The sequence below is a fragment of the Vombatus ursinus genome, unplaced genomic scaffold (genome assembly GCF_900497805.2).
Source record: "Vombatus ursinus unplaced genomic scaffold, bare-nosed wombat genome assembly UNPS02011700.1, whole genome shotgun sequence".
In the NCBI taxonomy this organism is placed as follows: Eukaryota; Metazoa; Chordata; class Mammalia; order Diprotodontia; family Vombatidae; genus Vombatus; species Vombatus ursinus.
This window is the reverse complement of record NW_020951478.1, coordinates 5,225,583-5,297,671: the sequence shown is the minus strand read 5'-3', so window position 1 is coordinate 5,297,671 and position 72,089 is coordinate 5,225,583. Positions and strand designations below refer to the sequence as shown.

The 72,089-nt window shown below is 38.6% G+C and overlaps 2 protein-coding genes across 2 annotated transcripts in view; one reads left to right on the top strand and one right to left on the bottom strand.

The window, feature by feature from the left end:
• SLC25A15 (solute carrier family 25 member 15) overlaps positions 1 to 7,686 on the bottom strand; it is a 36,321-nt gene extending 28,635 nt beyond the window's left edge. Inside the window, 3 exon segments of the mRNA XM_027856937.1 lie at positions 4,705 to 4,836; positions 6,635 to 6,826; positions 6,829 to 7,686. Of these exon segments, the coding sequence (XP_027712738.1) occupies positions 4,705 to 4,836; positions 6,635 to 6,826; positions 6,829 to 7,027 (523 nt within the window). The 5' untranslated portion in view covers positions 7,028 to 7,686.
• Positions 7,687 to 37,993: 30,307 nt separating this feature from the next.
• MRPS31 (mitochondrial ribosomal protein S31) lies at positions 37,994 to 66,644 on the top strand. The gene is made up of 7 exons (XM_027856932.1): positions 37,994 to 38,211; positions 42,076 to 42,378; positions 43,792 to 43,950; positions 55,117 to 55,254; positions 58,440 to 58,516; positions 61,920 to 62,063; positions 66,029 to 66,644. The coding sequence occupies exons 1-7, from the start codon at positions 38,087 to 38,089 to the stop codon at positions 66,256 to 66,258; spliced, it is 1,176 nt and encodes a 391-aa protein (XP_027712733.1). The 5' UTR covers positions 37,994 to 38,086; the 3' UTR covers positions 66,259 to 66,644.
• The last annotated feature ends 5,445 nt before the right edge of the window (positions 66,645 to 72,089 follow it).

Below are 72,089 nucleotides of genomic sequence, written 5' to 3'. Positions count from 1 at the left end.
AAGGCTATGCCATTGCAATTTAAGCTCTGACAGATCTTACTTAAGCTGAAAAGGCTTCAGGTACCATCTTAGTAAAAGACTAGCCAGGCTAAGTCCAGAGGGCATAACTACCAAACGGTTAGCTATCAGGCACTGAAATTTTGGGCCATGAAGGGCTACCCTCTACATTAAGGGAAAGAGAACCCTGAGGAAAACCGTAAGTCTTTGTTAATTTTTCCATTTCATGATTAAATATCCAATAAAGGTATTAAAAGTCATTGTGCATGTATATATAGCACTTTGAATTTCCAAGAAGAAAAGACCTGTGTGAATAAAAGTAAATAATCAACATGCTTTGGTAAAACTACTCTGACAGTTTATAGACCAATGAGGTTAGGTTCACTAATGTTGGGGGGGTGGGGGTGGGGAGGAAAAGATGAATTCATGGAGAAGCAACATTTTAATTAGGGAAGAAAAGGGGGAGGGAAGGAGGAAGAAAAGGGTAAATAAAGCAAAAGAACGGGAAGGGGAAGAAGAGAGAGGGAGGAGAGGGAGAGGAAAGAGGTGGAGGAGGAGGGGAGCTAGCATTTATATAGGTCTTTAAGGTTTGCAAAGTGCTTTACAACTATTATCTCATTTGATCTGCATAACAACCCTGGGATGTGGGTGTTTTCTTTTTCCTCGATTTACAAATGAAGAAACTAAGGCAAACAGAGGTTAAGTGACTTGCCCAGGATCACATAGCAGGCAAGTATCTGAAGCAGGATTTCAACTCAGGTCTTCCTGATTCTAAGTTCTGCCATTCTATTCTAACTCTGCCATTCAATGAAATTGAAAAGAATTCATCTCTCTTTCAAATTTTCTTTCCTCAGTATGGAAGCAAATTAAAGACAAGTGATATCCAAAAATGAGTATCAGGGATCAGAGTGGTATAGCAGAAAGAGTGCTGGCTCACTAGAGTTAGAAGACCTGGGTTCAAATCCCATCTCTCACCCTTATTACCAGTGTGACTTTGGACAAGTCATTTATTTCAGTTTCTTCATCTTAGCTGTACCTTCAGACCCCAAGTGACACTTGGGGCTTAAGGAGATACTAAGTTTATTTCTATGTAATTCCAAATAAACCACACAAAAATTTCTAATACCTAATTCTGGGTCCCCTATTTCCAACTACCTCTAAGATATGTCCATTTCAATGTCATCCCCTCAAACACTGGGTCTACACTGAAAGTAAATTCTTTTCTCAAACACCCCGCCCCCCAAAAGAACATGTCCCTTTCCCAATTACCCTATGTCTGCCAAGGTCATCAACATTCTTCTACTCTCTCAGCCCACAAAACTTGGCAGATTTCTTTGATCATTTCTGCTCCTTCATCCCCTAGCCAACCTCCTACCAAATCCTGTGGTTTCTTCTTTTGAATTTTCTCTCCATCACTTCAGTACAAAGTCTCAATCCCTACAAATGCCTTCTAGCTGGTCTCCCTTCCTCTGACAACTCTGGCCTCTAATATTCTGTCCAAGACCGCCAGATTGACCTTCCTAACACACCATCTGCTTCCTTACTCAGACCCTTCACAATGGTTTCTCCTCGATACCTGCTATTCAAGGTCCTGCATTATCTGACTCTGAATCTATGCAGGTTCATTTCACCCTGTTCCCTGGGAAGCATCTTCTCTTATAGCCTCTACCCTGCAACTGACAGGGAATAGCATGAGTATTCTAAGGGCCAAGATCCTCCAGGAATTTTTCAGGCCAGGGATAGTGGGGGTTACAGGTTCTCTTAAATAGGTTATAAGCAATTTGGATGTCTAAACAAACCAAAAACAAACAAACAAAAAAACACAAACATTTACTGAGTGCGTACAACATGCAAAACATTGTGCTTTTTTTAAAAATTATTTTTAGTTCCAAAGTTTCTCCCCCCTACCCAATGAGAAGGCAAGAAATATAATACCTATTATACATATGAAGTCATGTAAAGCATATTTCTACATTAGCCAGGTTGTAAAAAAGGGGAAGGGAGGAAGAAGGCAAGAAAAATTAAGGGAAAAAATATGTAAAGCATTGTGCTAAGTGCTGAGGATCCCAACAGAAAAATAACAAGACAGTCCTTGCTCACAAGCAGATTACGTTCTAACAGTGGAGACAACACAGAGCGATTTCATGGGCAAGTCAGCTGGAGAGGCCCCATTTTTCTTAGAGTTCGGGGACAAAATGAAGGACAATATATCTTCTTTAATGTCATTTCCATCCATAAAAACCATTATCCATTGCTAATGCTAATCCATTTGATAACGCCAAGACCTCTGGCAGTGAGAAATTTCTTTTCTAGGGTTTTGGTAGCTCAGGCTGCTGAAAGGCAAGTCGCCAAACCCTACCTCCACAAAAGTTGTTTCTTTGGACTTTGGCTATGGGGGCTTGGCTGAAAGTACAATGGGGTTGGGAATGGGGGAGGATGCTATTCCCTGGCCTCTTGGGCTTACTTGCCCATTGGCAGTATGTGACTGTGGGGAGTAGTAGTGGGAGGGCAGCTAGGGAGCACAATGGATAGAGTGCCAGGCCTGAAGTCAGAAAGACTTGAGTTCAAAGCCACCCTCAGTCACTTAGTAGCTACGTGACCCTGGGCAAGTCACTTAACCTTCTTTGCCTCAAGTTTCCTCACCTGTAAAATGAGCCGGAGAAGCAAACCACTAGTATATTTGCCAAGAAAACCCCAAACGGGGTCATGAAGAGTCAGAAACAACTGAAATAATTGAACAACAACAACAACAACAAAATAGTAGTGGGGATGATGGGCCCTTTCTCCACAGAAGTTGCTCCTTTCAATAATGGCTGCAAAGTCAATCTGGAAGCAGGGCTGATGGTCTGGGTGGCATTGATATTCCCAAGGCTCTTGGGCTCAGAGTCCTGGACTGCCTTAAAGGTATGAGGAGAAGAGGAGGTCCAGGGGATTTAACCTGCTCAACACTTCCTACTTCTCCCTCAGGGTCAGTTGCTTTTTAACAAGGCTTGCTGGTCTGCCCATTGGTGGCAAGTCATATCTTACACATTTGTGTATCTTCCACAAAAGCACTCAGCAAAGTGCCATACAACAGGCACTCAGTACATGTTTGACTGATAATATATAACATATAATGCTGCATTATGGTGAAGGAGGCTGATAGGAAACAATTGGTGTACTTTGTGACTACATATTTTTGTTCTCAAATACTACATATTGGCCAAAACAAAAAGTGTATAATCTATGATAAGACGCATCCCAGTACCTAAATCCAGAATGAAATATTGTCCTCTAAATACATATAATGCTGCATCCAAAGGGAACATCTATTCATTCACCTGATCTCACAAGGAACCTTATCACTGGAATGGACCTTAAGGTTACTATAGTACAAACCCTTCTTTTCATAGATGGAGAAACTAAATTCAGATAGGGCAAGTGACTTGCCTGTGGTCATAGAAAGAAATGACAATTACAGTAACTTTAAAAGAGATTCTTTGTCAGAGCAAATATACTCATGGGATAAAACCTGTAATGAGAATCTTGAAGCTTCCTGACGTGAATAAATAAAAAAGCATTCCCTAAAACAACTGAACAATGAAAAACATATTTTCACACCCAGAATCACTAGACTTCATTAATTTTTGTTTGAGAGATATAAGTACAGCAGCAACAATGTCTGAATGAAAGACATTAGCCTCCCTTCTCAGTCTTCATTAGGAGAGATCTAAGAAAAAAAAAACTTCAAAGTTTGTAAAGACATTTCAGAGATTTATACAGCCTACATTTTATGGGACTAAGACAAATCTGTAGAATTAGGAAACCATAAGGCCGCATTCAGGTAAAATTCAACTGTTTGCCATTTACTTAGGACAAGTATTTCCAACCTGAGGCATGAATCTCTACAAAGTAGTGGAGAAGCTTGTCAAGGAGGCATGAGGAATATTTAGTACATAACTATATTATTTAATTGAAATTAATCTCTGTTTTATTTCTCATATGGATATACATGATAAACTCTACACAGAGATCCTTAGGCTGGGGTCAAACTTGTCTTTTAAATATTGATAATTATGTTTCAACATAATTAGTTTTCTTTGTAATTCTATGCATTGTATTTATGCACTTAAAAACATTATTCAGGAGTCTAAAGACTTCATAAGAATGTCAAAGAAGGCTCTATCAAAAGTCAACAAGTATTTATTAAGCACCTACTAGGCTCTAAGCACCATGCTTTAGATAGACAGAAAGGGGCTGGGGGGTGGTGGAACAGAATAGTCCTTAGTCTTAAGGTGAGAGCAACCTAATATTTGCTTTTCCTGCTTCTCTGAATAGTCCAGTAGATCTCAAAAGGAATCTTATTATAAAACACTAGTGAGAAAGTGAAGGAAAGGATATGTTCCTTCCGTAATTTTCTACGAACATATGTCAAATTCTCTATAATGGATATGTTACAAAAGAAAAGGGAGGCTGAAAGTATCTAACTTTTTTTTTTTTTGGTGAGGCAATGGGATTAAGTGACTTGCCCAAGGTCACACAGCTTGTATGTATCAAGTGTTTGGTCTGAGGCTGGATTTGAACTCAGGTCCTCCTGACTTCAGGGCCAGTGCTGTATCCACTGTGCCACTTAGCTGCCCCAAGGCTAGAAGTATCTTAGGCTTTCACCAATCTCACTCTGAAAAGGCATAGAGAGAACTAGAAGAATTGAATGTTCTCTGGGATTACCTGCAGCCCCTGCAGTGAGGTCAATGGCAGCTTGGATGGCAGGATTGGACTTCATATTGTCCCACCTGTTTGTCTCCCTCTTAGAACAGAAATATCCAGAGCTTATGGTTGAAAATGCATCCCCCTGGGAAGAAAGAAAATTCAATGTTAACCAAGCCTTTGACAGTATCCAGTTTGATTATTATAGACTTAACAACTAGTTACTGTCTCTCAAATAATTTAATGAGGACTTACTACGTATCCCTGCAAATCTAGGAAACTTTAAAAAAGGATTGGTGTGGTATCATTAAACCTCTTAAAACACACATACACACACACACACACACACACACAATTTTTTTAATTGTAAAGTTACATTACAGCTTTAAGTCAATGAAGAACTGAAAGTCCTTGCAAACAATACACAACCTACATGAAGTCTAATGGTGTTGCTTGACAAGAATTCTGATGACTTACTAGAAACTAGGAGGGAAGAGTTAACTAAGGGAAAAATTATCGACTGTAAATGTGGCAGATCAGTTGTCCCATGGTTCAAGCTAAAGTTCTAAAACCACATAATTGATCAGTTCCAAACCTCATGCAATGGCCAGGGCTCCTAAGAAGCAGCAATAAAATCAAGAGATCTGAAAAACAAAAAAACTAAACTGCTTCTAATAAATCTAATTTTGCTTTTGGGGAGGAGAGGAGGAGGAGGAAGAAAGGAGGGGACCAAAGGAGAATTAAGAATCCAAAAATGTCAATGAGAACTGATCTCAACAGTCATCTAATCCAAGGCACAGAAGACTCCACCTTACATCTCTGAGGAATGATGGTAATGCAGATTTTCTGCTCAAGACCTCCAGTCCAGGTAACAGGGTTTAATGAAACCCATATTCATTAATATAGAAAATTATCACTACACTGATAGAATACTGTCTTGGGAAAACTGTAATTAATAGCAGATAATAAGAATAACCTTGTGACACTTTTACAAAGTAACTTAAATTGGGGGGGGGCAGAGGAGTGATGGTAGAAAAATGTGAAACTGGTTTAGAGCAGAACCGTCTGTTAAATGCACCTTTTGAGTATGACTAGATCCCAAGAATGAGTACTACTTCAAAATGAATACAGTTGAGCATAACTCTGCTGAAGCAAAGGAGTTAACGCTTTTGTTAGTCAGACTAAGGAACTTGGTAAAAATGTCTACCAGCACCTAATGGTAATGATTTTCAGGTTCAAAGCAAGGAGAAATGGTGGTAACAACTCTGACTTGGTGAAGGCTGGAAAAGGAGAGGACATACGAAAGCTGATCTGGTAACACAAAAGCCAAGGCTTGAAGTTAACTTCTCCCACCTCCCCACTTTGTTTTTAATCAATTTCTACTATGGAGGTGACCTCAGAAAGAAACAAAGAAGCTACTTTTCAGGTGGCAACAGTTTCAACAGTCACCTTTCTCTTTCCTGAAGGAAATAGCTATCTTAGACTAAGGGTATGGGGTCGGGGTGGGTACATTTTTCTCCAGAGAACTGAACCGGTTAAAAAATAAAAAAGAGTTCCAAATGCCCAAGCTGCCTCCCACCCATGGTACAATGACCCAGCTTGGAAGGGCATCATCCCATTCATAAAACCTCCCGGTTTGTCTGCACTGAGGCAGCCGCACAACTAAGGTCAACAACCAAATGACACCACTCAGGACGAAAGGATACCGCCACTGACAGTTGCAGGAACTAGGCAAGGGGGCCCGGGGAGGGGGAACAACTGGCTTCCAGCTGTTATGGGCACTCTCAAATCTCTGAGGCACAAAACCGTCCAACGAAGTTCGTGCACCTCCCGCTCTTCCTTGCCCGGAGTTGGGGTGGGAGGGACAAAGCATGGAGAGGGGTCCTTCTCACCCTCTAGTCCCCGCGAGCGCTGCAGGTACCGGTTGCACGTGTCAGGGGCAAGGAGATGTCAGAGCCAGTTCCCGGAAAAGCGCAGGAAACCGAGCGAGAGGAAGAAACCAGAAGATTCACCTTCCCTACTCTTTCCAGGGTACGGCTTTCCCTTCCTTTCCCCGAGGCGCCCCGCGCACATTGCAAAGACCCGGGCCTGCGCCGCGCACTGCTCACCAATGCGCCTGGCGCCAAGAAACGGCTGCCTCTGTCTCCTCCTCCTCTGCCGCCTCTACGCGGTGTGAGAGTGCTAGAGGCGGCAGCTGCATTCGTTCCAAGGCCCTGACCGGGCCGTTTAACCCGGGGTACGTGTCAAACCCTCGCCGCCCCACCCCCGCAGACTTATATAGTCGCACGACTGTGGCGCGCCAGCACCGTGCAGCCCTGCTCGCCTGCCCGCTCGTCCCGGCCATCCTGCCCCTTCTAAACCTTCTTTCCCAGGTCAGCCAGTCAGCCAGCCAGGAAAGCGGAAGTCAGCGAAGCTACGGCTGGGCTGTATTGCACTCCTCCCCGGAGCCTGCGGCCTCTAGAGCTCCTACCACGCAACTTGTATCTCCAAGGAGCGTTGCGCGTCCCCTTCGTGGGGATCCCAGCGCATCCGCGGCTTTCTGCGCCGTCTCCGCCGCTGCTGCTGTCTCGGGCGTGCAGGCGGGAAGCTGTGGAATGGACCTTCTCTAATTGGTTTTCAGTGGAATCATTCGTTATCCTTATTCTAATCCGGTTCTCCTGCCCACCCCTCACCCCACCCCCACCCCGAGGCTTCTGGACTTCGGTTTTGGGATGTAATGAAAGCAAGAAGGGGATCAAGGACCATCTAATCTGGTGGACTGGGTTTGTGTTTGGCCTTAGAAGACTTTGGAATTATCAAGTGACTTTCAGTTCCTGGGCCTAGGTTTTAATGGGATCGTATTTAGAAATTAGTCACTTCGTCACTTCACATGGATAATAGGTATCCTATTGCTTTCTCAATGCAGGGAGAAGGGCTGGAGGGAGGGAGATAATTTGAAACTCAAAATAAGAATAAAAAAATTTTTTAAAATAAACTTTAAAAAAGTCAGTCGTTTTGACGGAAGACATTAATTGTAACATAAGGAGCATGGGAGTAAGTAAAGAAGAGCACTTTTGGATGTCACTTGCCTGACCCCCAAGGGAGCTTAAGAGAAAGTCTTGGGAACGGGAATTCATGACATTATTCCAATTAAAAAGCATATTTATTGAATGCTCACTATGACACAGTACAAATCCTTGATTGATCTATTTATTTCTTATGGACAGGTCTCTGTGCTAGGCACTCCAGGGATGTCACATCAGTAATACCAAAGCCCCTGCTTTTCCAGAGCTACAGTAGTGGTTCAAGTCTTTTAATGACTGCTGTGACTTTTTCCTTTAGGATTGCATTAAAAAAAATAATTTTTTTCCTACGAATTCTTGGTGTTGGAGAGCTCCTAAAAGAAAAAGAATCTACTTTATAAATACAGTACCCTACAGGGGAGTGGAGGGAGAAGAGTGGGGTTTTTTTGGTTTGTTTCTCGAGGCCAAAGGAACTCCAGCATAAGAGAGGAAAGTAAGCATCCCTTCTGATGAGGATGGGATCTAGACCTCAAAAAGGAAAAACCCTGGACTTGCCCACAAGGCCAAATCTCTGGTGTTTGCCTGAGGCTATAATCCCATCAACTGGCCTTTCATTGTGGCTACACCCAATCTCCCAATTCTGTTACCCTTAACCTAGCCTAGCCCTCTCCCTATAGCCCCAGGCTATTTTCCACCCTTAATTATAGCTAGGTTCCATTCTCCCTTGGCCAGGAGGTCCAGGTCCCAGGCGTTCTGTTCTATCTTGTCTCCATTAAGATGCTCAGATTTTTATAATCTAGCCACTGCTCAGATTCTTACAATCTAACCACAGCTCACTAAAGTTCAGACTCTTTAAGAGTCTGCCCAATATGACAGATGTGCTAATAAACTTTGTCTTTGGCTGAAAGAAGACCTGGGTGAAATTCTTTCAAGCAGGATCTGCGTGTTGTGATTTTGAGGTCCCAGCACCCCTAAACCTCAATACTTCCATACCACAATAAGACAGACAGAAGCCCACAGCCCCCTGTAGTAACATTCAGGAAGTAACATTCCTATTCAAAGTCCTTTGGCTCAGATACTATGTTTCTAATTTCATTTCCTCCAACATGGTTTCTTAAAGTTCTGTCTCCTACCAAGAGTATTTTTTCCATGTGGTATTGTAACATTGCATCATAGAAAATACATTTTAACATTTTGTCGCCCAAAAAGACAAAATAGCATTATGTTATTGCCTACCTAATCCTAATGTCTACTGAAACTCAGCGCTACTACTTAAATAATTTGACAGTAGCTATTTACTCTGAGTATTGTGTGGTACAGCGACTCTAACAATTAAATTCAGAGACTTCTCAAGTTGGAAGCAAAAAGTTAGTCTTTATTACAGTCTCGGGAGAAGGGGCGTCTACTTCTCCAGTACACTACCAGCAAGAGAGAGGGGAGGCACAAAGGACAAAGCAAGGTTATATGTCTTAACGCAAACAAGAAACTCCCACCCGCCACTATCCCTTACTGCCATTGGCTGGGAGGCGGGCTTACATTCTAGGTGTAAAATCTTTCCCATTCCCAAAGAACAAGGAAACAGGGTATAGACAATCCAAACATACATGTCCTTATTTAGTATACCTAACGCTAACGTGGCAGTGGCAATGAGGAGAGGGTTTAGGGCCGAATTAAACTTATGGCCTGTTCGTTCTCTCAGAGCTCATCTCTAGTTTCTAGACAGTCTTTTCATTACCACCCTGAGAAGTCTTCACAGAGGTTATATCTCATTCAGTATGAAGCTGAATCCCCCAGATTATAAAAATCTCACATGAATGTAGTTAATTTCAAAGTTCGGTGTGACTCCTTTAAGTTTTCTTTTAACAGAATTGTAAAACTTCAGGCCTTGTACCTCTAATAGCTCTTCTACATCATCCAATCTAACCCTCTTCTTTTAAAGGCTCAGGGAGGTTGCCGTTTGCACATGGCCAAGAAGCTGATAAGAGCTATGTTATAGCTATAGATACAGATGTTACCTCATTGGATTCTCACACCAACCCTTTGCTGAGGGTGCTATCATTGTTGCCATTTTACAGATGAAGAGACTGAGGGAGCTGCCCAAGACAACATAGCAAGTAAATGTCTGAGGTAGTCTTTGAAATCCAGTCTTCCTGACTCCTTAATAGCCATTGCTATTACCTCCTGTGCCACCTAGGGGACTAGTTAAGTAATGAATCTTGTAAATAGTAGTAATGAATCTTGCCAAGAACTTACTGCTCTTCCTCCAGTGAAATAAACATGTAAAGGCATTAAAAAATCTTAACATATTATCTAATGAAAAGCTATTATTATTCCTGGCATCTTCAGTCTCTCCCTATCTACTAGCTCCTTTTCTGCTATCTACAAACATCTCACTTGATCCTACCAACTCCACTAGTTATCATCCTCTATCTCTCCTCTCCTTCATGAACTCCTTGAGAAAGCAATCTACACAAGATGCTTCTATTTCCTCTCCTCTCATTTTCTTCTAAGCCCTCAGCACTCTGGCTCCTGACCCCATCATACAACTGAAAATGTCAGTGATCTCTTAATTGCCAAATCTAATGGCCTTTCTTCAGTCCTGATCCTTCTTGACCTCTCTGAAACATTGGACTCTGTTGATCACCCTCTCCTCCTGGATACTCTCTCCACACTAGGTTTTTGGGATAACTGCTCTCTTCTGGTTCTCCTATCTGTCAAACTCCTTAGCATCAGTCTCCTTTGTTCTTCAGTTTTTTGCTTTTCAGTTATTGATCCATGTTAACCATCCATGTTCCCCACAGTTCTGTCCTGGGCTTTCTCCTCCCTTTCTTATCTGGTGATTTCATCAGCTTCCATTGGTTCAGTTATCATCTCCATGCAGATGATTCTCAGGTCTAAATATCCATCCTTGGTCTTTCTCTGGAGGTGCAGTCCCTCATCACCAATGACCTTTTGGATATTTCTAATGGGATGTCCCATGGGCATTTCAAACTCAATATATCCAAAACTAAACTCAGTTTACCCCCAAACTGTCCTGTCTCCTCAACTTTCCTAGAACTGTCTAGACTCCAGGCGATTTGGTCTCAGATGAAGAGGTAGTTCCTCTCTTTGCCAAAGCCAAGCCATCTATGTGCACCCTTCTTGTCTTCTGCAGATTGCCCCCTCCCATGCTACAATGATATTACTGACACATCAGATAAACTGCCTCCTGTGGCTGTTATGAGAATAAAATAAGACAATATTTGTAAAGTGCTCTGCAAACCTTAAAGTGCTATGTCAATGTTAGCTATTATTACAGCTAACATTTATGGAGAGTTTTGTTTTTGACCATAGCCTCCCTCAGTCCCACCTCTCTTCTATTAGCCCACTCCTTTTTCTTCCCCTTTACCCCTACTACTTCTTTCCTTCCTTTTCTCTCCCCTCCCTTTTCTTTCCCCTTTTCCCTCCTACTGCCTATAGGGTGTGTTAGATTTCTATACCTAACTAATTATGTTATTCCCTCCTTGAGCCAAATCTGGTGAGAGTAAGGTTCAAACAATGCTCATCTCCCTCCTTTCTTTCCCTCTGCTGTAACAGGTTTTTGTGTCTTTTCCTGTAATGTAATTTACCCTTGTCTGCCTCCTCCTTTCCTTTTCTCTCAGTACATTTTCTTAGATCAGATTAATCCACTTACTTGGATTCATTTAACCCACTTTAGATTTTTTTTATCATTACATCAAAGTCAACTTATACCCACCTCCTTTATGTATACCCTTTTAATATGGTGTAATAACAATACTGTTCTCAAGGGTTACAAGTGTCATTTTCCTTTGTAGGGGTGTAAACAGTTTGCCCTTATTAATAACATGTTGTTTATTTCTGTCCCATTTATCTTTTTATGTCTCTCTTGAATTTTGAATTTGAAGATCAAATTTTCTATTGAGCTCTGGTCTTTTTATCAGGAAGGTTTGGAAGTCCCCTATTTTGTTGAATATCCATCTCCTCCCCTGAAAGATCATGCTCATTTTTGCCGAGTAGTTAATCCTTGGTTGTAATCCAAGCTCCTCTGCCTTACAGAACATCATATTCCATGCCCTATGGTCTTTTAATGTAGAAGCTACGAGGTCCTATGTAATCCTCCCTGTGGTTCCATGATATTTAAATTGTTTCTTTCTGGCTGCTTGCAGTATTTTCTCTTTGACATGGTAATTTTGGAATTTGGCTACTATATTCCTTGGCATTTTCAATTTGGGATCTCTTTCAGGAGGTGATCAGTGGATTCTTTCTATGGCTATTTTACCCTCTGGTTCTAGGATCTCAGGGCAGTTTTCCTTTATGATTTTCTGAAAGGGACTGTCCAGGCTCTTTTTTTCATTGTGATTTTCAGGTAGACTAATAGTTTTTAAATTGTCTCTCCTGGATTGATTTTTCAGGTCTGTTGTTTTACCAATGAGGTATTTTACATTTTCATCTATTTTTTCATTCTTTTGTTTCTGTTTGACTGATTCTTGCTCTCTCATAGAGTCATTAGCTTCCGTTTGCCCAATTCTAATTTTTAACAAATTGTTTTCTTCTATTAGATTTTGTATCTCCTTGTCCATTTGGCCAATTGTATTTTTTAGGACTTGTTTTCTTCAGTGTACTTTTTTCCCCCAGTTGGCCAAATGTATTTTTTAAGGACTTGTTTTCTACAGTTCATTTTTGTCCTTCCTTTTCCAAGTTATTGACTCTTTCTTGCATACCTCTCATTTCTTTTCCCTTTTTTCTTCTGCCTCTCTCATTTGACTTTTAAAATCCTTCTTGAGCTCTTCTAAGAAGGCTTTTTGGGCTTCGGACCAGTTCATATTCCCTTGTGAGGTTCCAGATGTGGGTTTGTTGACAATGTTGTCCTCTTCAGAATTTCTGCCTTGATCTCCACTTATCACACATTTCTTTTTGCTCATGGTGTTTGCTTATTTCCTGGCCTTTAAAAAGATTGAACTCTCCTGCTGGGGAGCAGAGGGCACTGACCCAAGCTTCTTGTGTTGGGAGCCTAGGGCCTGGCCTGGTCACTGGCTTTATGTGCTAGGGCCTCCAATATTGGCAGTTGGAGGCTGTAGGGTTCTGGCAGCTTACCCAGAGTTGGGCTGGAATCAGCAACACTGGAACTCTAGGGGTAGGATTGGCCCCCGAAGATTTCCTGCTCACCCAGGCCTTTCTTTCCTTTCACTTTCTTCAGCTCCTTTCAGATGGATATTGCAGAATGTTTATCTACCTGGGACCCCTTGGAGGCACCTGGTGGTTTTCCAAGCCGATTTCTACTGGTTCCCTGCCCTCAGGGGGGGGGGGGGGGGGGGGGGGAGGTGTGGATTCCATCTTTCTTCTGGCTTAGCTGTTTCAAGGTTTTTCCTGGGGTGGTATTTTCTGGGCATCAGAGATTAATAGGGGAGGGTAAGAGCGACTTACTCCTTACTCCACCATCTTGGCTCCAGAAGCAGAACCATTTATGGAGAGTTTTAAGAGGTACAAAATGCTTTGCATGCATTCTTGTTTAATACTCATAAATACTCATGGTATTATTTTCTTCATTTTACAAATGAGGAAACAAGGCTCAGAGAGGTTACATAATTTGTCTCGGGTCACATAGCTACCAAGTGTCTGAGTTGGGATTTAAACCTAAGTCTTCCGAATGCAGCATTCTACCCACTACTAATAAGTCATGGACTTCAAATTATAATTCAAGTAATAGTGAGACAGATTTATATCAAGCTATCCATATTCTCCCTATTCCCCTTGTGATGAGTAGTAGGTATTTACAATACAGGTCAAGGTTAGGGGTTTACACTTCAGCCATGGGACAGTTTGTCTTTATGTGAAGCAACCAGCCTCTGAAAGGATTGAGCACAGGACCTGATTTTGTAACACCATGCTCTCACCATTGTTTTCCATGTTTTCAACTTTAACATGTTATCTGGAATGTGTGATGTTTATTAAAAGAAATCAGCAGCTCCTTCCAATAGGGTAGTCCATTATAAGAGTATTTGGTAATAACAGCACCTTTATAGAGTCTTAGATACTTTTAAAAATATTTACTTCAAAATATCCTTTTGAACTACTGACTGCTTACACTATTTCTATTTTATAAAAGGGAAGATAAATAAAGGGGGTTCAAATGACTTAATCAAAATTGTATGGACTCTTAGAGAGTGAGGCACAGGCTTCAGTTGTCCTGATTGCCCATCCATTCTACTTAGCTTCGGTATTATCTTTAACCAAGATCTTGCAGAATTAATTATCCAATGCCTTTGTTCTAAGGATGACTCCACATCATCTCCAATTGCCTGGGGGTTCGACAGAAGTTGGAGACACAAGGTTTTGCTTTTAAAGGTGGATTTAAAGCAAGAAAACAAGTTTGCATGTTTTCCCTGATTTGTTCACAGCTTCTGCTGTTTGCCTATGTTGGGATTGCACAACCATCACTTCTAACTGGCTATCTTTGTCCTAAAGCAGTCGTGTGTGACATTGGTCAGGGTTAGGGGCAGAATGATCCATTTTGAAAAATGGAAAAAAATGAACAGGTTGTTGTTTCTAAGAGATTTCTCAACATGCTGGTTAAAAATACTTCTTTAAAAAGTGAATAATTCCACAAAAACAGGATACTTGCTTACCCCAGCCCTGGGGTAGTTTATACAAAGGATGTTGTTGTTTCTTTTGAAAGTGAACAAATTGTGACCTGAACACTGCACAGAAAATGAAAATGTATGTCATCTCTATGTTCAATTTTCTAAATGAGCAAAAAGGGTATTTTCCTATTTCAAGTCAACATCCTTCTTTCCTCCCCATTTAAAAATTTTTCTTCTCAGATTGGGTGGTGGATAGGGTTTCTGTCCCCTTCTTTGTAAAATGGGAAAAAATTGTACCCTTCAAAAGAGTCCTTAAAAACCTGGGATAGTGTTATAAAAGGGGACAATTTATTTTCTAGAACTTTGCATTGGAAACAATTATAAGTGTAGCTCAAGTAATTACCTCAACAATATTAAGCACCTATGTGAAAGGCATTGTGCTTACTGGCTTGTAAATAGGAAGAAAAATAAAATAATTAGTTGTATCAAACATTAAGTGAACTTCAGATATTAGTCTTTGACAAGTGTACCTAGATTGGGTGTCAGAGGACCTGGGTTCAAATCCTAGCTCTGCCACTTATGTCACTATGTGACCTTGGGTAGTTTTTCAGTTTCTTCATCTGTAAAATGAAGAATATGCAAGAAAAGTCATGTACTATCTACCAGACACAGTTCTAAGTGCTGGAGAAACAAATAAGGGCAAAAATGTGGTCCTAATGATAGGGTTGGAATCTGAGCTCCAGAAAGGAAAAACTCTGGCCCCGGACCATTTCCCATCCTTGGGAATTCTATTACCTCATGGACTACTTGGCCACTCCTTAAGAGTCCAGCTAATATGGCGAATCTTCAACAAACCTTGTTTTTGGCTGCAAGAAGGCTTAGGTCGAATTCTTTCGGGCAGGACCCGCAGGTTGTGATATTGGGGTCCCAGTACCCCTGAACCCCTAAACCGCATCACTACCCTTTCTAGTAGGGAGACCTCTAATGAGGTAAATAACTAGGTATGTACATGGAAGATGCTCTGAGGAGAAGGCATTAGCAGCTGAGGGGACTAGGAAAGACCTCCTGCAGAAGGAGGTGTTTGAGTAGAATTTTGAAAGAAGGCAGAGAAACTAAAAGGTAGAGGGGAAAGGGCAACACATTCCAAGGATAAGGCATAGCTACAGAAGAGAAATGGAATGTCATGTTAAATGAACACCAAATAGGTGAGTATAATTGGATTGTTGTTGCTGGTAGTGGTGGTAGTGGTCCTTTCTTAAAGAGGAACCATGACTTCATGAGGATGATGTCTTAACTTACCCATGAATTGTATTTAAGTGAAGCAGACTGTGCAAAGTCATCAGTCTCACTCTCTCCTCCAGAGTCATCAGGGTTCAGTGGTAAGACCTAAGTCTACATAACTGGAGGTGGCTCTGGATACAGTGGATGACCTTGGGTTTTCTAAATTAAGGTCTTTCCCAGGTCTTATTTGTCAGAGGCCATGCCCATTTAATGACTAAGGGCTAGGTAAGAATTGAGACAAAACACTTAATTTACCATCACAAAAATATCAGTCTGAAAAGGGAAGACCTTCAAAGTTTCTGGCCAGAACAGAAAACAATTTCTACTCATTACACTCATTCTAAGCCATCAAAAGCTAAACAATAAGCCACTGAGGCTGAAAGCTATAAAAGCTCTTGGTCATTTAATGAAAGCCAGAGTGATTTGGGTTTAAGGGATAATCAAGTTGCTCCATTTGAAACACAGGAGCTGGTCCAGAGAATTATTGGACTCCTTTAAAATCATAATTTTTTTCAAAAGTCTGGTTTTTTTCCCAGAGCTATACCTCAAGAAATCATAAATGAAAACTGCACAGGACAAAAAGTTGCCCCAGCTTTTAGAAAAAAAAATTGTAATTGGATTATAGAGTAAGTAGAAGGGCATAAAGTGTAAGGTGACTGGAAAAGTAGGAAGATGCCAGGTTATAAAGACCTTTAAATGCCAGAGGAACTGATATTTTATCCTGGGGGCTGACATAATCACACCTATGCTATAGAAAAGTCATCTTGGTGATGAGTAGAGGATAGATTAAGAAGGAAAGAGATTTGAGGCAATAGGAGGGTATTACAATAGTTCAGACAATAGGTAATTGGGGCTTGAACTAGGATTGTGGTTGTCTTCAGGGAAGGAAAGGGAACATATATACAAGAGAGGTTGTGAATGTAGAAGTGACAAGATTTGACAACTCATTGGATATCTGAGGAGAGTAAAAGTAAGAATGTAAGGATGACATCAAGGTTACATGGTCAGGAGGCAGATTGCTGAGGGTTTAGAAGAAAATGAGAGGAGAAGAAATGGAAGCATCTAGTGTAGATTGCTTTCTCAGGGAGTTCATGAAGAAGAGGGGAGATAGAAGATGATAACTAGTGGAGATGGTAGGATCAAGTGGGATGTTTGTAGAAAGCAGAAAAGGAGCTACTAGGTAGGGAGAGATTAAAGATAACAGAAAAAATAGGGATGATGGGGAGGGGGAGGGCAATCTGCAGATGACAGGAAGGGTGCACATAGATGGCTTGGCTTTGGCAAAGAGAAGAGCTACCTCTTCATCTCAGACCAAACTATCTAGAGTCTAGTTGGGAAGTTGTGAAGAGGGTTTGGGGGCAAACTGAGTTTAGTTTTGGATGTGTTGAGTTTGAAATGCCCATGGGACACCCCATTAGATATATCCAAAAGGTCATTGGTGATGAGGGACTGTACCTCCAGAGAAAGACCAAGGATGGATATTTAGACCTGGGAATCATCTGCATGGAGATGATAACTGAACCAATGGGAGCTGATGAAATCACCAGATGAGAAAGGGAGAAGAGGAGAAATCCCAGGACAGAACTGTGGGGGACATGGATGGTTAACATGGATCAATAACTGAAAAGCAAAAAACTGAAGAACAAAGGAGACTGATGCTAAGGAGTTTGACAGATAGGAGAACCAGAAGAGAGCAGTTGTCCCAAAAACCTAGTGTGGAGAGAATATCCAGGAGGAGAGGGTGATCAACAGAGTCCAATGTTTCAGAGAGGTCAAGAAGGATCAGGACTGAAGAAAGGCCATTAGATTTGGCAATTAAGAGATCACTGACAGTTTCAGTTGTATGATGGGGTCAGGAGCTAGAGTGCTGAGGGCTTAGAAGAAAATGAGAGGAGAGGAAATAGAAGCATCTTGTGTAGATTGCTTTCTCAAGGAGTTCATGAAGGAGAGGAGAGATAGAGGATGATAACTAGGGGAGATGGTAGGATCAAGTGAGATGTTTGTAGATAGCAGAAAAGGAGCTAGTAGATAGGGAGAGATTGAAGATAAAAGAAAGAATAGGGACAATGGGGGGGCAAAATCTGCAGAAGACAGGAAGGGTGAATGTAGAGGGGTTGGCTTTGGTGAAGAGAAGAGCTACTTCTTCATCTGAGACCAAAGTAAAGGCAGTGTTAGTGGGGGGGGGGGGATGAGAAGAGAAGAGAAAGTTCTTGGCAGTTGTCTTTAATTTTTTGATGAAATATAAAGCAAGGTCCTTTGATGAGCGTGTAAAAGTGTAGGTGATATTGTGAGAAGCTTGAAGAGAGATGAAGTTTGGAACAGCCAATCTAGGCAGTGGGGTGTTGAATCAATTAGGGAGGAATAAATTGTTGGCCTTGCTACAGTGACAGCCCAGTTAAAATTAAACAATACGAATTTGTAGTGGACCAAAAAAAGCTTTAATTATTTTCATGAAAGTTGCATGATTTTCTCTAGCTCCATTCAGCAGTACATGAATGAAGATAAAGGAGGAAAAGAATGAGAGTAATCTGGGAGAGGGGATTGGAAAAGCATGATAGGTGATAGAACAAGAACAATGGAGCAAATGATTTGAGGATGGAAGATAATGTATAGTTGAGTTGGTTCACTAAAAGGTCAAGAGAGGGAGAGAGTATATAATCAGTGCAGGGAATAATAGCCTGGTAAGAAATGAGGACTCACAGTGAGTACAAAGTATAGAATTAGAAATCAGGAGACATAGCAAAAGGTGAAATGATAAAAGATTATGACCAGTTAAAGAATTTTCCAAGTTTATGAAGAAGGAAATAGAACACTTGTGAGTGATGACAACATCAAGGGAAAGACCCTCTCTGTGTGTCAGTGAGGTAGAGTGAAGAACTAGGTCATGGCTATCAAGGAGATTGAGAAACTGGCATTTTAGCCCAAGACTATCTGAGACAATTTATTGGCACAGAAGCATTTCTGCTTGGAAAGATGTTCAGTCAAGCAAAGTAATCCTGCTAACCCTTTCTAATCCAAGTAGCTTCCAATTTACATTTTACAGTATAAAACAAAAAATGAAATTCCACATCTAAGCCATATAAAGATACGAAGCCTAGCATAAACAAAACAATAGTAATATTAATGTGGGACACCCTTCAAGAAAATATCTTCCAGGAAAAAAAAAATTATTCCTTCTAAAAATTCCCCTTTCACTAGACTTATGCCCCCAAAGAAATAAAAAGAGGAAGAATATACCTGCAGAAGACTAATATGGTAATACATTTTACATGACTGAACATGTATAACCTGTAACAAACTGCTTACTGTCTCAGGGAAGGAGGTGTTGAGGGAGGGAGAGAGAAAATTTGGAACTCAAATTTCTTTAAATGAATGTTTAAAACTGTCTTTATATGTAACTGAAGAAAAAAATAAAACATTACTTTAAATTTTTAAAAAATATACATATAGAAAATAGTTATAGCAGTTCTTTTCTTTGGTAGCAAAGAATGGAAGCTAAGAGGATATTATGCTACTAGGGAATGGTTAAACAAATTTTGGTATATGAATGTGATAGAATATTATTATGCCATAAGAAAAGATGAAATGAACAATTTCAGAGTAAAATGAGTAATCTATATGAACTGATATGTAGTGAAGTGAACAGAACTAGGAAAACAAGTTATGCAATAATAACATTATAGAGAAAGATAGCTTTGAAAGACTTTAGAACTTTGATCAATACAATGATAAACCACAAGTCTAAAATAATAAAGATGAAATATACAATTCCCCTCCTGATAGAAAGATAATGAACTGAACATGAGAAAGAGACATACGTTGTCAGACATTGCTGATGTGGGAATTTGTTTTGCCAGACTATGCAGATATGTATTGAGAGCTATATTTTATGTTGTTGTTTTTTTTAAAATTTGCTCAATGTGGGGAAGGGCATGAAGAGAAGAGGTTAATTTAATTTTTTTATTCACTTTTTTAATACTACATTTTATTTTTTTCAATCAGCAATAATTCTCCTCTCCCTCCCACTACCCTTCCCTCCACTGAGAATGGAAGAAAAACAAAACTCATGTTACAAACATTTATAGCCAAGTAAAACACATTTCTGTATTAAACATGTGTAAATTGTGTGTGTGTATATGTGTGTGTGTGTGTGTGAGTGAGTGAGTGAATGAATGAGTGAATGATTCTGTACTCTGAATACTTCTCTATCTGGAAGTAGATAGCATGTTTATTCTTCTGGAATTGGGTTGTGGGTTATTATATATATATATATAAATTTGCAGTAAGCTGAACTTGAGCATTGAATTCCTTATAGCCTTCATAGCCTTCAACCTCATGTTGTCCCTGGTTGTTTTCTTCCTTGCTTGCTCCTGACATAGTAGCCACTCAGCTCTGTACTTCCAGATTATAGAATGATTCTGTACTCTGAATACTTCCCTATCTGGAAGTAGATAGCATGTTTATTCTTCTGGAATTGGGTTGGTAGGTTATTATACTGGTCTGAATTTCTAATGTCTTCAGGATATTAGCTTATTAAGAAAGGGCAACAGTTCCTTGCTTTCTTCTTGCCTGAGGTTGTCTTTGAAACAGTGTTCCTTTCTCATCACCAAGACTGGCTCTTTTAACACTGTTCAAAATTTGCAGTAAGCTGAACTTGAGCATTGAAATTCCTTATAGCCTTCATAGCCTTCATCCTCATGTTGTCCCTGGTTATTTTCTTCCTTGCTTGCTCCTGACACAGTAGCCACTCAGCTCTGTACTTCCAGATACTCTGTATCTTTATCTTTACTCTGGCTATTGTTTGCCCTGTTGCTTTTGACAGAACAACCATGTCAGAACGAGTGTATGCAATAGTCTATATCCTTAAGTTCTAACAACCACGTCAGAACGAGTGTATGCAATAGTCTTATCCTTCCCATTTCCTTACAGAGAAAACGGATTTGTATTTTATCATATGTCCTCTGAGACCAAAACTAACCATTACATTTAATTCAGTCAGTTGATAAGGTCATTTTCAGTGTTATTTTCATTTACATTATTGTAGTCATATGTAGTGTTCTCTTGGTTCTGTTAACTTTGCTCTTTATCAAATCTTATAAATCTTCCCATTCTTCTTTGAAATCTTCATTTTTGTCCTTTCTTAAAGAGCCATAATATTGTTACATTTTTGTGCCACAATTTTCTTTTGAGAAGTTCCTTAATTGATGGAGGTTTGTTTCCAGTTGTTTTTCTACTACAAAAATTGTAGCTACAAACATTTTGATATGTATGGAGCTTTCCTTTTTGTCTTTGACTTCCTTAGAAAATACATCCAATTGTCAGAACAGTGGGTCAAAGGATATGTACAGCTGAAACGTAGTTCACACACGGTTCCTAAGATAGCCAGGTGGCATAGGAGATAGATTATTGTCGTTGGAGTCAGGAACACATGAGTTTGAATCCTGCCTCAGATACTAGCTATATAACTCTGAGCATTAAAAAAATAACTCTCTCAACCTTGGTTTTCTCATCCATAAAATAGGAATAATAATAGCACCTACCTCATAGTTACGTTATGAAGATCAAATAAGAGAACACCTATAAAGTGCTGTGTAAATGTTAAAGTGCTATATAAATGTTACCTGTTATTATAATTACAAAGTATTTTCTAGAACTATTGGGCCAGTTCACAGCTCTATTGACAATGTATTAGTGCGACTATCTCCCTATGACCCTTCCATATATTTTCTCATCTTTAATGGGTGTGAGATGAAATTTCAGGGTTGTCTTAATTTGTATTTCTCAAGTCATTTGAGTAATATTTACTACTACTGCTACTACTACTACTACTACTACTACTACTACTATTACTACTACTTGACACCACTAGAAAAATGAAACAACTTTGTTAAATTCAAAGAGCAGGGATTAAATTGCTAGCAAGAAAGTAGGACAAAGTTCACCAGTCCCACCAATTCCCCTTCAGTCTTGTTAGGTGAAGTCCTACAGTAATTTTCATGGTCCATAATCATCAAGATGAGAGTGGAGAGGAATTGTCTAATTTAGCTCAAAGTGTCAAGGGAAAAAAAATGCTGGCTGAATATTCCAATTCCATTTGTCTGAGCTTTTGGTAGAAACAGTTCAAAAGACAAACAATGCCTAAGGGCTTCTCTAACAGATTGGATAGCCAGAGCTCTAAATCTCAAAAGGATAGAAAAAGCCTTTGGGGCTATAAGCTAAAACAAAAAACAAAACAAACCTGATGGCCTCGGTCCCTTTGGGGAATTTCATATCATCATTGAACCAGAAGAAAGCAGTGCAACAGAAAATATGAAAAAGCGGTCTAACAAAGCACCTCGACAGTGGGCAGCAGTGGAGAAAGCTACTAATAACCAGATAGTATCACCATAGAAAGATGAGGGCCGATTGAGTCAAATCACTCTCCCCTTCCACTTAAAGTACCTCAGTCAGCCAATGAACATTTATTAAATGCCTATTACTTGCCAGGCACTGTGCTAAGCCCTGGGGATACAAAAAGAGGCAAAAGAGTGTCCTTTCCTCCACGGAGATTACAAGCTAATGGGGAAGACAACATGTAAACAAGTATGTACAAATAGGCTATATGCAGGATAAATAGCAAATGATTGAAAGAGGGAAGGTACTAGAATGAAGAGATCTTGAGAAAGGTAAGATGCTCTATACCCAGGGTAAACAAACTATTTCCTGAGGCCAAATCCAGTCCATCTTGTTTTTGCATCACCCATTAGCTAAAAATGGTTTTTACTTTTTAAAATACTATAAAACTTTATTTTAAAATATAAAAAAAAACCCAAAACTTTCTTAGTTCATGAGTAGTACAAACAAGGGGAAGACAATTTGGCCCTCTGATGCTGGCTCCTAGTTTGCTGACCATGGTCCTATACCATGATACTTTTATCAAGTAAGAATATCTTTATTAAAGAAGAGGAAGAGGATTGGGGGGGTGATAGAAGGGAGGGAAGATTAGGGGAAGTGATATTCAGAATACAAGCCATCTTGGGGTGGGGGAAGGGATGAGAAGGGGAGGAAATTTGGAACTCAAAATCTTGTGGAAGCGAATGTTGAAAACTAAAAATAAATAAATTATTAAGAAGAATACAAAAAAAAGAATAAAAGGATTGTCTCCCTGCAGTGAGGACCCAGTTTAAAAAAAAATCTCTATTACATCAATTAATCAAAATCATTAAACTAGATGTAGAGAAGTCCTTAATCAATTTGGAAGGCACAAAATCCACCCAATAACTCGAAATGATGCTATACAGGAAGTATATTAGAATTGATTGAGGACACTCGATTTTACCCTGTGGGGCTCGGATCAAATTGCAAGCCAGTTTAGGATTCAGTGTTTTAGTCTCCAGCCAATCCAGTGGTAGAAGGAGATTTCACTGCATAATTGTCTCAGATTTTATGGCAATATTTTTTTGCAAAAAAGTAGGGTGCTATCATTATAGGAAGCTTATATCGGTATTACTTAATCATTTATTACCAAACTGTCTTTGGTGCAAGATTAGGATGTATGAAATACTCATGAATATATATTAAAATTGGGAAGATGCAAGTCTTACCATATCACATGACTTATTCATGGCAGCTTTGCCTGCCTGCCTGCTCTTCTGTGCCTATGACTCTTCATTGGGCTGAGTGACAATACCGATAGTACTTCAGCACTCTAAACAAATTGCTGAGAATTCTAGGCTCCTGGCTTACAATGCACAAAAGACCCATACCCATATGCCACTGGTGAATGCATTGCTGCTCTGTTTACCTTTTAAGCAACTGATGAACAGAATTATACCATGTGATGATTACTTGATGAAAGGTTATAAACCAATTTTTGGATTGAAAAAGATTATTCAGTAGTAGTGATTATGCAATAAAATAGTGGTTATAGCCAAATCTCTGAGAGGGAATGGCTTGGGGTAAGTAGAGAGCTGCTGTCTCCTGTCTCCTTTCCCACCCTGATGACCATGGGAACATCCCACAGGCATCTTAGCAATATCTCTAGAATAGCAGTGACTGATGTCAATGTCTACTTTAGGAGTCCAGGACAAACTAGATATATTGAGGCAGCTTCAGCAGAACTATGCCTTGGGGAAACTTCATGATGACTCATGAAAAAGAAAAAGGAACTTCTAGAAACCTGTGCCACATATGCTCTAAGTTTGAACTCACTTTCCCCTGGACTCTGCATGTACTCATGGGAGAGGATCTTCCCAAGTTTTGACAGATATTTTGTACCACCTATGTGGTGGAGTGGATAGAGGGTTAGGATTCAAATCAGGAAGACCTTGGCTCAAATCCAGCTTCAGATACTTGCTAGCTACATGACCTTAGGTAAGTTACTTAACCTCTGTCTGTCTCAGTTTCCTCAATTGTAAAATGGGGATAATTATAATACCTGTCTCCCAGGGTTGTTGTGAGCACTGAATGAGATAATATTTGTAAAAAAATTTCATTTGGGACAGCTAGGTGGAGCAGTAGATAGAGCCCTGGCCCTGGAGTCAGGAGGACCTGAGTTCAGATATGACCTCAGAGACGTAACACTTACTAGCTGAATGACTCTGGGCAAATAACTTAACCCCAATTGCCTTACCAAAAAATTAAAAAAAAAAAGCACTTCATTCCTAGCACGTAGTAAGAGCTATATAAATGCTTATCCTCCTCCTTACTATACTATAAAGACACATCTAAAAAGTAGTTAAGTCTGGCTGGCTAATAGATATTGATAGTCAATGAAAGAAGCCAACTGATATTTCAAAGCTTCAAAGTTCTACCAAAAAAAAAAAAAAAAGAACCCTGATACAGCATTTTAAGGTTTACTAAGCACTTTACATACATTTCTATAAAGAACAATGTTCAACAAGTGGTTTTTGGTACATTAAGAGGGTGATTTGTATATACAACATCAGGAAATACTGTAGGAAAATGATACTTTTTTGGAAGCAAAAGTGAGATTATTTGTCTTAAGACAATAGTTGGGTTGGCTTCACCATCCTTCCTATTCTTCTGTTAAAAGGGGATTAATGATTAGTCAGTTTAGGGCAAAATTCATATAGCCTGTATTTTCACACAGTTTTCATTGCACTGTGCTTTCATACAGTATCTTGCCTAACTCTTACCTTTTCTTATGCCATATCTTATCTCCTCTACTGTGTGGTAAGCTCCTAGAGAGATCTCATTTCTTATTCTTTTTTCATAACCACCACAGCATTTAGCTCAGTGGCTGGCAAAAGGGTGTTCTAAAATGTGTGTTGAATTGATTATAACATAATATTCAGCATGTTATTTACTCCTGTACACTGTTGCCAAAGTGTTATTTCTTTTTTTCTTTTTTCTTTTTTTTGGTGAGGCAATCGGGGATAAGTGACTAGCCAAGGGTCACACAGCTAGTAAGTGTCAAGTGTCTGAAGTCAGGTCCGAGCTCTACCCACTGCACCATCTCGCTGCCCCTCAAAGTGTTACTTCTAAAGCATAGACATGACCATGTCCTTCTTCTCTTGCTCAAAAAGCTCCAATAGTTATTCTCTTTAGGATAAAATAATCTCTCTCCAGTCTACCTTTCCAGGCTAAGAACACATTACTCCCCTTCACATTCTAGCCAAACTGACCTATTTACTGTTCTGCACGCATGATGCTCCATCTCCCACTTCCTGACTTTATACAGGCTGTCTCTCATTTCTAGAAAACATTCCCTCCTCACTTTCACCTTTTGTCATCACAAGGTTCTTTTAAAGCTCAGTTCAAGTGCCACTTACTATATGAGATATTTCCTTAACCCCCCAGCTGCTAAGCCCTCATTCCCTTCTTCCCCCCTCCCCCACAAAAAAAACCCTACCTTGCATTTACCTCTTTATCTTTATATATTTATACGTTGTTTCCCCAGGTAGACTGTAAACTCCTTGAGGACATCAATTATTTGATTTTTTTTGTCTTTGTATCCCTACTACCCGGCACTGTGAAAGGCACATAGTAGGCACTTAATAAACACTCATTGTCTGATTTGTTCATAGATTCAAACTCATTTTTGGAATTCCATAGTCTAAGCAATATCTTGATATTCATTCAATGTGTCCTTTCAGTAAATGTTTATTGTATTCACTTGCTTTACAAGACAATAAAATAGGTGCTGTAACAAAGAAATCTAAGACAGATTCTGCCCATTCATCAGGGAGATAATTTTAGTGCATGAATAAAGTATAAGACAGTATGTGTTAAGTGCCATGAGCATTTGTTATGATATTGATCCAGTATAACCTAGAAGTCAAAAAACTCAAAACAAGCTCCCATTTTAACTGTCAAAATTATTTCATAAATAAAAGTATGCATATGTTGAACTACTGCTGAGAAATGTCATATAGAAGAAAAACAGGTAGTGAGTATATTTGGGGTGAGGAGAATAGTTTGCTAACTAGGCAAATGTGAAAAATTCTGTGAATAAGGAGAGAGTGGGAGTCAGGCCCTACTTACCATCTGGATCGGAATGCTTCTGTTCCTCTTTTTCCCTTTTCTATGTCTAGAGGCAATACTTACAGTCACTAGTTCACCCCTAATATCTTAAAGATTAAATATGTCTTAAAGATTAAAAATTTCAATGTGCTTTAAAACCTCAAAATGGCATTGTTAAAATTCTCTTATGTTAATTTTGTACATGTGTTAACTATTAATCATTTTGGATTTCCCCGAAGTAGGTTCCTAATTCATATCATATTATGTAGCAAGTCAAATTTAAAAGCATTCATTATGTGCTTTAGGTATGCCAGGCACCACTAGAGATACAAATACAAGAAATAAGAAAAATGATTCTTGCCCTCAGGGAGCTTCTATTTTGATGGCAGGTGGTATATGGGCTCATTACCCTTCAAAATGCCAAGTTAAATTTTCTTTTTCTTTTTTTGTGTATCTAAACCTTCTGCCTTAACACTGAGATGTGGATTCCTCCAATTTGTTGTCAGTTTACATGATTTTTTTCATGGTTCATGAAATGATCTTTTTGGGATTCAGGCAACACTTGAACATCATAAATTTCTCAAGATTGGGCCCAATTTTACACATAGGTCTGTGTAACATAATCTCCTACCTCAAAATAGCTCAGCTTGACACACCACCATTTAGGTTAATAAGTTTCTATTTTAAAAGGAACAAATACATATGGTAGAATAAGCATAGAAAGTCAGATATTGAGTATTTGCATATGATTAAAATATATGATCAAAAGAGAAGCCAGGCTGGTCATGTGGCAAGAGAGAAAACAAGTTAAAGTGAGGGTTAAACTTCAAAGCACTAGTTTCTTCATCTATAAAATTGGGGGTGGAGGACTGGACGAAATGATCTTGAAGGTCTCCTGCAGCTCTAAATTCTATGATCCCAAATGTTCCAGGTCCCTCTACAACAAGTCCCAACATGTTGTCATTCAGCCTTCACTTGGTGACCCACAATGAAAGGGAATGTATCATGACATCGTGCAGTCCGTTCTGTGGCAGCCCATTCTTCTCATGGTTAGCTTCAATTGTTAAGAAAAAAAATTTTTTGAGATGAAATCTACCTCACTGCAACTTCTATTCACTGCTCCTAGGACTGTTCTTCTGGAACCAAGCAAAGCAAATCTTAATTGCTCTTTCATAGAACACAGCTTCAAATACTTGCAGATGGTTATTATGCCTCCACTTAGTCTTTCCTTCTCTATGCTAACCATACCCTATTCCTTCAACCGGTCCTATTATGTCATGATTTTCAGTCACTTCACTGTCCTGGTCATGATTTCTTGAACACAAATCCATCTCTTATCCTTTGGTCTTGAAATCTTTCCTAAAATAGTGAGGTCAGATTTGGACACAATATTACTACTGTGATCTAAGTGCAACACCAGAGGGCAGCAGAGGACCATAACTGCCCGCATTCTGTGCTTCTGGTAATTCAGCCTAGCAATCCTTTGAAGTTCCATTCTGATGTCTCCTCTCTCCCATGAAGACAGAGAACAAACCTGGAGGGTTCTAACAAGCTGGACAGATTTTGAATATGAGCCTAGCAACAGACTAGGACCAGCATAGCTAAACAGAGATATTGGTCACAAAATATTGGTCACAAGATGAGGAATTTGTTTATCCATAACAACTCATGACTTGTCTAGTGAAGGTGCTGAAGGATTTGCATCATAAATCACATGTATTCTGTTTCTGCTGCTGCTGCTGTACTTACAAAATGCAACTATTCAATGTGGCCAATGGGCTGGGGTGTGCTGGTAAATGTTTAACAGTCTTTCTCCTCCAGGAAAAAAAAATGTACACTAGATTGCATTAACATTTCTCCATCATTTTCTTGTCTAGAGGAGTGGTGTCAAACTCAAATAGAAATAGGGCCCATAACAAACCTACACTTAAGGATCCCTGTGGGTTGTATATTTACTTAGTTTTAAAATGAATTATCTGTTTTATTGTATTTTTATTTAATTTTAAAAATAGTTCCCAGTTACATTTAAATTTGGTTCTGTCATTCCTGGGACAATTATGAGCCCGTGTGCCTGGGGCCCCTGTTTGACACCTTTGGTCTAGCCAATAAACAGCACAATAAATCAAGCCCCGATTGGTAGTGTTTGCTGATTTTCAAGGTGTAAACACTCACACTGGAAATTTAATAATTGACTTTCCTGAGCTATTTAAGCTGCCTCCCACACCTCCTAGTCAAATGGGCTATCCTACCTAGGATATCTGAATCCCTCCCTCCCTCCCAGCTCAGGCTTTCATCCTTTTTAACCAGCATTTGACAACTTTGATCAATCACTCTCTCTTCCTAGATACTCTCTTCTCCCTGGGAGACACCTGTATACTCATTCCTGGCTATGTTCTCTCTTTGATCTCTTCCTGACTGTCTGACTGCTCCTTCTCAGTCTCCTTTACTAGATAACCTTCCAGATCATTCTGCCTAAGTGTAAATGTATACCAAAGAAAGCTTTGTCCTGGGTCTCTCCTTTTTTTGTCTCTATCCTCTCTTAATGACTTCATTAGCTCACAAGGGTTTAATTATTATCTCTACACTGATGCTTCTAATGAGACTCCTAGTTTCTCTCCTGAGCTCAAGTCCTACATCACCAATTGCCCATTGATATTTCAAGCTCCATGTCCTATAGACACGTCAAACTCAACATATCCAAAATAGAATTTATTACCTTTCCCCTAAACTCATACTTCTTCTAAACTTCTCTATTTCTGTCAATGATACTAACATCCTTCATCTTACTCAGGTTAATAACCTTGGTGTTACACTTGCTTACTCATTCTCACCCCACATACCCAAGGAGTTGGCAAATCTCATCCTTTCTACCTCCATGATATTTCTTGCAACTGATCCTGTTTCTCCATTCCCACAGTCACTGCCATAACTACTTTTCTCATTGATTTTCTCTAGAATTATTGTAATAGCCTCCCAATTGGTATTCTTGACTCAAGTCTCTCCCTACTTCAATCCATCCTCCTCAGAGTTGGTTTTTCCTAAAGTGTAATTCTATGTCATTCCTCTACTCAGTAAATATCATTGGCCACTATCACTTCTAAAGTCAAACAGAAAGCCTCAAATAATAGACTTAGATCTAGATGGAAAAGTAAAGGCCGTTTTTAGTCCATCCTCTTCAATTAACACATGAGGGAACTGAGGCCCAATGTTGGTAAACTGTAAGCTCCTTCAATCAAGCATGCAAACATTTCTTAAACACCTACTATGTGCCAGCTGGGCACTGGAGAAACAAAGAAAAATAAAATAAAACAATCCTGGCCATTAAGGAGCAATAGGATATAAATTCTATTGGGGAAAACAACACGTAAACATATAAATAAATACATAATATATACCAAGTAAATATAAGAAAGGCAAGGGAAGAAAAGAAAGAGAACGAAACTTGAGATCTTAAATCTTGTGTTCAGTGCTTGGTGTCAAAACTTTTTAGCTGGGTGACTTACACAAGAATGTTGAAAACTAAAAATAAATTAATTAATTTTTTAAAAATTCTAAAATAGGTGCAGCTAGGTGGCACAGTGGATAGAGCACCAGTTCTGGAGTCAGGAGGACCTGAGTTCAAATCCAGCCTCAGACCAAACACTGGACACTAGCTGTGTGACCCTGGGCAAGTCACTTAACCCCAATTGCCAAAAAAACAAAACAAAACAAAAAAACAAAAAAAATTCTAAAATAAAATACTCCTAGTCACCCAGGTTTGCTACCTTGGAGCTACCCTTGACTCTGTCTTTTCCATCAACTCCCATATCCAATCAGTTTCCAAATTTTTCAACCCTAACCCTACAACATCACTTGCTTTTACTCCCTTCCCTCTACTCATATATTATCTACCCTGGTTCTAACTGTCATTACCTCTTACGTGGATTATTGTAATGGCCTGCAGTTGGTCTCCCTTTAGTCTCTTCCCTCTTCAAATTATCCTCCACATGACTACAAATGTAAGTCCTAAAACACAGATCTGACCATATCACTCCCCCCCCCCCCCCCGCAATGGTAACTCTTCAATGGTTCCCTATCACCTCTAGGATAAAATAAAAATTCATTATTTAGCCTGGCATTTAAAGCTCCCCACAGTCTGGTTTCTACCTACCTTTCCCATCTTATTTTAAATTATTCCCTTTCACATGCTTTCTATCATAGTCACACTGGCCTTCTAGCTCTTCCCCACACGTGACATTCCAGCTTCTACCTCTTTACCTTTGAACAAGTGGTCTCTCATATCTGGAATCTGCCCCTCTTCCAATACCCACTCTCCCTTAGAAAATCTCTAGCTTCTTTCGAAGCCCTGCTCATGTGTCACCTCCAAAAAAGGCCTTTCCCTTTCCCCCTTAAAACTTTGTATTATTTTGTATATACTATATTTAGCACTTAGTACTTACTTCTAGTAGAATATAAACTTCTTGAGGCCTGGGACTATTTTGTTATTTTCATATTGCCTAGTTCTGATTTCCCTTGTTAAATGTAAGCTTTTTGATAGTGCTATGTGTAATGCACTGTGCTAAGTGCTTTACAGTTATTTCATTTGATCTTCACAATAATTTTGTAAGGTAGCAGCTGCTATTATCCCCATTTTATTGTTGAAGAAACTGAGGCAAATTGACTTGCCTGGAGTCACACAGCTGGAAGGGTCTGAAGCTGGATTTGAATTAGAGCATTCTTGACTCCCAGCCCAGCACTCTATTGACTGCACCACCTAGCTGCCTCTCTTTGAGGGTAAATATTGTTTCATCTTCATCTTTGTGCTTCCAATGCCTGAACACAGTGCATTAATAGATTAATAGATTCTTGGTTGACTGAAACACACCTGTCTCCTCCAGAGAAAGAGACTGTAATGATTCCTACTTATGCGGAATGTGGATACTGTATACATTTTGCCAGTTGACTTTAAATGTTTTCTTTTGTTACAAGGAAAAGTTCAAGGGGGGTGGGGAGGAGTAAGGGAAAATGACTAGTGTTCAAACACAAAGGTAACAATATATCTTTTTTTTTTTTAAACCCGTTTAGCTTTCTCTGCAGAATGAATCGCAGACAAAATTTTGAAGTATTGGGAAGTTTGGGATCTCTGGCACCACTAGTCCGCCAGGTTCACAGTATCTTCTTCATATGGTCCAATAGCTGTCTGGGACTCTTTATTATATCTCTCCCAAAGGGCCCATTCTTTTGGGTGGAATGATTGCCCCATGCATCAAAACTTGGCTTTGACTCATTTTCCCCATGGACACTTCCTTCAACTACGTCTAATTCCTAATTTCCTCTTTTAACTTGCTTTTTTTTTTTTTTTTTGCTTTTCTAGTAGACAAGTAATCTGATAAATTGCATTAGTGTCTTGCTCAAGGCTACATGTGAGCCTTTACTCATCTCATATGTTTACATTTTAGAAGAATTTTTCCGGAAAATAAAGAATCAGAGATGCAATGCTTTAATCTTTTATTATTAAGGAATAGTTTCAGTGGTGGGAATTTCAGATGCACAGTGCTTGGCACTTATCAATGCTTATTCCTCTCCTCCCCTTCCCTAAACTAGAAGGACATCCAGGCACTTGGCTGCCCTTCAAAGTCAACCTTCTTGACATCTCTGCAGCCTTTGACACTGTTGATCACCATCTCCTCGTGGATATTTTTTCCTCTTTAGGTTTTAGTGACATCTGCTCTTTCTTGGTAATACTCTTACCTCTCTGGCCGCTCCATATGCTTCCTTGGCTAGATCATCTAGATCACAGCCAGCCTTGGAGGTCCCCAAAGACTCTGTCCTGGGCCCTCTTCTCTTCCCTCACCACTATGCTGCTTGGTGATCTCCTAAGTTCTCAAAGGTTCAATTACCGCTGTGCAAATGATTCCCAGATCCATAAATCCAGCCCTAATCTCTTTCCTGACCTCCAGTTCTTCATCAACAAGTGTCTTTTGGACATCTTGATCTATATATCCCCTTGGCATCTCAAATTCAGCATGCCTAAAAGTGAACTAATTATCTTTTCCTCCAAAATCTTTCCTCTTCTCAACTTCCCTACTGAAATCAAGAATACCACCATCCTCCCAATCACCCAGGCCTGAAAACTTGGTGTCATTCTCCATTCCTTGTATGTATGGCACTCACCCCATATATTGGATCTGTGGTCACATCTTGTCATTTCTACCTTTCTAGCATCTCACACACATATCCTTTCTACTTACCCAGCCATCATTCCAATTCAGGTTCTGATCTCCTGTTGTCTTAATTATTGCAGTAGTTTTCTAATTGATTTCCTTGCCTTGAATCTTCCCCTGTTCAAACAGGTCCATTCAGCTGACAAAGTGATTTTTCTAAAGTATATGTCATCCTTCTACTCAATAAACTCCAGTAAGTCATCTCAAATCCCACCTTCTCTAAGAAGCCTTTCCTGGCCCACCCAGGAGGCTAATGATTACCTACCACTTACTATATATATAATTGTTGTTGTGCAGTCATTTTCAGTCATGGTCAACTCTTCATGACCCCATTTGGGGTTTTCCTGAAAAGATACTGAAATGGTTTACCATTTCCTTCTCTACCTCATTTTACAGATGAGGAAACTGAGGCAAACAGGGTTAAGTGACTTGTGCAGGGTCTGAGGCCAGATTTGAATTTAGGAAGATGAGTCTTCCTGACTCTAGGCCCTGTACTCTATGCACTGTACCACCCACCTGTGTGTGTGTGTGTGTGTGTGTGTGTTCACACAATATATGTGTATGTGTGCATATACATATATATTACATGTATATACAAAAAATACATGTAGTATATACAAACTAGAAATAGAGGCATCTAGGTAATTCAAATCTGGCTTCAGACACTTATTAGCTGTGTGACCCATGGCAAGTCACTTAACCCTGTTTACCTCAGTTTTACCATCTGTAAAGTGGGGAAAATAAAATAAAAATCCTACCTCTCAGGATTGCTATGAAGATTAAAAGAGATAGTAACTGTAAAGTGCTTAGCCCAGGCACATAGTAGCTACTATACAAATGCTTATTTCCTTCCTTCCAAAATGGTGTGTGAATTTGTACAAACATAGTTATTTACATGTTGTCTCCTATTAGAATGTGAGCTATTTGATTGCAGAGGCTGTGTTTTTGCCTTTCTTTGTATGCCCAGAGCTTATCATACTCCCTGGCACATAATATGCACTTAAATATTTGTTTACTGTAACTATACTGGCAACCACCTATTCAGTCTACGTATAACATCAGCTCTATGCTTCCACTTCCTTACAGAACAACATACTCTTCTTTGTTAAATTTGATATCTGCTTGCAACTTTTAACCTCAAGGCTGAACATGTCACCAGCTTGTTTTAGAGGCACAAAAAGGTACTATATTCTCTGCACTATCCTTCCCTTTTCAGTTTCTTAGACATCAATTTATTTCCTGTTTCACAAACTTAGATATGACAGGTCTAAAGCTTGATTAATTCTCAACATCTCCTCAGAATCATTCCAGGAAAAGATCTGAACAGTATCTAATATCCCCAAACTTCAGGATGTTGCAATATAGTAGTTTTAAATTTTACTTTGCAATTACAATTTTTTTCCCCTTATTGTTAACTGTCTATTATTTAGGAACTGATTATTTGCTTTGTGAATTCTTATTGCTGTATTGTCTGGTTCTTGCCCCTGACCTTTGACCATTTTGCTCTTCATTTGGGCTTACATGTACCTACCTAAGCATCAGGAAACCAAGGACAAGGAACAAGAAGAGGAAGTGAAATTCATATCAGTCGACTTGCCACACATTTGCAGCTCTGATAAAATTTGGACAGAAGAGGAAGTTGACTATTGGTTGACTTAAAAAAAAGTATTTGTAGTATTTAAAGTATAATTTGTTTTAAATTGTTTTCTATTACCACAGACAAATAGAAGTTGGTTATCTGCGAGGACAAGGAAGGGAAGACTTAATGAATCCAGCAGTCCAAAGTCTTTTTTTTTTCTCCTAATGAATGCAGTTAAAATTTTTTCTCCTCTACAACACATAGTATTCCTCTGAAATTAACAGCATTCCAGTTTTGTTTTTAAAAGGCAACAGTTACTTTAAGTTCCCAAAGTTTGCTTTGCTCTTTCTTAATTTAGATCTTTCCACTTATTAATATCTGCAAAAACAAGATTTTGGAAATAGTAACTTTTCTTCCAACCAAGCTGACAACCTGGTTTTACTGTCAATGAAGTACCCCATTGCCAAATCAGTCTCAGTGTGTCATCATCTTCAGGCCGGAAATTTGACAGTGGAACTGGAAGATTTATAAATGGCCCTGGAGATGACTGAAAATGAGAACCAGCTGGGTGGACAGATGAACGGAATTAACATTTTTCACTAATGTCTTCGTATGGATTGTTGCCATTTTCTCCTCTGTTCAGACTAGGGCTACTGTATCATGAGACATCTCTGACAAAGCCAAATGAATCCATTCTTAAGACTGGCTCCACTTGGTCTGGTCTGCCTTGTGCTAAAGGCAGGATAGAAAGGATGTGTGTGTGTGTGTGTGTGTGTGTGTGTGTGTGTGTACACTTGCTCTAGCGTGCCCATGTGTAACTGACTGAGGGTGTGGCCAGGTTTGTAGCCAGAGTGGGGAGGGGTGGGGAAGTGAATCAGTGTTAGAACAGATTGGGGTATGGGAAGAGCTGTATTTCCACTTTCAAGTTTCGTTTTTACTACTTCCCCAAAGCTACTGCCTTGTATAACTCTGCTGAATGCTGGAGGGGGAGTCAGAGGACCTGGGTTTGAATCCCAGCTCTGCCACTTACTAGCCTTATGACCCTGGGAGAGACACATCTCTTTTGGCATCAGTTTCCTAATTTGAACTGAGGGTGTTGGATTAGATGATATCTGAAGTTCTTTCTAACATTAAACCTATGATCCTTTGATGGGTAGCACTTTTCTCATGGGACAGCTAGGGGGTCCAGGGTCTGGGGCACTGGACCTGGTATAAGGAAGACCTAAGGTCAAATCTAGCCTCAGACACTTACTAGCAGTGTGACCCTGGACAAGTGACTTAATTTCTGCTTGCCTCAATTTCCTCATCTGTAAAATAGGAATAATAATAGCACCTACCTCCCAGGATTGTTGTGAGGATCAAATAAGATAATTCTGAAGTGCTTAGCATGGTGCTCAGCACACAGTAAGCATCATATAAATGTTGTTGTTTAGTCATTTTTAGTTGTGTCCAACCCTTCATGACCCCATTTGGGGTTTTCTTAGCAAAGATATTGGAATGATTTGCCATTTCCTTCTCCAGCTCATTTTACAGATGAGGAAACTAAGGAAAACAGGGTTTGCCCAGGGTCACACAACTAGTAAGTGTCTTGAGGCTAGATCTGAACCCTGGTCTTCCTGACTCCAGGCCTGGCATCTATCTACTGTGCCAACTACTTGCCCCATATAAATGTTAGTTGTTATTATTATTAGTTAAAAGCATGGCCAATTTGACCAATAGGAAGCAGAAATCATCATTGTCATTGACAAAGGGCTCTGACAGGTCTTCCCCAAAACATTTAATATTTAAACCATTGTAGATGGGGAAAAAAAACAATATTTTCTCTTACTGATGGTTTTGTGTTGTCATCATGTATCTACATTAAATCAATGTAAATATTTCAAAGAAAATAGTACTAGTACTACTTTCAATTAGAACATAAATAACATAATGATGAGTCAGTCTTTCTATATCCTTGGAGAAAGGACACACTTAATTTTAAGTGCTATTTAGAATGTGCCTGAAGGACTGCTGGTTGGTTATCCCAGTCTATATTCCAGAAAATGGAGGAATCTTTACAGATTCCTAGTTATAGATATCACACTACAACCATAGGAAATGTAGGAATCTATAGATTGCTAGTTATAGATAACTTCATTTTTCTTTTTCTGGCAATCAGGAGCAAGATATTTCATAGGATTGTAGCTCTGGAGTTAGAAGTGACTGAATCTTTCTCTGGGAGAAAGATCAGTGAATTTGGAGATGAAGATTTCAGTCTCCATATCTATAATTCTATAGATATAAAATGTCACATAAATATGTAACATACACACATATTAAAGGCTAATTTGGAGGAAATAATATTAAGCCATATAATCTTAGTATTTCTCATCAGACCCAAAAGACATGAAGTATCCAATTAATGATAAGTCTAATGAAACAAAATCAAACACTCAAGTATATATTGTATTAGAAAAACATCCATAACTATACTTTTAGGCTGTATTTTCAGAATTACCTAAATTTCACTTCTAACCTAGGACTATGGTTTGCTACAAAGGTTGGGTGGGGTGGAGAGGGGGAGAATACTGATGGACTATTTTTCCTCAGATAATTAGTACCACTAATGGAATTTTAGAGAATGCTAAAAGTGCCATGAGAGTTCCGATCTGTAAAGTAATATTGCCACAGCAATGCATGCTTTGGTGGCATTGCTTCTCCTTGCTTCTGACACTTATAGTTCAACTTTTTTTTCCCCCACTTCCTCTCTGGAGGGATGACAAGGGAAAGAAAAATGAACATTTTCCTCTTTTGGTCTCTGGAGCTATCACCTACGGTAGTATGCTGTATTGGGAAGAGTGCTAAACTTGGAGTCAGGAGACTTGGGTATGATACTTACTATGCAATCCTGGTCAAGCCACTTCTATAAAATGGAAATAATCCTTGCATTATCCACCCTCATAAGGTTCTTGAAGAAGGAGATTTGCAAAGCATAAATGCAAGTTTATATGTGACTTTGGCAAATAAAAGGTATTCTATAAATGCATGCTGATTACTATAAACAAATGGTTCTCCCCCCCATTAGATTATATGCTCCATGAGGGCAGGAAATGGGGTGAAGAGCTAATTTAAGGTCAAAGAGGCATAAAGTAAAGAATACTAAGTCAGCTTCAGGTTCTGTGGCTTTATGACCTTGCATAACTCACTAAACCACTAAGCTTATTTCCTCTTCTATCAAATAGAAATATTAGTACTTACCCTGCCCATATATTAGGGTTGTAAGAATGTTGCAAGAATGTTGTAAGAATTTCATATGCCATGAAAGTGCTTTGAAAAGGTGTGCATATTCCTTGGAGAAGGTTGAAAGAAAAGGTGCTCTCCAAGGTCCTTTTCCCTTCTTAGAGGATTCCACAGAACTATAAGATTTAGAACTGAAAGAGATCTTACTCATCATATGATCCAACCCCTTCATTTTACAGTGGAGGAAACACAGGCCCAGAAAAAAGGATAATAATAGTGCAAAGGATAATACTAGTAGGCAAAGAACTTCACATATGTCATTCATTTTCTCCTTAACAACCCTGGAGGGGTTTTTCCCATTTTACAAAAGAGGTGCTATTATTATCCTTATTTTACAAATGGGGCAACTGAGGCAGAAAGAGGTTATGTGCCTTGCCCAGTGTCTCAGGGCACTTTTGAACTCCTGTCTTCCTGACTCCGGGTCTGTGCTAGACAGGCATGACTCAGCTGGGATGAGATTTGCCCAAAGTAAAAAAGGTAAAATTAATCGGTAGAGCTGAGAATGGAACAAAGGTGTCCAGCCTTTCAATGCCCTCTCCATCCTCTCCTTGATTTGTAAATGTCAGGATTTGAGTCCAGGGACCTTGATTCAAACCCAGGCCTGTGTCATCAGCCCCCTGTATGACCTTGGGAAAATCTTTTAACCTCTCTGAGACTCAGTTTCATCACCAGTAAAATGAGATATTATTACTTATTAAAACTGGATTAAACTGGCCTCTAAGGTCCCTCCCTGTCTTAAATTCTAGGCTCCTAAAGGGAGTTACTAAAATTAACGTGTGCGAGAGGCCAGCGCGGGCGCCTCTGGGAATTAAAGCACCGGACCGCGCAGGCGCGCTCCCCTCCCAGGGCTGGTGATGTCATGCGTGACTCCTGGCAGCTCCGGAACCAAGTGACGGAACTCCGTAGCTAGCCGGATGGAAGGGAGCGCACACGGAAGAGGTGGGAGGAAGAGAGAAATGTTGTTCAGCACGGAGAACGCGTGATTTCCGGTCCGTTTCTTCATTCGCCGCGGCGATGTTCTCCCGCTTCTCGGCTCTCGGGCCCAGCCGCCCCCTCCTCCTCCGTCTTCCCTGCATCCCCTGTGGCTCCGAAGCGGCGATGGAGATTCGGGGACTGTGGCCCCTTCCTGGCCCGGCCAGGTACCGCCCTGCTCTCTCCCTCCGCTCCCCGCACCCCGGAGCCCGGGGGTCACCCTGGCAACCGCGCGCGTCTCATGCCCCGCCCCCGTGACCTTTGCCCTCGGAGCCCTCTCCTCGCCACCTTCTCTGCGATCCTTTGCTCGGACCTAACCTTGGGCTCTCTGTCCCCGAGCCCCGGCCCTCCCTTCGGACGGCGTGCCGGCCTCCTCGCTGCCTGCGGGGTTTGGTGGCTAAAACACACCCTTCCCCCCCCAACCCCCCATGGTTTTCCTGTAGTATAAAGGGGAGGCTAGTGCATTGTGTAATATTAATAATTAAATTAGCTGTAAAGAATCACATTAGGTCCTTGGTGGAATAATAAATCCCATTCTAATTCCTTTTTGCAAGTAGCTAACCAACGTTTGTTGAATTTAATCCTCAGTAACCTTACTACGCCAAGCCTTTATTTTTAACTTCCTGTTCTTCCCAACCCCGTTCAAGGCTTTTTTATCATACAGTGGATAGAGTTCTGGGCCTGGAGACAGGAAGATGCGAGTTCAAATCTTGCCTCTGACTCAGGACAAGTCATTTAGCCCTGTTTGCTTCAGATGATCTGAAGAAGGAAATGCCATTTCAGTATCATTGCCAAGAAAATCCCAAAATGGGGTCAGAGAGTCAGACAGGACTGAAAAACTATTGAACAACAAATCCCCCTAATCATATTCTGTATTCCAGCTGAACTTGATGGTCTTGTTGTATCCCCTTCCTTAGTGCATGTGTTTTATTGTCATAGCTGGAAGGTTTCCATTCCCATTCAGATATCATCTCCTTCATAAATAGTAATGATAACCAACATTCATTCACATAGTGATTTCTATATGTTGTTTCATTTGGTCCTTACAACAACTGTGTGATGTAGATGCTGTTATCCCCATTTTACAGGTGAAAAAACTGGCACATGACCTTCCTCAACATTGTCTCCCCACCAAAGTGAGCTCTCCCTCCAATTTCACATAATTTTTTGCATTTAGCTCATTCTTCTTGGATGTCATTCTGGACATCTTAGTTATTTGTTGTACTCATTCTTCTAACTATCAGGGGTTGAGGCAGGTTCCCCACCTCTGGACTAGATTGGAAACTCCTTAGGAGTAGGTTTTTGTCATATCTTTAGTACCTATGTTATATCTTTAGTGCATAATACTATTTCCCTGCATATAGTAATGTTTGAAGGAATGAATACAAAAACGAATAATGAGCTTCCCACCCTCATTGGGGAGAGAAGACTGGTATACTGGCAAGTATAGAAGTACAAACAAAGTATGGCAGGAAATACCAGAGTTCTCATTGAGGGGAAACCAGAGAAAGCTTTATGGAAAAGTTAGCATCTAAGCCTAAAAGAATGGAAATGGGAGAAATGGGGGTATGCATTTCAGCCATGTGACCAAAGTTATGGAAGTGGAAAAGACCTGCATGACTTTTTTGATTAGTGAGTTTTTCCATTTGACTGAAGCATAACATATGTAGAAATAAGGCTGAAAAACCTATCAAAAGCCATATGAAAATGTGCTCTAGATAAAAAAGTTAGAGAAATGTGCATTTAATGCAGATCAAAACGACTATGAGGTATCCCATCACACCTATCAGATTGGCTAACATGACAAAATAGGAAAATGATAAGTGTTGGAGATGTGGGGAAAATGGGAACACTAATACATTGTTGGTAGAGTTGTAAACTGATCCAACCATTCTGGAGAGCAGTTTGGAACTATGCCTAAAGGACTCTAAAACTGTGTACACCCTTTGACCCAGCAATACCACTTCTAGGTCAGTATCCCAAAGAGATCATAAAAATGGGAAAACAACCCACATGTACAAAAATATAGCAGCTCTTTTTGTGGTGGCCAAGAATTGGAAATTGAGGGATTGCCCATCAATTGGGGAATGGCTGAACAAGTTGTGGTATATGAATGTAATGGAATACTATTGTTCTGTAAGAAATGGTGAGCAGGCAGATTTCAGAAAAACCTGGAAAGACTTACATGAACTGGGGCAGCTAGGTGGCACAGTAGATAGAGCATCTGCCCTGGAGTCAGGAGGAGCTGAGTTCAAATCCAGCCTCAGACACTAGCTGTGTGATTCTGGGTAAGTCACTGAACCCCAATTGACTCACCCCCCCCCAAAAAAAAGACTGACGTGAACTGATACTGATTGAAGTGAGGAGAACATTGTATACAGTAACAGCAACATTGTACTATGACCAGCCTCAATAGACTTAGCTCTTCTTAGCAATGCAGGGACCTAAGACAACTCCAAAAGACTTATGATGGAAATACTGTCCACATCCAGAAAAATAACTATGGAGTCTCAATATAGATCAAAGTATACTATTTGCTCTCTCTCTCTCTTTCTTTCTTTTTTTTTTTTGGTTTCTTCTTTCTCATGGTTCCTCCCATTGGTTCTAATTCTTCTTTACAACACGACTAATGTGAAAATATGTTTAATATAAATGTATATGTAGAGCTTAGACTGCATGCCATCTGGGGGAGGGGAGAGAGGGAGAGAAAATTTAGAACTCAAAATTTTATGGAAGTGAATGTTGAAAACTAAAAATAAGTAAAAAGGGGGGAAAAAGAAATGTATATTTAAGCAACTCTGAGGTTGCAAAAATAAGAGCTATTGGGCTGCTGGAAAACAGACATATTAACGTACTAGTAGTGGAGCTGTGGATTGGTATACCCATTCTGGAAAGCAATTTGAAACTAAGTCCCAAAAGTCGTTAAACTGCATATGCATTAACCCAACCATACCACAGCTAGGTCTGTACTCTCACGAAATCAAATAAATACAATGGCAAAGAACTGGAAACTGAGGGAGTGCCCACCAACTGGGGAATGGCTAAACAAATTATGGTATATGAATGTGATAGAATATTATCATGCTGCAAAAAATAATGGAGATAGTTTCAGACAAACCTGGGAAGACATGTATGAAATAATGCAGAGTGAAGTGAGAAGAACCAGAAGAACACCATATATAGTGATAAAATTGTCGTGCCAAACAACTTTGAAAGATTTAAGAACTCTGAACACAGTGGCCATCCATCATTCCAGAAGACTAATGAGGAGCCATACCACCCATCTTCTGACAGAGTAGTGATGGATTCAAGAGGCAGAATAAGACATACTTTTGGCCTCTATATATAATTTATTACAAAAGGTTTTTTTTTTCCTCCCCTACTGGGGAAGGGGGAAGTGTAAGGGAGAGAAAATAGATATATGTTAATTGAAAAATAAATGAGAAAAATTTTAAAATACTAGAAATGTAGGTTGGTATCAAATAAGGCTAGAAATTGTTGAATGCCAACTGCTTTTAGTAGGTTTTAGGGAGCTATTGAAGTTTTTTGGGGGGGAGGGTTTTATCCTAAAGAGATCTATGCATGAGAAAGATAACTGCTGGTTGGTATATGGGATTGGTTAGAACAGGAAAACACAGTGTCAGGAAAATCAGTTAGAAGTCTGTTGAAGGAGTCAATGTAAAAGATGCAGAGGGTAGGATAGGAATGTAGTGGGAATGGAAAGGAAAAGGATAGACAGGAGAGATATTTCCAAGACAGAATCAGTGTGACTTAACATGTGATTAGATGTGAGGAATCAAAGATGATTAAAGCTTCAGACCCAGGAGAATGGTAGTGCTATTGACAGGTAAAGGTGGTGCTATTAAATGGTAAAATTTTGAGGGGGGAAAAGCTCTGATTTTGACTAAAAAGCATAAATTCAAAGTCCTGAGTACCATTAAGAGTAGCAAATAGGTGTAAACTCTTGGATTACCTTCATATAATATACATTTCTTTTTTCTTTTCTTTCCTCTTCAAAATTTCTGTCCTAGGACAGAATACAAAATCCAAAGGTGTTTTGGCACAAACAGTGTGATCTACAGCAAGAAAGATGAGTCTTCTGTTCCTGTTGCAAAGATTTCTGACAGTGTTCCAGAGAGCCAGGATAATGAAAAGAAAAAGGCAAAGAAGAACTTGTTGGATGTTATAAGGGGCATGAAAGTTGAATTAAGTACATCAGACATATTACAGGACACAAAAACTCAGGCAACCAAGACACAAAAGGAAGAACTTAAAAATTTGGGGAGGACAATTAGAGTGAGCCAGACAGCTGTGGAAGATTCTTCACCTGAGAGGTAAATTGAATTTTCATCTGAATGTTCTTTGAAGTGATGGTTTTTTTTTTAATTAATTAATTAATTAATTTTTTTTTTTTTGGCTAAGCAGTGGGGTCACAGAGCTAGTGCATATCAAGTGTCTGAGGCTGGATTTGAACTCAGGTCCTCCTGACTCCAGGGCCAGTGCTCTATCCGCTGTGCCACCTAGCTGCCCCTGATGTGATGGTTTTGATATGCCATTTTTTTCCTTTGAATTTGTGCTGTTTAAATTTGAGCTTTTTTAACTCAGGTCCTCCTAACTCCAGGGCTGGTACTTGATCCACCATGCCGCCTAGATGCCCTAAATTTGAGCTTTTTAATAACAAATAAACATCGTTCTCCCTCCATTCCAATCTAATTCTAGTACTTCATTGTGATGTGTAGGTGATCCTGGATTCTCCCAAGAATATGCCCATTGGAGTATAAACTCTGATAGGTCATAATAAGATTGATAGGCTTCAAGTATAGGCCCTCTGACAAACTATATGACAAGCCCTCAGGCTATAGAGAATAAGCTAAGTTCTGAGAAATTTTCCACTGAGGGAATAAATGTTTTCAGCTACAATGATTCATGAAGATGTGCTAATAAGTATGTAGATAGGTTAGAATAGGAACAGATGGAGTCAGGAAAATTAATTGGAAGGCTGTTGAAGGAGTCTAAGAGTTACAAAGTGCCTAGACTAAGGTGGTGTTAGTGGAAATGGAAAGAAAGGGAAAAGATTTGAAAGGAACAATCTAGCAGAATTTCAAATCATGCAATTACTGAAGAAAAACATGAATAACACTAATATAGTGATGAACTGAAGAATTATTGTTAATTTCATTTTATTTATCTGTTCTTAGATTGTACTTGAAAGTAATAAAACTGAATCTTTAACAATGTTACATAATTCAGACTTTTTACTGAAATAAGTCTGACCTCCCTACTTTATTAGCTTAGAATAGTGAGTTGTATAATATATACATACACATCTATTTAATACAACATCATTCTAAGGTTAAATGTGCTTCAAGAAGTGGGTGTTTTAAAACCAAAGTAATATTGAGGATCTCAAATTTGTTTTTGAGTCCTTAAGTTCTAAAACTAGTGGAGCTACATGACCTGGTATAAAAAGGCAAGATAGACATCACTAATGTGAAAATATGTTTAATATGAATGTAAATGTATAGCCTATATCAGATTGTGCGCCATCTTGGGGAGGGTGGTGGGGAGGAAGGGGGAGAAAAATTTTAAACTCAAAAGCATATGGAAGTGATTATTGATAAATCAAAATAAATTTGTTTTAAAAAAAGGCAAGATAGATTACAAGACCATCATTTTGCATTTTGCTTAAGAGATAGATGAAACAGTATGTAATATTTTGTTTTCTTTCCTTTCACATTCTCCTTCAGTCACCAGTCGCTGCGTCCTGAATTAGTGGCTGCTGCAACTGCTGTTGCTGATTCTCTTCCTTTTGGCAAACTGTCAGTCAAATCAGAGTTGCTGCGTCAATTGAGGAAACATGAGAAAGACTTCAGAGCACACCAAGGAAAAGAAACAGTTAAAATAAGGTCAGTAAGTTGAATGGTGATCTTTGTAATGGTACTCAAAGTAATCATTTTTTTCATTTGACTGATATGTGTCAACTATAGCTTAATATAAGTTTGTCTCAAAAACAATTAAAAATGCCACAAGTAAGACAGTTTCAACCATCAAAAGGCTAGTTTTTTAGAAATGAAAAATAGTAAGGTGGAAAGAAAACAGTAAGTCTAAGAACATTTTTTTTCTTTTTTTCTTTCTTTACTTCCTTCTTTTTAGTTTTCAACATTCACTTTTATAAGATTTTGAGTTCCAAATTTTTTCCCCCTTCCTGCCCTCCCCAAGACAGCATGCTATCTGATATAGACTATACATGTACAATCATATTAAAAATATTTCCACATTAGTCATGTTGTGAAAGAAAAATCAGAACGAAAGGGAAAAACTGTGAGAAAGAAAAAAACAACAACAAAAAAAGAGAAAGTAGTGTGTTTCCATCTGCATTCAGACTCCATAGTTCTTTCTCTGGACGTGGACTGCATTTTCCATCATGAGGCTTTTGGAATTGTCTTAGATCATGGTATTGCTGACAAGAGCTAAGTGTATCAAAGCTGGTCATTGCACAGTGTTGCTGTTACTGTATACAATATTCTCCTAATTCTTCTCACTTCCCTCGGCATCAGTTCATGTAAAATTTTCCAGGTTTCTCTAAATTCTGCCTGCTCATCATTTCTTATAGCACAGTAGTATTCCATTACATTCATATACCACAACTTGTTTGGCCTTTGCCCAATTGATGGGGAGCCCCACAATTTCCAATTCTTGGCCACCACAAAATGAGCTGCTATAAATATTTTTGTACATGTGGATCCTTTTCCCTTTTTTTGATCTCTTTGGAGTGCAGACCTAGTAGTACTATTGCTGGGCCAAAGGGTAGGCATAGTTTTGTAACCCTTTGGGTATAGTTCCAGATTGCTCTCCAGAATGGTTGGATCAGTTCACAACTCCACCTACAATGCTTTAGTGTTTTAATTTTCTTTCTTTTTTTTTTTTTTAGTGTTCTAATTTTCCCACATCCACTCCAGCATTTGTCATTTTCCTTTTCTGTCATATTAGCCAATCTGGTAGGTGTGATGTAGTACCTCATAGTTGTTTTAATTTGTATTTTTGAGTCTAATTAATAGTGATTTAGAGCATTTTTTCATATGACTATAGATAGCTTTAACTTCATCTGAAAACTGCCTATTCATATCTTTTGACCATTTATCAATTGGGGAATTACTTGTATTCTTATAAATTTGACTCAATTCTCTATATATTTTAGAAATGAGGCCTATATCAGAGACACTGGCTGTAAATATTGTTTCCCAGCTTTCTGCTTCCCTTTTTATTTTTGTATTTTTTTTCTGTTTCCCTTCTAATCTTGGTAGCCTTGTCTTTATACGAAAGCTTTTTAATTTAATGTAATCAAAATTATTCATTTTGTGTTTCATAATGTTCTTTATCTCTTGTTTGGTCATAAATACTTCCCTTCTCCATAGATCTGACAGGTAAACGGTTTGCTTCCATTATCACCCTTTATATCTAAATCATGTACCCATTTTGACCTTATCTTGGTCTAGTAAGATGTTGGTGTGTGCCTAGTTTCTGCTGTACTATTTTCCAGTTTTCCCATCAGTTTTTGTCAAATAGTGAGTTCTTATCCCAGAAGCTGGAGTCTTTGGGTTTATCGAACAGTAGATAGATTACTGTAGTCATTGACTACTGGAAGAAGAACCTCCATTTAAGGAAATATTCCTGTGAAAGGAAACATTTTTCTAAATGAAGTAGATTGCTGAATGTATACACTGCATGGCCAGTAAATTCTTCCTTGGCCTTCATAATCTTTGTCCTTATATTAATTACAGAATCTTTATGCTTAGCCTCTTGACATTCCCATAGCACAAAATTCTGAGTATAAATTGTGAAGAAACAGAAGCCTAATTATGATACACATATTTTCAAAGTTATGATAAAAAAAGTTAAGGTGAAGCATTTGCAGATTGAGGTGAAGAAGGTTAACAATAAGCATTTTGTGGAGGACTCTTTGGAAAACTAGGAATCAGACTTTACTGGAGGAGCTACTTGGTACTTGGCCAGTCTTGGTAGTTTCAGTTATATTAACCTATGAACATTTTTACTTCCTCAGTTTTCACTTATTAGTTCTTTTCTCCCTTTATGTGCTGTGTATATCAATTCCAACCCACTTTCTGAGGCAATTTCAAAGATAAACAGTAATAGATCTGGATTTCTGTCTAGATGTTCCACTGTCTTCTTTTTCCCCCCAGCTTAATAGTATTTTATTTTTTTCCAGTTACATGTAAAGATAGTTTTCAGAATTCATTTTTATAAAGATTTTGAGTTCCAGATTTTTCTCCCTCCTTCCCTCTCCCCACCCCAAGATAGCAAGCCATCTGATATAGGCTATACATGTGCAATCATATTAAACATATTTCTACATTAGTCATGTTGTGAGAGAAGAATCAGAACAAAAGGGAAAAACCACCAAAAAAAAAAAATGAAAATAGTCTGCTTTGATCTGTATTCAGACTCCACAGTTCTTTCTTAGGATGTGGATAGCATTTTGGAATTGACTTGGATCATAGTATTGCTGAGAAGAGCTAAGTCTATCATAGTTGATCATTGAACAATGTTACTATTACTGTATACAATGTTTTCCTGGTATTGCTTAGTTCACTTAGCATCAGTGCATGTAAGTCTGAAATCTGTCTGCTCGTTTCCCCTATCTTAAGCCCTGCTTATTCTCTTTTCTCTTTATTTTTACTTTCTGCCATGGTGATCTCATTAACTCCATGGCTTCAAGTATCTGTATTATGCAGATGACTCAAGTGTACATATCTAGTACTGACCTTTCTACTGAGCTCCATTCCTGTGTTACCAAATGCCTTGGAGTCTCTATCTGAATGTCCCATGAGCATCTCAAATTCAGCGTCTGCTAAATGCAGTTCATATTTCACCCAAAACCTATCCCTATACCAAATTGCCCCACTTATGTTGATGACATCACTATTATTCAACTCACCCAAATTTACACAGTTGGGGTCATGACTGAGTTTTCATTCTCCTATCCCTACATCCATTCAGTTGCTAAAGTTTAGTGATCCTACCTATACAGCATTTCTTATGCCCAACCCCTTCTCTCATCTCAGAGCCTTGAACCCCTACTTAGGCTGTTGCCACTTCTCTCTTGGACTCTTGAAATAGCTTCTTTATTGGTCTCTGTTCTTTTATTTTCTTGCCTTTCCAATTCATTATCCACCCAACTGACATACTGATATTCCTAAAAGAGAACTGACTGTCACCTCTTACAGAAAATCTTCAGTGACTCCCTCTGACCTTTAAGATAAACTACAAAATCCCCAGCCTTTCACCTTCCATAGTTCAACTTCTGCCCACTCTACCAGTCTTATTCCATATAGCTACCAATCATACACTCTCTGTTCCAGATATACTGACCTGCTAAGGTATTCAGCATATGTGACGTTCCATCTTTCATCTCTGTGCCTTTGTACAAGTGGTCTCCATGTCTAGAATTAATGACTGAATGAGCATTTATTAAATCCTTCCTATTTTCAGAGCACTGTGCTAGTTACTGGGGATACAAAAAGAAGAGCAAGGCAGTCCCGGCTCTCAAGAACTCACATTCTAATGGAAGATGATGGACGGTTTCAGCTATAAATAAATGGAAAGCCATAATGGTTTTCAAGAGTTTGGCAGCAAAGCAAATGATAGTGCATCTCCTTTAATGTCATTCCCATGGAAAAAATCATATTTGTTTCTGTTACTGGACCATTTGACAATGACAAAGACCTGGGCAGCAAGAACTTTCTTTTCCAAGTCTTCAGTAGCTCTGTCTGCAGAAGCATTCACTTCTGCATGAAAGTTGATCCCCTGGATGGTAGCTATGGGAACTGGGCTGGAAGCAGAATCAGTGGTCTCCGGTGGGGGGGGGGGGGGGGTCTGGAAGGGATGTTGAGGGGATAGGGTCGGGATCCTGGATTATCTCCACAAGGGCCTAAAGGAAAATTATGGTGAAAGTAGTGTTGGTATCTTAACTTGACTTTCCTGGCGTATGCCAGCCACCTCTCCTTCAGGGTACCTTGCTACTTCATCTAGGCCGGCACTTGTGCCCTGTGGTTAACGTGTGGTGGGGGGGTGGCTGGCCCTTTCTCCATGGAGGCTGTTTCTGTGGATGATTGCTGTAGTGGCTGAGCTGGAAGCAGGGCCAGTGTGTTGGTATGGAGAGGGGGCATATGCACAGGGCACTGTGCTGCCAGGGGCTCTTGGGTTTACCTTCTGTTGGTGTGACCCTCCCTCTCTTCATGTTGTTTTAACAAATCCCTAACTTCTTTCAAATCACAGCTTAGCTACCACCTCCTACGTGAGGCTTTTGTGGACACCCTCCCCAACCCAGTTATTAGTTCCTTTTCACTCTCTCTCTCTCTCTCTCTCTCTCTGTTTCTGTCTCTCACTTTGTTTTACTTGGTATATGTGTTGTATATTTGTATGTGTGCATGTATCCCCCCAGTTCAATGTAACGTTCAAGAGGGTAGTGGCTGCTTTGTATTTGTATCTCTAGTGCCCAGGGCCTTTCTTATAATAGGCCCTACATGCTAATTGAATTAAATTGAATTATCTCACGTCAACTTGGTCCATTTGCTGAGTGACATTGCTTCGATTTAGATATGCTTTAAGTTATTCTTGAAGGGTTTCTTTTGCCAGGCTTATTGATGGCACGTTACAGGAAGGCAACTATACAACTGCAGTGGCTTTCTGGTGTTTTATCAGTCCAGCCCCAAATACAGAAGTGTTAGTGATGATGTTATTTAAATAGGACCGATGTATTTGACAGACTTCCTCTTACTTGTATCCTAAAGCTGCTTCTGAGCCTTCCGCAAAGTTGACAGGATTTCTCACCTGTTTGCAGTTGGGCACATTCAGTCAGGAGTTAGGTGTTGGATCCCTGGAGCTGGGTTTTGGATTCCTGCAGTTTTGCCCTTTATCCTGACTCCTGATGGTGATTGACTTCGCTCCCTTGATGGGAATTATCATTTAGAGAGACTTGGAATCGTAAAGTTGTGCCAGACTAAATCTTATGCTTGTTTGGTAGTCAAATTCATTTAGAGCCTTCACTTCTGTGATGCTAATGAAAGCAGTTGAGACATTTCCTGGGTTCTAGCATGGGCCTTCAGCCTTTGTCTGTGTTATCTTCAAGCCTTTGTGCTGCCGCCACACGGTTCTTAGGGTTGTTAGTGTATCATTGCTCTCATCTGCCTCCTGTCTGTCCTGAAAACTTTTCTGTGGGAGATATGGACAAGTGGGTTCCTTAAATGGTTTCACTCTTTTTAAGGAGCTTATAACTGGATCACTTACTTCTTGAACTACTTTTTTCAGTCACTTAATTGCTGATTTGCACCTGAATTCCTGTACTTTTAGGAGTTCCTCATCCCCTGTTTTTTTACCTTCGTTACTTTTCGGTTTTACATACAACTTTTGTTTTGTTAATTTTTTTCAGGAACTTGATTTTTATTTTTCCATTTGTAATACATTTATGCAGCGGGTATAAGTGCAAGACATTGAAGGAGATACAAAGTTCACCTAAAACATATTCCTTATTCTCGAGGAGTTTTTAATCTGTTAGGGATAGTCCCTATAGTTCAGTAGTAGATACCAGTCAGTCAAGCATTTATTAAATGGCTAATAGGTGCCAGGCACTATGCTTATCTTTGGGGATAAGGACGTGGAAACAAAATTTAAAGTCTCCTCCATCAATGGGCTTACGTTCTATTGGCGGAAATAAAATGTACATAGCTATATATAAAACATACTGCATAAATATAAGTTGTTAGGGCATAGGCTAATAGTGGGTCAGGAAAGGCCATGTGTAGAAGGTAGTGCTCAAACAGAGTTTCAAAGAGAGCAAGAGATTCCAAGGCAGAGGTAGAGGAGTGCATTTCAGGCATGGCAGACACTCAGTTCTAGGGTACAGAGATAGGCAGTAATATGGAAGAGAAGCAGGGTGGCCTCAGAGTCAGGAATCTCTGGGCAAGTTATTAAATTCTCAGTATCCCATGCAACTTGTAGACTAAAATTTGCCGAGCAGTTATTGATCTTCATTGCTAACAACTTCTACTCATTGGAGAGCTCTCTAGTCAATGAAGTCATAGATTTCATTTTGACCAAAAACAAAAGTAATTCACTTACATAGTGAGTATATTAGAGAGTTAGGAAATACTGAAAGGGAACATTGCCATCAGCTTGGGATATTAGAGAAAACTGTTATTTGATGATGATGACGAAGATGACTGAAGGAAGGATAAAGCATTTGTTAAGCCCCCGTTGTATGCCAAGCACTGAACTAAGTGCTGACGATACACATAGAAAAAACTGGAATAGCCACTTCTTATACTTTAGTTGTGAGAGACAGTATTTTCATGTATTAGTCAAAGGGCAGATAGAAAGACCCAGAAGACCTGAGGGTGTAGAGATGGGGAGGGTAGCAAGGCCCAGGGTTTTCTAGGTGGTATCAGGAGGTCAGATGACAGCACCAAGGAGCTGCCAGGCATGTAGAAGCAAGGCCTAGGTGGACCTCTGGAGGCATTGACAGGGCAGATGGTAAGACCTACCATTCTCCTTCCCAGTAGGAGGAATAGAGTGAGTGATGCCCATTTCCTTCAGGCCCTGTGAGCAGGTAAATGGCCCAGGTGGAAGGGGCAAGGCAAGGGAGGATTCATAGTGTTAGTTGCAGCTTATGGCTCCAGATAGAAGATAAGGTTGGTGAGACCATGGCCAAGGGTTGTAGTTCTGTGAGACAAGTCAGCTTTGTGATATTTAGTGGCCAAAAATGGCATTCTTAACCTGCATAGACTTGTGCCAGTGATTGCAAGGAGAATTAGACACTAACAGAGAACAAAATTCCATGCCAAAAGCACTGGCTCTGGAGTCCAAGGGCATAGGTTCACCTCCTACTTCAGTGCTCACTAACTGGGCTACCTTGGGCAAGACATTTAACCTCCTTGAAGAGCCTCATTTTCTTCATCTTTAAAAATGAGGGAATTAGATTAGATGGTCTCTGCATTTCTTGCTATCTCTTGACCTACTATCCTGCCATCATAATATATATCAGCAAAATGTTAGGGATCATAATAGCATTTAAAATTTTCTCTGTGTGGAACTATCTGCCACCAATACGATATAGGAAGAAGTTGTGGAAAGGGAGTAAAGACCAATGTTATAGTCTTGGTTCTGCTTAGTATCAGCTAGTTGTATGACTGTTAACAAGTTATGTAACCCCCAGTTAAACCTTAGTTTTCTTCACATATAAAAATGAATGGTTGATCTTTAAGGTCATTTTGGTGTCTAAAATTCTATAATTCTAAGTGTTGAAATGTATATAATCCTTAAACACATAGCTTTTGCTTGTTAGGATTATTTGAGAATTAATCTGATGCAAAGGATTATTTTTTTTTAAACTTAAACATAAAAGTGAGTTAAATTTTTTAATAAAACTTTATGAAAAGGAGCGTGTTCAGATTTATACAGATACATTAACATTACCTGGAAATTGTCCTATAAAACAAAACTGTTGCCTTTTGTAGTGTTAGAGTGATTGTACCTCTGATCAATACAGTGACCCAAGACAATTCTAAAGGACTCATGATGACAAATATTATCCATATCCAGAGGGGGAACTGGTGAACTCTTGAGTGTGGATTGAAGCATACTTTTTTCCTTGCTTGGTGGAAAGGGAGGGGTGGCAATATGGCTAATATGGAAATATGCTTGCATGACTTAACATGTGTAATTGATATATTGCTTGCCCTCTCAATGGGTAAGGGAGGGACTGGAAGGAGGGAGAGAATTTGGACCTCAAGATTTTTAAAAAAATGTTTAAAAAACAAAGTATCTGTTAGAGCAAAAGCAAAATATATTAGAATTTTTTTTTTAAAGCAAAGAAAATGCATTTGTTTTGTGTCCCCTTCCTAGCCTGCCTGAAGTTCCACAGTCTTTGGGTGTGTAATTAATTTATGAAATTATGAAATGGGGGCAGGCGTTCCTTGTTCTTTGGGTACTTGCCTGGAAAGACCATGACTGGCAGCAGGAAATGAGGTGCTAATCATACTTTAATTAAGCACAGAAGGCATGGGGGAAGAAGCTCATAAAGGCAGAGACAAGCAGCAAAAGAGGCAGATGTTGGTGTGGGGATGGGGGAATAGGATGGTGAAGAAAGAGGAGGGGGAGAGGCAGAGAATATCACTCACATAACCATGGATTAGAGTTGGGAGCACTAGGCAGCAGGGACCTGAAGGAGATAGAAGAAGGCTTGGGGGGCAGGAGTTTGAAGTCTCATTTTCATAGGGATTTGGGAGGGAACATTATTAGTTGATTAACATATACAAATCATCTCAACATTAGCGGTAAAACTTTAAAGTTAACATGTCCTCATTATCTCCAAGTTATCAGGTCTTTTTTGATGTTCTCTTGGTCTGGAATTGTGGAGGTCTGGGATTTGTCTAGAATTAACATATCATAGGACCAGAACCCTGACAACAATACCTGGATGGCTTCTGCTGACTCAGCACCTATTACCAGGATGTGAATTTTGGTTACTATATGATACAGTTTGTAAATTATGCTCCTTTGATCTTTGGGATCATTTGTGACATGACTTCCAAGTTCTGCTTTACATCTTAATTTCTGCTATTTCACTTTTATACTGGCTACTTATAAACTTATTATATTGATTAGAAGGGGAGGGGTTCCAGAAGGACCAGAGTAAGATGCAGTTTTAATGATGTTTTCCTTTTCTTTTTTTTTAAATGTAGTTCGTGGGATCATAGTTGTAGTCAGATTTTACAGAGTTCTGACTTTGCTGAATTTTTTTCTTTATTGCTTCATACAACTCTTGCTACATTTCCTTGTGTGTTTTGTATTATTCATATCACTATATTTTATTACCTTAATATAACATATATTGGCTCTTATCTAGTGCTAGACATATAGGTTGTTTTCTCAGTATTTTTCTGTTGCAATTAAGCAGCTAATTCTGATCAGTAAAGAAATTAGTGATCAAAATAAAAATGATGAAAACCTATGGAGAATTTGTCATTTTAAAGTTCATGATAGAGCCATCCTCCAATTGATAAATGATTAGTTGATGACCAGGCAGTTCTCAAAGCTATCCAAGATACGAAGAAATGCATCAAATCACTAATAATTAGAGAAATGCAAATTAAAGCAGCTCTGAGGTTCTACTTCACTTTCATCAGATTGGCAAAGATGACAAAAATGGATAATGACATGTCAGATGGGCTAAGGAGAAAAAAGACATTAATTCATCATTGGTGGAACTGTGAATTGGGTACAGCTATTCTGGAAAGCAATATATAACTAGGTTCTGAGAGTCACTAAACTGTGCATTCCCTGTCACCCAATGAGATCTTTTCTGGGTCTATACCCAGAGCAAAAGGACACATATTATAAAAAGTATTTATAGCAGCTCTTTTTTTAGTAGCAAAGAACAAGAAACCGAGGGGGTGCCTATCATTTGGGAAATGACTGAACAAGCTATGGTATATAAATGAACGGAATAATGTGTTGTAAGAAATGATGAAGGGTATGATAATCAGAGAAACCTAGGAAGACTTGTATAAACTGATACAGAGTCAAGTGAGCAAAACCAAGAGAACAATGTTTACAATAACAATGTCCATAAAGATAACTTTGATAGAAGACTGATGATTTACTGCGCTACCTACTTCCTAACAGAGAGGTTATGAATTCAAGATTCAGAATGAGACACACATGTTTTGACATGGACAGTGTGAGAATTTATTTTGCTTGTTTGTGAATATTTGTTAAAAATGTTTTTCTTTTAAATTGAGGGCTTAATGGGGAAGGTAAGAAAAAAATGAATGCTTGTTAATTGAAAGATAAAATAAGATGAAAGAAAAAAATTTTAAGTTCATGATTGCCAGTGAATCTGGACATATAAGACATACTCTAGATTTTAAGGAAACAAATTTCAACAAGATCAAAGAAAAGACAGTTATCCCTCTTTGGCCTGAGATTATAAAGGAGAAGACAGTTCAAAAGGAATGGAAGAGTTTCAGAAATGAAAGTCTGCCAACACAAAGAGAATGATGGAGCTTCCCCAAAGAGAACTATCTGATAAGCCCAGATTTTAAAAACGTATGTATAAAAAAAAAGGGACATGGGACTAAGGGAGTCTTCCAAAGTGGCATAGACCTACAGAAATAGTATCAAGAAGACTAAGGCCTCAGATAAGCCGAGACTTGTTTTTTAAAAGGCTAGGAGTAGATGGAGAGTTACCCAAAAAAACCAAAAACTTTTTAAAAGTCTGTTTGGGGAAAAAAAGAAGGGTGAGGTCTACTGCATGGAGCACATGGTATAGAACTAAACAATACAGAGGACGCAGAGCAAGAGAAAAGATAGAGACTAGATGACTACCTAGAGAGTAATAAGGGTATTAATATAGCTGTTAAGAATTTTGATGAGTTGGCCTAATATGGTCACTTTAATTTCTAACATTCTGTGTTCCTGTTGTATGAAAGACTTGAGGGGATGAAGTTCTTCAGAATCTATAAAATTATTCCTAAAACTCTTACTGTAAGCTTGAGCAAGTTCTTTCACTCAGCTCTCTGAATGTTATTTTCTCCCAGATAGAAATGAAAAAAAGTTTACCAATCTATCCTTGTTAAAAATTGAGAGAGAATAAGAGAGAGAGCTTCTAGCTGTTCACATATATCATAACAGTGAATTAGTGACCTGAAGTATCTTTGCTGTGGAGTATAGTTTCATTGAGATTGTCTTTTATTCTTTTAAGTTCAGAGCTTGTGATTTATTTTAAGTTTGAAGGACTACTACAGTTTTTAATGAAGAAATCCAAAGAACAATTAAAAAAGATAAAATGAGAACCTTAAAGAGCTGAAGTAAGGGAATATTAACTGATGTCTTGTATGGTTGCTGATTCATACTTGTCAGTTTCAAAGTGGTTATAGTAACCTGATATAAAGATTAAGTAGCATGAGTCATCATTACAAGTCAGCAAGCGTATTACTATTTTGTGGTTAGAATTTTCAGTGCTTATTTAGCCATTTTTGTTATTTAAATTTCAGTGACATAATTTCAGATATGAAGATCGCCAAGTCATCTGCATCTCGAATTTATACCAGGCCAGACCGTCAGATTCAGTTTGATGAAGGACATGGATTTTTGTCTGTGAAAGAGTTGTTGGACCATGATTCTAGGAAAAGGTACTTCTCTTTAATTCTCAATTTTTGTTTGCTTCATTTTTCTAACTATGCCTATAAGTTTCCTTCCCTTCTCTTGGTTATGGATTTCTCTTCTGTGTCTGCCTGCCCATAGTGTATTAGGCAGAAAGGGTACATTAAAATCCGTCCTCCCAGTCTGTGCTGCCCTGTTCTGTTCATCGGAGGTGGATTCATCATCCAGGTACGGATATTGTTCCAGGAGCATCTGTACTGATTAGAGTTTTCCTGACTTGGACTAGTAAACTTGACCAAGTCTTAGATGAGCAGTCTTCGTCTGGCAGCCTGGTTTTCCATTGTCCATTAGTGACGTGAAGTAAACTCTTACCAGCTTATATTAACATACCCTGGTCTTTCTCTTTAGCAAAGGAAATCAGAAAACCAAAAACAAACAAACAAACAAAAAAAGACAATCAACATCTCCTGAGTTACCATTACTGAGTGAAATGATCTATTGTTTCAACACTTTCTCTGGGGCACTTATAAGATGTTGATTCTCTCTTTTTTTTGTTTTTGGTTCTCTGATTTAATTAGCTTCCATGGGTTCAATGAGCCTGTCTACAGAGATGACTTTTAAGTCTATATATACAGCTCTAATCGCTCAGTTTTGCAGTTTAGCATCACCATTGGTGTGCTGGACATCTCCTTCAGCATCTTCTGTTTGTCACATCCAAAACATAACTCATCTTTTCCATCCCTCAGCTCCCTAAACCCGTCCCTCCTCCGACAATTCCTATTGCTGTTGTGAGGGTACCTCCATCCAGTTATGCTGGTCTCCTCCTTCTCCCTTACTTCCCGTTTTCAGTCAGTGGTCAAGTTGTATTCTACCTCCATAGCAGCTTTTCCCTCCCTTCTTCCCTCAATTTACATAGCTACCAATCTATTTTATTCCCTTATTAAGTTAATTTTAATAAGTGCCTACTTTGTGCTAGGTCCTGAAGATTCAGAGATAAAAATAATAGTCCCTGCCCTCAAAAAGCTTACGTTGTACTAGAGGGATACAATATGAACACGTATGAATAAATACAAAGTAATTTCAGAAGAAGGAGAAAGAAAACACCTCTGTAGAAATTGGCAGCTAACCACTGTTAAACTGGTAGATCAGTGGAATTGTGTAGCTATAGCTTGCTAGATTTTTGCAAAATATTTGCTAAAGTCTCTTATACTATTCTTATGGAAAAGATGAAGAGATGTGGACTAGAAGAGAGTGTAATTATATGGATTCAAACCGATTGAATGGCTGGATTCAGAGTAGTTGTTAATGGTTCCGTGTCCGCCTGATAGGAAGTCTCCATTGGAGTCACCTGGGGATCTGTGCTTGGTCTTGTGCTGATTAACATTTTTGTCAGTGACTTGAAAGACATGCATGGCATGCAGGTGACACAAACTGGGAGAAATAGCTAACAAACTGCATGATAGAATCAGGATCTAACACGATCTTGACTGACCAGAACAACTTATCAAAACTTGAACCCAAAATAGATTAAAAAAAGATATGGCCTTTCTACCTCCCACCCTTTTTGATCTACTTTTAATAGTTGGGAAGTGACTGTCAAAACCTGGGAACAGTACAGTTTAAAGGAGTGATTTCTATCCCCAACCCTCCAGCCATATTTTGGCATCTGTGTTTGTTTGGAAGGTGAGTAGCAGAATGGTATACTTCCCCCCCTTCCCAAACGTCTCCCACTTAGAACCCACCAATTAAAAGATTGTTTATATTAATGGGCTCCCCTATTAAAATGCAGATATACCCTGGGGATTTAAGCTGATCAGCAATTTCTCCATTATTGAGAATTACCATAATCAGCTAATTAGATTGCTTAATATCTAGTTGAGATCTCTACTGTGGGGACAGTTTGAATTGCTAGGAAGTGGGGGGGAACTGTTATTTTAAGTTGACAGCAGGCCTGGAGGGCTTTGAATAACCAGAAAACTGTAAAAAAAAAAATTTAAAAAAAGCACTATGGGGTGAGAAATTGAAGCCCAGGAGATTGAAAGAGAGGCATAAAACCAATTTTGCCTGGGTCCTAATGTCTAAAATGGCTTTGCAAGCTATGGAAAGTTGTGTCTCCACCTTGGGTGCATTAGGTTGCTGAGCCTTATCTGTTGGTGGAAAATCACTTTACACAAACATGAAAGCTTAAAAATCCTATGTTATCCCACTCACACTTTCCAAATTCATTTGTGATGCACATGTATGTATGTATGATCCAAATCTATGCTTTCATTGGCTGTAGGAAACTTATACTACAGATGAGTGAATGTGCTCTGCATTTTAAAAGTGTAGAGTTGCCCCAAGGCCTGAGAGGCACTCCACCAAGGCTACATGGCTAGTATTTATCTGAGACATGACTTGAACCCCTGGCTTTCTGACTTACCAGCCTGCTAGTATGTGTTGAAAGTTTTGGGATCAGAAAGAGTAGATTAAAAGCAGTTCAAAGACCAATTTAGAAGCTAGTTTTTAATATGTCACATTGGCATTTCACTTTGAAAATCCTGCAAATGAGAGCAGGAAGCAGTGAAATATGAAACAGTTCATCAGAGTGGAATATGTTTGCAAAAAGAATGAACTTGAAGTATAGGAAAAAAAGATTAACATGTCATTAATTATGATTAATTAAAAGACTATTAAGTAGAAACTACATGAATATTCTAAACAGTGAGACTGCTTTGTAAGTTGAAATGTTTTGATTTAGCTGTTATCTTTTGTAATTAAAATGTACAGTATTTTATGCAATTAAAAAGGCAAGAAATGGTATTCCTAATGTTGAAGTAATAACTGCTAAACTGAGATATGATAATTTTGCCATTACATTGGGTTTTCTTATGACTTAAGTTGAAATAAATCAACTATAAAATATTATACATAATTTATACATATTATACAAATTATATATATTTGTATAATATTGCATATTATACAAATCCTTTCAGTAAGAATGTTGGGAATTGAACTGCATTACCTAATGAATTGCCTTAATGAAATAAAAATTCAAAGGTATAAACCTTATTGCGTCTGTTACCAAGAGATATCAGTCTGGTTTGGGTCAGAACTTGTTTTAACTTATACCTTTAAAACATTTCATGTAAAATATTTTTCTCACAAACAACTTAAAACTGGAGCATATGGAAGTGTTCTTAGGAAATAATTTTTCCCCCTTTGATTTTAGGAAAGGATTATTCATGGGGAAGAGACTTAATGTTTTCCCTGTGGCTGAAACTGCTCCTGAAGAGGCATCTGAAACAGGTTGGTTATGAAACAACAATAACAAATTACTTTCCTCAAGGATTTGTTTCTCAAAGACGGCAATGTTTTATATCCATAGTGGCAAAGTATTTGAATGTTCTATCCTGTTAGTGACCTAAATCTTAGAAATAGTGGTTAATTATATCACTGGCTTCCCCAAATGAACACTCTCCATTCTTTGTGATGAATAGGTTAAATATTCTCGCTTGTGTGACTACAAAATGTTATTCAACATAGCAGCTAGAAATATGGAGGAAAACACTTGTGGCGTATTCTTTTCCCCTTTTAATTAGTCTTTATCGTCTAAATTCTCCTGTCTTCTTTTTTAGAGTTAGAAGTAAAATTCCTTAGTTTTCAGTTATAATTAGAAGGTATGTTACCTAGAGACATGGGATTAAATACTGTGGTAGATGGAAACACGAACGCACTGGGAACCTATCTCCTCTCCTCCCACCAAAAAATAGATTAATCCTATAAACTTATCCTCACAGCTACCGCCCATGGAGTACATGGCAAGAAAGTCACTTTTTGTGTTTGTGGCGTAGAGAACCTTGTATCTAGCTTCATGTGGAGTGGACCTTGTATGTATGAGATATTTGTAAGTTGGCCTAGGTTATTTGAAAATAGAGATGATATATTGACATTGCAGAAAGCATATGCAGAAAGGAAGTGTGTACTGTGCTAGAAGGATGATACTGAAGTAAATATCGGACATACTGACAAGGTCTTTGAAGCACTACTTCTCTTAAAATGGTTACAGTTGAAGTTCTTGTCAAATACTGGTAAATCAGACAAATAGCCAAATCGTCCAAACTTGAGTATTTAAACTACTCTGAAGGACAAAGCTGTCTCTTTCCAAGAGACCCATCTGTATGACTCTCTTTTGTTCAGAGAAGCTCATGTCTTTCATTTTCTACACTTATTATTACTTGAAACCATGATTGCTACTGTATTATCGTTGCCTGGTAGGTGGAAGAGGAAGCAGACTATAGCTCAACTTTAATTTTCATCTTCTTAGTTGGTTTCCGCATGGATGGGATGACTTGAACATTTGGATCAAGGTTGCAATCATAGTAAAGAATGAATTTTATTATCTCTATATGAATGATGACATCTGATTACATTGGTATATTTTCATTCATTCAAACAATGAGCTGTCTCTTAATAACCTATAGTGTCTGCAATTTGTACTTTAAAGCCTTTGGGGCAGTGGTTTAAGTAAAGAGGAGAATAAAATGAAGTGTAGCACCACCATTTTGGACATTTAAAATTGGATGTCCTCAAGAAACTGAACTGATTATCTTTTTCCCAAACCCTTCTCTTTTCTAAACTTCCCATTTCTGTTGAAAATACTGCCAGATTTGTAACTCCAGCATTATCCTTGACTCATGTTCTTCATCATCTCACATATATAGTCATTTGCCAAGTCTTGCCATTTCAACCTGCATAACATATTTCTTATTGGAACTCTTCTTCATGTTCACATAACTACTATGTTATTTCAGGCCCTTATCAGCATCTTACCTAGATTATTGTAACAGCCTCCTAATTGCTCTCCCTGTCTCAAGTCTCACACCACTGCAGTCTATTCTACAAGCTGCTGCTGAAGTAATTTTTCTTTAGTGCAAATCTAACCATGTGACTGCCCTACTCATGTAACTCCAGTAGCTTTCTATTACTTCTAGAATAAAACATCAACTGTTTTAACTTTTAAAGGCCTATATGTCTTGGACGCAACTTATATTTCCAGTCTCATTGAACATTACTCCCCCATCCTGTACTTTGTGATTCGGCCTTAAGGGCCTTCTTTCTGTTTTTCACGTACAGCTGCATCTCATAGCTCTATTCCTTTACCCTACTAGCTGTTCTCTCTGCCTGGAATGCACTCCGTACCGTTTCTTCCTGTAAGACACAGCTCAAGGACCATCTTTGTCATGAAATCTTGCCTGATTTTCCCACACTACTCATGCCCTCCTTCCCAAACTACCTTGTATTTAACTTTTTGTATACATTTGTATCTATTCTCTATATTTATGCTGTGTGTATATATATATATAGATATGTACCTATTCTTTCCTTCATTAGAATATAAGATCTTGGGGCAGCTGGGCAGCCCAGTGGATAGAGCACCAGCTCTGGAGTCAGGAGAACCTGAGTTCAAATCTGGCTTCAGACACTTGACACTTACTAGCTGTGTGACCCTGGGCAAGTCACTTTAACCCCATTGCCTAGCCAAAAAAAAAAAAAAAAATGAAAGAAAGAAAGAACATAAGATCTTTATGGATGAGGATTGTGTCATTTTTTGTACTTATGCCTTCCGTGCCTGGCACATAGTAACTGGTGCTTAATAAATGCTTTTTTAGTTACAGTAGTAAAACACAGAAAACTTATACAGTGTGATTCCTTCTGAAGTCTTAAGAACTAAGGCGGCTTTTTCTACTGGGAATTTTGTGAGAATTGCTATGAATAGCACTAATCACATTATTTGTATTGATGCCTTTACTGGTCATCAAAACTGAGAAGTCTTTAATTCTTATCTTGATGAAATCTATTCCAGGTACCAGATAATTATTAACAAGATCAAGTTCAATTTTAATAATAGCTAACATTAATGTGAGAATTTGTTTTGTTTGATTATACATGTTTATAAGAAAGATTTTGTTTTTCTTGCTTTCTCAATGGGAGAGGGAAGTAGAAGGGAGAGCAGGTGGATCTTCTTTTGAAGAAAAAAGTTAATTTAAAAAAGAACGAAAAGGCATCTGGGACTTTGGAAATTTTGTTCTTTTCTGTAATGTTTACTTTTACCTCAATAAGCCTTTGAAATGTAATGAAACCTGTTAGTTACAATAATAACAAAGTAACTACTGACATTTTTTATGGTACTTTATGGTTTCTAAGGTATTTAACATATATTTAACCCTCACAACTAGGCTGTAAGATATATAGTGCAAATATTATCATTCCCCTTTATAGCAAAGAAAACCACAGTTCAGAAAAATGAAATAAGTTGTTGAAGTTTACATAGCTTATAAGGGGCAGGCTCCATTTCCAACATACTTTCTATTAGACTACACCTTAGTTATGAAGGCATCCTTAAAATTCTATAAGTTCTCTACCTTTATAGGAAAAGACATCATTTTTAATTGTTTGAGGTTTTTTTTTTTCAGCAAATAGGAAGTTGAACCTTCTGTATATTAGAAGAAAGCTTAAATCGTTATATCATTCAAGTCAAAACGTTAACCTTTCTAGTGTTTCTCAATTATGGATAATAAGTGAAATAGTCTTATGAACGTTATCTTGTAAATTTCATGAGTCTAAAAACCTAGTATTAATGTTCAATTTTAACTTTTTGGGATAAAGATCTTTATGGTTACACTTATTTGAAGTAATTTGTTTACTACAGAGACATCACCAACACTTTGGGATGTGGAATTTGCTAAACAGTTAGCCAAAGTAAATCAACAGCCCCCCCAGAATGCTTTTGAAGAGATGATCCAATGGACAAAAGAGGGAAAACTCTGGACGTTCCCAATTAACAATGAAGCTGGTATGTTGTTTGTTTTTTTTTTCTAAATTAGGAGATGGAAACTACTTCTGGTAGATTCTAAGGTGGAAACTCCATATGTGTATATTAATTTGAGTAAATACCTTCTTATTACCTTAAAATGAGTTTTTAGAGAGATTTGAGATAAGACTTTTAGATTTCCATTTATTCCTGGCCACTTAGCAAGGAAACATGAAAAATGACATGGCAGATGTTCATTCTTGATGTCATATGTTAATAAAGTTTATTGTATCCATTTAAGTAGTGACATCTTTTTAAATTCTGAAGACATTATGGTGTGGCACTTCTAATGCATTATACAGAGTTGAACAGATTTTGAGTTTGCTTTTAAGATCTTAGTGGGACTTTAAAATCTTCACTGTATAAAATCACTGAGTTAAAAGTACCTCAGCTTATCTACCTTAACCTATATCTGAAACATTAATTCCTCTATAGAAAGTTGGTTTTCTTATAAATTGAATGTGTTATGAATTTGAAAGGTCTTACGCAAATTTTCCATGGGAAGCCATGATTCTCAGAAAAGTTGTTTCCACAAACAAAGCGCAGGAGGCCTTGAACTAAGAATCTGGCATCTTTTTTCTATTCCCCTTGAATGCTGGAGCTACCTAAATCAAGAGGAAAACAGCCTAGCTACAGTATATTTGTTTATCCTGTTTTGCCATCAGCTAAAACGTATCAAATATTTTCTGAATATTCTTTTGAATAGTTGTTTTCATTCAGTAGAGAGCCACTGAATTTCTTTAGTGGATCAGAAAAGGTATGTCACCGAACTGCATAAAAATGACAAACTTTTACATAGGTTTTGGGAAGTTTAAATAGAATTTTAGGCTTTTTGATTTTTAATTAGCACTGTAATAGAATTTCTATTTTGAGATGGAAATACTTTTTTAAAATGTTACTTGTGTATTTTCAATTGAATATAGAATGGAATATTTTAGAATGGAATAGAATGGAAAATTTTAGGTAGCCCTGAACTAGCTTTCATTGTTCCTTTATTTATTTATTTTTTTGGTGAGGCAATTGGGGTTAAGTGACTTGCTCAGGGTCACACAGCTAGTAGTGTCATGGTCTGAGGTTGGATTTGAACTCAGGTCCTCCTGACTCCAAGGCTGGAGGTTTATCCACTGTGCCACCTAGCTGCCCCTTGTTCCTTTATTTTTAAGGAAGGTTAAATGTTACAGAATCTTTTTTGAGTCTTGCTGAATTTTCTCTTGTCATGTTACAATTTTATTGTACACATTACTCACGTATTACATATGTTTATTCGTGTTTTAAAATACTTGTACATGTTCTTGAAAATGCAACAAAATAGAATTGGTTAAAAAAAAAAAACCTCTTCTCAAGAAAATGATTTCATTCATTCCTAAAACATTAATAACTATTATGCAAATTGGGTGATTTAAGCCCTGACAAAGTTAACATTTTGATAAGGTAGTGTTCCAGTGTAATTAGGTATGGCCTTGTATTATATCCTCTGGATAGCTGGACTTCTCGTATTGCTGTGCATTTTTTTTTATTTTGTATAGTATAACTTTTGAATCTGAAATATCAACTGTATTTCCTGGTGCAAGTGGTTACCAAGTACGGTTATAGGAAGGTGAATCAGGGCACATTGTCATAACAACTATGAGATTTCTGTTTCCATTCAACAAACAGTATTGAATTTCAGTGCCTAGCAAAAATTTATCTTAAAGTCGATAAAGTCAGTGAGAATGTTTAGTCTCTGAGAAGGGGGAAAACATCTGTTTTGATCAGTCAGGGAAGAAAAATGTGACAGGTATCTATATACACTGCATATTATTGATGCTGTAGTGTAGGAAAAGGAGGTGTCTCATTTCCAGCTCCTTAAGACATTTGAACATCTGAAGGAAAAACAGGAAAGAAACCATGGAAACTTTTTGAATTTGATCTCCCTCTTCACCACACATTTGTAAACTTCTGAAGACTTTGAGGAACCTGCACTGTGAACTGGTTCCTCACAATAGGGGGCTATTTTCCTTTTGTTGTCCTTGGTATTTAATTTTCATTTTTGTTAAACAAAGGTTATCAGATATCATGTTCTTCACACTTGTCATTAATGAGTTCCATGAAGATTTACACACATTCCTTTGGCAAAGGAAATTCCATCGTTGCTTTACTTAAAACGGTCTTTATACTTTATGAGGTAAAGTAAGTTTTTCTTTAGTTCAATGATTGAACAAATGTGAGCATTGGAACATTATAATGAAAATGACACTTTGAGTGGTTATAGTTAACTTCTTGGTGTTGTGCTTTTTTCTGGTGCCAGAAAGTTAGGGTGTGTGTGTGTGTAAAGCTTTTGTATTTATGGCACCTAAAGCAGCATGTAAAGTAACTTTTAAAATTCAAAGTGGTTGTTTCTTCCACAATTCTTCACACTTCTTGGACATTTTCAGAGGCTATCAGATGATATTAACTAGGTACAACAAGGTGATTTTTTTCCATGTCTCTTAAGCATTGGGTTGAGGAGACGCTAAACCCTTTGTGGATTTGACTGTTCGATAAATTTAGGAATAATATAGCAACACCCAGTTAACAAGCTTTGTTCCTTGAATATGTGCCCAAGCAAGAATTGTCTTTAATCAAAATAATTATAATTGCATTTGAGGAAGTAATGAGATGTTACCTGAAGTCAGTAATTCTCTATTTTGAATTATGTCAAATATAATTGTTTTGACTTCTTATTCCCTTTTCATTGCCACACTTTCACATTACATGGCACAGAATGAGCCAGTTTGGATGTGCTCAATTCATTTGACAGCCTGTTTACTGAGGACCTATTTTATGCAAGGCCATCTGCCTGGAGTAATGGGGAAGAAGTTTAATATTGTAGAGCCCATATTGGTATATTTTTTGATATTTAAGGCCAGAAGAAACTGCTAGAAGAGACTCATGGGGGTAGCATGGAGAGAATCCAGAGCAGAGATTCTGAACCTTTTTTTGTGTCATGGACACAAAGAAAGTAGAAACATAATTCAGAGTGAAGATGGCTAAATTTAATCCAGTGCCCAAAGATGTTCTCTATGCAAAAATAGTTTGGAGATTATTCTTATAAACTGACTTTTGCCCTAATGCGTTTTCTTGCATGGTTCAGGTGTTAGAGTGACACTGGAGTTAAGTTCTTGGTGACGTTGCCATCCTATTATGTGTATCTCTTATTTCTGTTTTACTTTTTTTACTTCCTTTGGCATTTCAGCCCTGAAATGACAGGTATGTTCACTTAAGAGACATTCTTGGCTAAAATGATTACAGACCCCTCCCTGATCATACAAGGGTAATAAGAAGCATGATTGGTCTTTCTCATCCTTGTACTTCCTCGTATACTCTTTTCCCTCCCCCTCCGCTTCCTTATCCAATCAATGGATCAAATAATCCCTTGCCTGCCCATCCTAGACTCTCCAAAATAATAAACACCTAGATCATCTCAGACTTAGGGATAGGGATGGAATTGTGATTTCAGTGTTACAAGAATCTCTTTGGATGAGGAAACGACCTCTGCAATGCAGGTTGGCACCTTCTCTGCATCTCATAGATTAGGGGATCGATTTCTAATATGAAAGAGTATTTCTGTGTATTTGTCACAAAAGGATACCAATTTATTTAATAGATTTAGTGAAAATATCAGTTTCCAGCTTAAAATAGCTTACTTATTTAAATGAGATTGCTATCTTCATGTGTGTCTCAACATATTACACAATGTAAAAAAAAAAATCCCACTCCCAAAAGCAGTGATAAAAAATTCAGAATTCATTGCAGGACCGGTTTATTTGGGAAATATGGGACATAAATATATTCATTTTAAGGCTTTTGTGAAAGAAACCTTTCTTATTCTTAATTGGGGGAAAGAGCAATGAGCTGACTTAGAGCTTTTAATATATTTCTGAGTTATATTTGTGTATACATTCAAATTATATGTGTTTTTTTTCTAGGAGTTGATGATGATGGTGCTGGTTTTCATGAACATGTATTTTTGGATAAATACCTGGAAGATTTTCCAAAGCAAGGACCAATTCGTCATTTCATGGAACTTGTTACTTGTGGACTCTCAAAAAACCCATTTCTAACTGTTAAAGAAAAAGTTGAGCATATAGAATGGTTTCGGAATTATTTCCATGAAAAAAAGGATATTCTTGAAGAAAATAACATTCAATTCAACTGAAAACATGGAAATTTTTGTTCTTTTGGAGATGGACGCTATTACAAAACATATAGAAACTTTACTTTTCCCCTCATGTTAATTTGTGGTGAATAATTATTGTAATTCATTTGTGTTACAACAACATTATGTTGTTTAAGAGATTAGCTGTGGTGGCCAAAAAATATTCTTAGTTGCAAAATTTTCATTATATTCTATAGATAATAAAAATTATGACATGAGAATTGTAATTTCACACAAACCTATCCAATCACTTTCTCTTCATCAAGAAGCCATACTTCAGTCAAGCACCAAGGATTTCTGAAACAATTATAATGTTCCAGGCACTGTGCTAAAGCATTGGAGCTACAAGACAGAAGTGAAACAGGAAACTATCTCTGCCCTCAAAAGGCTTTCCATGGATACACACACACACACACACACACACAGAGGCAGCAGTAAAATATTTGGGAGTTATTTTACAAGCGAGGGTAGAAGGTAGCATTGCTTTTAGTATCATAATATTAATTATCTAAATGCAAGATAAAATGCTCACTGACTACCTAGGGGATGCTGCAGAGAAGTAGCATTATGAAAAGAGATTACAGTATGTTTTCAAGATTCTTCTGGATTTTTTTTTTCTTCTAGTATGTTAGATGCTGTCCTGTGTGCCTGATAGGAGCATGGTCCACGTGTCCTGTAAAGTCAGATCCACTTAGTTGTTATGTAGCATGTGCCGATCACAGAATAAACTGGTGGACTTTGTGAGCAATGCGATTCGAGTATCAAAAGAAGAAAGTAAACATTGAAAAAGTAAATTTATTCTTAGAAAGTTAAATTACTGTCTTCCTGGCACATAGTAGGTACTTAATGATTGTTATTGACTCTTACCTGACTGGACTGGGAGACTAAAATCCACATGCCTAGTCTGTCATTTATTAAGCACCTGCTTTGTGCCAGGCATTGTGTTAAGTGTTGGGGGTAAAAAGAAAGGTACTGTCCTTGAGGAGCCCACAGTCTAAAGGGGGAGACAACACTCAGTAGCTATATAAACAAACTGTACACAGGATAAGTAAAACATAATCTACGTAGAGAAGGCACTAAAATTAGGAGGGATCAGGAAAGGATTCCTGTATAAGTGGGTATTTTAGCTGGGACTTCTGGGAAGCCAGGAGGCTTAGAAGAGGAACAGCATTCCTTGCATGGGGTATAACCAGTGGAAAATAGTGTTTTATTTGAGGAACAGTAAGGAGGCCATTGTCATCAGATCAAAGAGTAGATGAGGATGGGTAAGGTGTAAGAAGCCTGGGAAGGAGTTGAGGTTGGGGCTAGGTTATGAAGGGCTTTGGACACCAACAGGATGTAATAAGGAGCCGTTGGAGTTCATTGAATAGGAGTGACGTGGTGAGACCTATGGTTTAGAAAGATCACTTGACAGCTGGGTGGAAGATGGACTGCAGTGGGGAGGAACTTCTGCCATGCCTACTCACTAGGAGGCTTTTGCAATAGTCCAGGCCTGCAGTGATGAGGGCCTGCACTCAAATGGTCGCAGTGTAAGAGGAGAGAAGGGGATGGATATGAGAGGTGTTACAAACAGACCTTGGCAACACATTGGATAGTGGGTGGGTAAGGAATCAAGAATAACACTTGGGTTGCAAGGCAAGGGGAGAAGTAGAATGGTGGTGCCCTCTACAGTATGAGTAGAGTTAGAAGCAAGAAGGGTCAGGGGAAAAGCTAATGAGTTCAGTTTTGTACATGTTGAGTTTAACATGGCCATGAAACATCCAGGTCAACATGTCTAATGGTTGGAGATGAAAGACTGGAGGTCAGCAGAGAGGTTAGGGCTAGATAAGTAGATAAGAGGATTATCCTCAGAAATCATCGATTGGGAGCTGATGAGATCACGCAATGAGATATAGAGGAAGAGGAGAAGAGAGTCCTATAGGACACCCACAGGATAACCTGCTTGGTTAGTGGGCGTGGCCTGGATGACGATCCAGTAATGGAGACTCTAAAAGATTAGTCAGATAGGTAGTATCAGTGTCACAAAGTATGAAGGAAAAGAGGGTCACCAAGGACTGTCAAAAGGCTGCAGAGAGGTTAAGAAGGATGAGGATTGAGAAAAGGCCATTAGTTTTGGCAAAAAAAGAAATCATTATTAACTCTGGAGAAAATAGTTGGTTGAATGATAAGGTTGGAAGCCAGACCGGAGAGAATTAAGAAGAGAATGAGAGGGGAGATCTGTCCAAAGCACACAGACACACCAGCAGCAGCTGGAGAGCTCAGCCCAGAGAGAGTAAGAGGGTCAGACAGCTAATTAGAAAGAGATTACAGGGGACCTGTTGCTGGCACTGGGTACAGCTGGCACTGATTGGCACTCTGTTGCCCATGTACAGTTCTGGTCATAGTTCCAGGGTGGAGAGGAGTGCTTATGGTTGATCACAAGGGAGCAAGGGTCCTGGTCACAGTTCCAGAGCCAAGAGGAGCTCTAGCATTTGCAGTGGCAGAAGAACAAGGGACCTAGTCACAGTTCCAAGGCCAAAAGAAGTGCTAGAGCATGTGGTTACGAGAGAGCAGCAGCTCTCCCTGAGTAAAGACCAGAGCACAGACCAGGAGAGCAGTGACCACACTTCTCCCAGGGTAACACTACCTTGCAGAACTAGTTCTGAAATCAGCAGCGTGAAAAAGCCTGAGCTTTGGAACAGTACCTCCCCACCCCAATGAGCAGAGCCCAACTTCAACATAGTTCAAAGTCAAGAAATTGGTTGGGAAAATGAGCAACAGCAACAACAACAAAGCTACTATGGTGGCAGAGAAGACCAAGACACAAACTCAGAAGAAGACAATAACATAAAAATTGCTACAACCAAAGCCTCAAAGAAAATGCTAACTGGGCACAGCCCAACAAGAATTCCTGGGAGAGAAAGTGATAAGGAAAGAGAGGAAAAACTGGGAAAAGAAAGAGTGATGCAAGAAAATTATGAAGAGAATTAATAGCTTGGTTAAAGAAGCACAAAAAATATCAAAGAAAAAACACCTTAAAAAGCAGAATTAGCCAAATGGAAAAAGGAGGTACAAAAATTCACTAAAGAAAAGAACTCTTTAGGAAGAAGAATTAGCCAAATGGGGAAAGTGGTACAAAAGCTCACTGAAGAAAATAATTCCTTAAGAATTAGAATTGGGTAAGTGGAAATTAATGACTCCATTAGACATCAGAAAACAAAACAGTCAAAAGAATGAAAAAATATAAAACAATATGAAATATCTCATTGGAAAAATAACTAACTTGGAAAATAGATTGAGGGGAAGTAATTTAAGAATTATTGGGCTACAGGAAAGTCATAATAAAAGAGCCTAGACATATTTCAAGAAATTGTCAAGGAAAACTGTTGATATCTTAAATCCAGAGTGTAAAATATAAATTGAAAGAATTCACTGATCACCTGAAAGAGATCTTAAAATGAAGACTCCCAGGAATATGATAGCCAAATTCCAGAGGTCCCAGGTCAAGGAGAAAATATTGCAAGGAGCCAGAGAGAAACAGATTCAATTCAAATTCAAATATTGTGGAACTCCAGTCAGGGTCACACAGGATTTAGCAATTTCCACATTTAAGGAGTAGAGAACTTGGAATGTGACATTCTGGAAGGCAAAGGAGCTAGGATTACAACCAAGAATAACCACCCAGCAAAATAAAGTATAATCCCTCAGGGGGAAAATAGGTATTTAATGAAATAGAGGACTTTTAAGCATTCCTGATGAAAAGACTAGAGCTGAATAGAAAATTTGACATTCATACATAAAACTTAAGCATAAAAAGGTAGACGGGAAAGAAAAATCATAAGGGATTCAATAAAGTTAAACTGTTTACATTCCTATATGGGAAGATGATTCGTGTGATTCCTAAGAACTTTATCAGTATTAGGACTCTTAAAAGAAGTTTACATAGAGAGCATGGGTGTGAGGGCATGAGCAGCTAGGTTAAACACTTTAGCCCTGTTTTGCAATTTGTTGTAAATTAGTAAGAAGATTTTAGGACAGTTACATTCAGTTCAATTCAACAAGCATTTGTTAAACACTTACTATGTGTCAGGCACTATGCCAGGTACTGGAGTTACAGAGAAACAAATGAGTAAGTCACTTCCCTTAAGGAGCTTACTGGGGCCAAACAACATGAACACAGAAAGTTTTCTTGTGACATGTGCTGAGCCTAGAAGGTAGCTAAAGATTCCAAGAGCCCTGAGGGTGAGGCAGGAGACCATTCCAGGCATGAGGGTCAAGTCTGTGCAAAGTATGGAGCATGTGAATTAGGAACAGCATCAAGCAGGTTTATTTAAAACATACTATATAATTAAGTGGCCTTTTAAAATTATTTTTGTCATGCCATTTATTTGAAGACAAGTGTGAAAAAGTACAGTTGATGGGGGTCAGAATAACTGAGTTCTAGTCTTAGCTCTATTACTTTACCTTTGATGAGAACTTGATCAAATCACTTAATCTGAAATTGTTTCCTATACAATAAGATGATACACATAGACTTTGTTTTACCTGCCCTGGTATATTTGAAGATTGTTGTGAGAATTAGCTCAGAAGATTTTGTGAGTGCTTTGTAAACTATAAAATGCTAAATATAATTATCTCCTTATCTCTGCAGCTATTTGGGGACCAACCTAGAATAATGTGGAAGAGCCTTTAATACTCTGCAGATATCATTTGGCTTCCAGCTGTTTTCCATTGTAATCTTTTCTGCCTCTCAGAATTTTATGAACTTTCTATCAAGACATTTCTTTAGAACTTGAAATTTTTGACTTGAAAGATGACACCGATAATTACTAGGCAAAACTTAGGTTTTCTGCATAGGTTTAAGGAAGGTGATTGTCTGAAATTGGGTACCACTCAATCCTGAGGCATAAACAGCTGTAGCTAGGTGGATTTGGACAATGAGTGCAGTAGCTCATTTTATATTAAGTTCAGTTTCTTCTTCCTTTCCATATGAAGATGAAATCAGAGGGCCACATCTCTGTTGATGCAAGTCAGTCAGTCAATAAACATTTATTAGTCTATTATGTGCCAGGCAGGGTGCTAACCTCTGGGGATACAAAGAAAGGCAAAAAACAGTCTCTGCCCTTAAGGGGGTTATAGTCTAAGAGCATATTAAAACTCACCATTGGCTACTAGATGGAGCAGGTGCCAAGTTCATTTCAGATGCTTTCTCAGTTTCTTGGTGGGCCTTCATTTTGAGGGCTGCTAAGTACAGTAGACCTGATCTGAGTTCAAATTCTGCCTTAGACACTAGCTGAGTGACTCAGGCAAATCACCTCACCTCTCACCCACAGTATCTTCATCTGTAAAAATGGGAATAATTATAATAGCACCTACCTCACAGGGTTGTTGTGAGGATCAAATGAATAAATGTACAGTGTGTCCCAAAAGTTTTAATGTGGCTTTAAGCTATCAAAGCTTATTTTTATTATTATATGTAGAACACTTTATAAACCTTAAAGAACTTTATAAATTACAAATTACAACTACCATCCTACCCTCACCTACTGTATAGCAACTTCATTTCAGCAACCTCCAGTGAAAACCATGCTTACCATTGTTGTTTTCTGGCAAAAGACCTTCTGCATCATTGTAAACAATGCACATTTACTTGGTGCATGCATTGACCTAGACTCTGGAGGAGTAGACACCAACAAGTAGAAGGGCCTTAGGTTCTTCTCCTTTAGATCACATATGACAGTCAAATGCAGGGTAGGATTGTCCTTTAGGTTTGCCCTGGGGAGCAGAAGCCCTAGGGAGGCAGTTTTCATCATAACATAAGGAAGATCTTCCTAATCATGAGAGCAGTGTGA

What these genes read in the sequence shown, in the direction of transcription:
- MRPS31 (XM_027856932.1), top strand. Translation starts at nt 38,087, where the DNA reads ATGTTCTCCCGCTTCTCGGCTCTCGGGCCCAGCCGCCCCCTCCTCCTC. An exon ending in CCCCTTCCTGGCCCGGCCAG is followed by an intron (nt 38,212 to 42,075) that starts GTACCGCCCTGC and finishes TTTCTGTCCTAG; the next exon opens with GACAGAATACAAAATCCAAA. An exon ending in GACCATGATTCTAGGAAAAG is followed by an intron (nt 55,255 to 58,439) that starts GTACTTCTCTTT and finishes CTTTGATTTTAG; the next exon opens with GAAAGGATTATTCATGGGGA.